The sequence below is a fragment of the Lytechinus pictus genome, chromosome 2, assembly GCF_037042905.1.
Source record: "Lytechinus pictus isolate F3 Inbred chromosome 2, Lp3.0, whole genome shotgun sequence".
Classification (NCBI taxonomy): domain Eukaryota; kingdom Metazoa; phylum Echinodermata; class Echinoidea; order Temnopleuroida; family Toxopneustidae; genus Lytechinus; species Lytechinus pictus.
Window position 1 is genome coordinate 54,627,707 of NC_087246.1, and position 72,089 is coordinate 54,699,795.

The 72,089-nt window shown below is 35.4% G+C and overlaps 2 protein-coding genes across 3 annotated transcripts; one reads left to right on the forward strand and one right to left on the reverse strand.

Moving 5' to 3' along the window:
* The first annotated feature begins 9,479 nt into the window (after positions 1-9,479).
* On the forward strand, positions 9,480-36,260 carry LOC129253956 (deoxynucleoside triphosphate triphosphohydrolase SAMHD1-like). Of its 2 annotated transcripts, none has more exons than XM_064095184.1 (16): positions 9,480-9,573; positions 13,452-13,592; positions 15,120-15,186; positions 16,276-16,354; positions 17,185-17,345; positions 17,837-17,952; positions 20,532-20,602; positions 21,680-21,829; positions 23,351-23,566; positions 26,256-26,347; positions 28,167-28,226; positions 29,303-29,498; positions 29,908-30,000; positions 31,119-31,223; positions 32,341-32,478; positions 32,889-36,260. In XM_064095184.1, exons 2-16 carry the CDS (start codon positions 13,457-13,459, stop codon positions 33,015-33,017), a joined length of 1,809 nt encoding a protein of 602 aa, XP_063951254.1. In that variant the 5' UTR covers positions 9,480-9,573; positions 13,452-13,456; the 3' UTR covers positions 33,018-36,260. The 2 variants fall into 2 exon arrangements, with proteins under 2 accessions (XP_063951254.1, XP_063951253.1); XM_064095183.1 differs by having other exon boundaries at positions 9,498-9,573; positions 13,423-13,592.
* Positions 36,261-47,372: 11,112 nt separating this feature from the next.
* Positions 47,373-56,341, reverse strand: LOC129277557 (uncharacterized). The gene is made up of 3 exons (XM_054913720.2): positions 56,150-56,341; positions 55,210-55,581; positions 47,373-52,146 (listed from the first exon to the last, which is right to left on the reverse strand). Exons 1-3 carry the CDS (start codon positions 56,255-56,257, stop codon positions 49,894-49,896), a joined length of 2,733 nt encoding a protein of 910 aa, XP_054769695.2. The 5' UTR covers positions 56,258-56,341; the 3' UTR covers positions 47,373-49,893.
* Between the last annotated feature and the right edge of the window lie 15,748 nt (positions 56,342-72,089).

The window sequence follows — 72,089 nt, forward strand, 5'->3', positions numbered from 1 at the left end:
TAATGTATAAAAGGTTATCAACCCCCGCCCCCCCCCCCCCCCCCGCTTCCGCCGCCTATGATTCAGGGTCATATTTTCTTAACAGTTACAATTAGAGACTTCAATTTGTTTCCTCCCTCGCCCTTTTTAAATCGCTTTAAATAAAGGTCCATTTTGATGAAAGTATTTTTCCGTGAAATTTGAACACAAAGCCCTGAAGCACGTTCGAAACAAACAGATCAAGAACTAACTGCATTCGCAAAGGTCCGGTGAATGGGCGACAATTAACTAAATTTTACACAAATTAAATGGGTCAAAACCACTATCTCGGCGCAATTGGAAAGTCAACAAATCAGAAAAATAAACTTTGTTCAACACATATCATTTTATTGTGAAAAGAATGCATGTATTGTCAAGTTAATATCCGTTGATTATTGGCTTTTGAATTTTGCTGATTGGCTCAATTTTCACGTTTTCGTAATGACATGTATAATTCAGTGTGAAACCTACGTTACAGAGCATTACACCTTTAATAGTCATGGTGAAATCTATTTTTATTGAGTAGAACTTATTTGCCACTTCTGACATAATCAATTTGATGCCAAAAATTGTACGATAATGGTCTATTACTTCCCTTGAGTTTGATTGCGAAAACCACTGAGGGGAATTGAAGTTTGAAAACATTAATTTCTATAAAGAAATTTGACTGTCAAAATCACGAATTGTATCTTTTTACTTCGAACAATAAATCTGAAAGATAAAGGTAAGATTTAAACATTTATAAAGTCATGTAATGATTAAGTTTACAGGATGTTCATCAAATTCAACGAACGGGCAGCATGTAATATGTAATTGTCTCATTAAATATGGTAACGTAGGTTTCATGAAAGGTATATAACGTAAATTACATGTTATAAAAATCAGAAAATAACTACGAAGTTTAGAATTGTATGCACGAAAATAACTGAAAGTTGATTGGTTACATTCTCAAATAATATCATGAAACAAAATGGACCCAACTATTATCACAAAATGGTTTTAATCCACGGGAAATTTAGATTACATGGTGCTCAGAATATGGGCATTTTTTATTCAAATGTAAAGTGCCAGACATGTGGAAGTGTGAGTGATAATCAAAACGCGGTCAGTTGTGTTTTCAGATAATGTTATTTATATCAACTCCCTCTTTCTGTTTGCAATTTCAATTAAATGTAGAGAGTGAAAATTATAAATAAAGTTACTTTAAAAAGAGTAACGTGTTTTACTTTAATATCTGAAAATGCTAAACAATTGTCCTACCACAACTAACATTTAAAATCTGCTAGTTTGGATGAAATATAACACCAATGTGCCAAGAAATTGCAATTGCAACTTTAAAATTTAACAATTTGTCTTTTTGAACTTTACCAAGATATATGAAATACTGAAAGTGTGGAAGAACTATAACACCAATTTGAAATTGTGAATAAACTATAACTCTTATAGATCAACTATACGTCAAACATTTATGGAAATGTGGTTGGTCATCAAAACGTGGTTACCTTTATTTTCCCGATGACTTTTATATCGATTCCCCATTTTGATTACAAATTTTGATTACGTTTACATGGCGAAAATTAGTAATAAAATTATTTTGAAAAGAGTAACGTATTTTAACTTCAACATCTGACAATGTAAAACAATTATTTCAACTCAGCTAACATTCAAGATCTGAAATTGTGGATGAACCATAAAACCTAATGTGCAAAGAACTCGCAACTTAAAAATTCAACAATTAGCCTTTTTGAGCTATAAGCAGTAACTATACTGGACTGTTCTCCATATTCTATTCGCAACATGACAACCACCTACTGTGGATTTCCATTAAATGGAAATTGTTTTAAAACATATATCATGAGAGCTGAATAACAAAATGATATAATGAAATTGTATACAAAGCTTATTGTAGCATGAAAGCTGATGAACATGCCATGTACATTTTCAAAAACGTTACGGTATATGAGTATCGTGATTTGCTTGAATTGAAAAGATCCCCCACTAATTTTATAAGACATTGATTTGCGTTCCAAAGAAGGTGTTATGAAAATTGAAAGAAAGAGATGAAAACGAGGAAAAGGGAGATTGCAGTAAGTCGATACAAGATGAAAAACAAAAACAAATTACCCCCCCCCCCCATATTCCAAATCTTATTAAAAGGTGTCGCGTTTATCTGATATCAACAGCTTCTTGACACAAATGCCTTATACTGCTATATATAGTTTTTTTTCTCTTTCATTACAAAAAATATTAAGGTATATATACATTTTTTTTAAGAAGGCAATTATATAAATCGATATATATAAAAGAAATTTGAGGGAAGGAAATCAACAATAATACATTTGATAAACCAATATACGCCCCTCCTTTATATTGCGAAAAATAAAATTTGATCATGGGCTTGGGAAAAATCTTAACTACACTCGGCAAAAAAAGTTATTGGACACTTATAAAAGTTAAAATATTCCATATTCAAAACTCGGTACCAAATCCTGAAACCTACGTTACTATAATTTGAAACCTACGTTACTATAATGAGGTGGATAAAATATTAGCATATGAACCTTAATTCAACCAATTGAGAGAGATCTTATTTATGAAGAATATTGGCAAGTATAAATGTAAGAAAGGTATAGACAGTGTAACAAAATACCGAATCTTTTAAAGGGCTAGTTTTATCTTTAAATATTTCATGAAAATAAAAATTGAACGGAACATAAACAATGCTTGAAGTGATAGTAATTGTACTTTTTTCTTTTTTTGTTCCCGAAATTCCACAGGTAATTAAATTGAATGTACTACTAGCTTATTATAAACATAAAGTTACGATTAGCAAGATTAAATCCCCTTATATCATCTATGTATGGGACAACTTCTATTTTGAAACATACGTTACTAGAGTTGAAACATACGTTACATTATTATTACTAGCTTCCAAGGTATAAAAGATCGATTTAAGAGTAATTTCACATTCTTAAACTTTTGTTTGATTTTCTACCACTTCTTAAGAAGCCCTTGACTAATGGTTGCACCTAAAATACACTCAAATATTTAGAGGAGTAGAACCTTTAAAAATTTTGATGGAATTGAATACTTACTAGTCAGCTTGTGATGCAAGGGATTAGAAAAATGGGACGAGATCCACCATAGACTTGTTAAAAGTAGTTGCTTAGCTATATAGGCTTTCTGAGAATGATCGTAGATGGCTCATCTTCGTTATATATCGAGAAAAATCCTTTTAACGCCAAAAAGGCCGAGGTCTGCACATACGGTAACGTAAGTTTCACAACGTAAGTTACATGATGGGGTAAATAAATAGTTTTTGATCCAAAATTGCTCTTTGCAAGTATGATTTCGTTGGCCCTCTGACTTTCCTTTTATCAAGGCTAACTGCTGATGTACATATCAGCATCTAAAGTCTATACACATTTCCCCAAAACGGTAAAGAAAGTTTCATCTCTTTACGCTACGTTTCTATAAATTGCATTTAGTTTGGTTTTGATAAGATAATTCTTACTTAGGAGTGGGAGTACATAGGTATCATTTCTTATCATATACCCGAGGTGTCAAATAAATAAAAATAAACATATTTACGATGACATAAAGTATTTAATTATTGATCTAAAATACGGTAACGTAAGTTTCACTGCATTTGGCGACACATTTGGTTTTATCCGCATGTGAAAACAAAACATTTTTATCAAAAACTTTTGATTGTATTTTGTGGAGGGATCACTTATATGTATATTAATTTAGTTTTAGGGCAGCTGTTATTTACTTTATTTTGGCAAGATACAGAAATTTAGAAAATATATGACCGGCGACACGCTGTTTTTCACTATTACAACGGATGGGTTTGCTAATTTCTCATTATATACCAAAGAAGGTCATTAATATGACTTTCTTTTTAAAGAATGGATCTCATATAATAAATAGAATAGCTTAACTCGACCATTCTATATCGATTTTATTTTTAATTGGACCCATAACATGCGGGACACGAATTTTACGCAATTGCGCCGAGATAGTGGTAACGTATACAACCATGACAACATAACAACTTAATAACAAGAATGCTGAATACCTTCAACATTCGACACACATTGCTTTGCATCACCGCCATTCATGATGAATCCAAAATGTATAAAAGGTTATCAACCCCCGCCCCCCCCCCCCCCGCTTCCGCCGCCTATGATTCAGGGTCCAAACCGCCTCGATCACAAGAAACTTTTTTAGGCTGAAAAATACCCATTAATTATTCCTGCATTCACACCGCCCTGAAACATACCCTTCGGGATAAGTTCCTGAAGTTACGAGCATGCGCAGTATGGTCTGATAAGCAGCAAGGCGCGAAATTCAAAATCACTAGCCCAGCAGCAACCCATGCACGGCGCCGCACCCAACGACACGCTGGGCTAAAAGTTCCCGTAATTTGCTTTCAGACCGCCAAAATACCCACGACCTTGGAAAAATCCCCGCGAAAGTTCTCGTAATTTCGCCAAGTACCTACTTATATTTTCTTTCGGGGATATTACGCGTAGTTTGCTTTCACACCGCCAAAATACCTGGTATTTTCTGATCGGGGTAAATTTCCCGATCAGAGAATACCTGGAACTGGCGAACTTCGAGGCGGTCTGAAACCACCTATTTAGAGACTTAAATTTGTTTCTTCCCTCGCCCTTTTTAAATCGCTTTAAATAAAGGTCCATTTTGATGGAAGTATTTTTCCGTGAAATTTGAACACAAAGCCCTGAAGCACGTTCGAAACAATTCAGATCAAGAACTAACTGCATTCGCAAAGGTCCGGTGAATGGGCGACAATTAACTAAATTCTACACAATAGGTGGTTTCAAACCGCCTCGATCACAAGAATCCCCGTTAAATTACGAGAACTTTTTTTTAGGCTGAAAAAATACCCATTAATTATTCCTGCATTCACACCGCCCTGAAACATACCCTTCGGGATAAGTTCCTGAAGTTACGAGCATGCGCAGTATGGTCTGATAAGCAGCAAGGCGCGAAATTCAAAATCACTAGCCCAGCAGCAACCCATGCACGGCGCCGCACCCAACGACACGCTGGGCTAAAAGTTCCCGTAATTTGCTTTCAGACCGCCAAAATACCCACGACCTTAGAAAAATCCCAGCGAAAGTTCTCGTAATTTCGCCAAGTACCTACTATTTATCGGGTATTTTCTTTCGGGGATATTACGCGTAGTTTGCTTTCAGACCGCCAAAATACCTGGTATTTTCTGATCGGGGTAAATTTCCCGATCAGAGAATACCTGGAACTGGCGAACTTCGAGGCGGTCTGAAACCACCTATAATGCATAAATGATAAGGTTCACATCAAAGTGAGATCGAAACCATCACAATCTGTATGCATATTGCAACATGCATAAAGCATGCTTTACCTTTGTTTGATCCACGTAGACCGATCAAACATAACATATTTGGGATGTCGGACAGGTCCAGGTCTACTATATAGTTTTCCCCCATTTTTTTTCTTCCTCTGGAGCTTCACGCGGCCCACCGTTTGAGAAGCGCTGCTATATAGAGGGTGAGTGGACTTTCGCCAGCATTCTATTCCATCAAGATGACTCTCGCCTTTCAAACAGAGGGTCGTGGGTTCGAATCCTAGCCATGGCGTGTTTTCCTTCAGCAAGAAATTTATCCGCAATGTGCTGCACTCGGCCCAGGTGAGGTAAATGGGTACCGGCAGGAAGTAATTCCTCAAAAAGCTGTGCGCACCAGAATCGGTAGACGTACTAACTTAGCCGGGGTGATATAGGAGCGCCTTGAGCACCTATATAGCAAGGTGGATACGTGCGCTATACAAACCCTATATTATTATTTTTATAAAATAATTGGCCACTTGTGTATATTGATCACCACGCGCAACATAATAATTTCAAGAGTTTTTGCTATACCCTGAACGTATACCAGCCATGCGCGGTTTTATATACATGCATGTCATCATCATCATCATCATCATCATCACCATCTTCATCATCATCGTCATCATCATCATCATCATCATCATCAATATCATCTATATCTCCACCACCACCACCATCATCATCATATTCATTATCATCATCATCATTTTCACCGTCATCATTGCCGTTTTTCATCACAAGTGTTTTATTTTTAATTTCCTTCTACTTTTAAAAAGTTAATATTTTAATAATTTGCAGTCATCCATTCGGCTCATTCAATGTGATTGTATATTCAATCTCAATTATATTTGCTCACAATGACAATCCATATGGGTTTTCTGTTCAGTGATGTATGTTTCTGATTTATTGTCAAAATATTTTTGTTATATTTATTCTACCATTGATATGCAGAAGAAAAATCAAATCAAGTTTTTGGTGCGAGAAGGGGGAGGGGCTAGGTGGCGTAGCTAGGATTTTTTTCCTGGGGGGCACTGGGGGGTCCTTACTTTTTCAGGGGGGGGCACCATTTTTTCCGGTGTGTGTGTATGTGTCACAAGGGCGGATCCGACTTTCGCCAATAGGGGACGGGGCCCGAAATGATGTTCACCTATATTTTCCCCGATCAGTCACTTCTTAGTTTTATTCTTATAAAACAACATAAACATGAAATAATCTCATAAGCCTTAGAAAAAGTGCGAGCGCCGAGCGCGAAGCGTGAGCGAATTTTTTTACTTTCATGTATTTTGTACTGAAAATTTAATATTCTGGGCAACGTTATGTATGATCCTGAACAAGATTCATATGTAACTAGATGATTACTGCGAACGCCAAGCGAGAGCAGAAATTCTTATTAACTGTTCTAGCATTATCGAAAAGGTACCTGTTAAGGACTGCTTACAGTTACCCACGAAGACGGTATATATTTCAATAATGGGAGCGCGAAGCGCGAGCAATTTTTTTTGACATTCCGACCTAAAAAATTGTCATTCTTAGCACTTTTTGTATTAATAAATGGGATAGGTATGTAACTAAACAATTGATGCGAGCGCGAAGCGCGAAAGGAAGAAAATTGAGATTTTAGACCTAAAAGCGGGACACTCTATTCATACTTTGTAAATCATAAATAGGATATAGTTCATTGGATATCATTAATAATGCGATCGTGAAGCGTGAGCAGACAATTGTTGATATCCTGATGTTAAACTGGATAATTTAAGTACATTTTAAATAAAGATCATGCAGGCTATCGCGCATGTTTTAGATTTAGACCTAGAATCTGGGCATTCTGAATACATTTGTTTAATGGAACTTTATGGAATACACGTAGACAATAGGAACTTGGCAAATCAAACAATGTGACCACGCAGCGTGAGCTTAAAATGCTGATATGTGGACCATAAAACTGACATTTTACAGAGCATTATATCATATTGACTTCAAAACTTGCTCCATATCAGCCTATTGAGCAAGAATATGAATCTCATCGAACAGGCAATTCTGGCGCGAAGCGCAAACAAAAATTTTATATAGTAACATGAAAGATTTTTTTTTTGCAAGTCTTCCCCTCAGATTATTTTATTTTACTCGTCTTCCTCCTTTTATTTTCCTCTTCTTCTTTTTTCTTCTGTCTTTCTCCTTCTTTTCCTTTTTTCTTTTCTTCTTTCTCCTTCTTTTCCTTTTTTCTTTTAGTCTCTTTTTTTTGCTCTGCCAATTTTTTTTAGGGGGGCACCTGGGGGGGGGGCACACCAAATCTCAGGGGGGCACGTGCCCCCCAGGCCCCCCCCGTATCTACGCCACTGGGGCTTGTATGGGCGCCTATGTGATATTTCAAAATAAGGATCATGGCGTAACGTGTGCAACAAGGGGGGGGGGGGTCTGTAATATCAGCCTGCCCACCTCCCATCCGCATTGTGATCAATTAGTTTCAATTGATATGCAAGCTAGCGAAAAAAAATATATTCCTTGTATTTTAGAACCTACTTTCATTTTAAACTAATATTTTGATAAATTCGGGGGCATTCCTGTCGGGCCTAATATTGCTGGCCCTCCCCCAAATGACGGAGATTTGGGAGCAATATCATTGGACCATCTTCTTGGACTGAATTTTTCTTCTTCATTTTTTTAAAGCAAAGTCAGCACCCCCTTTTAATAATCGTTTAGAGGGCCCTGTGAGTTTTTTAAATTAAATGCTGTTGAAATATTGACGATTTTTTAATGTTTTATTGAGAAAGAAAAATCAACATAATTACATATTTTAAAGATTTTTTGTTATTAGTATATATCTCTATGGTAAATCTTCCCTTTTTTTGAGTTAGGCATCTTTCCATTTCCGTATACGGACAACAGAGGGCGCGAGACATGTAACGATTTGAGAAAGCTAGCTGCGGACCAACGAACGTAGAGGGCAGCAACACACAAGCGTGTTGCTATAAGGAAGGTCAACTCGATACGCGCATGCAGCTGAGCTGCGCGCGTATTTTATTGTTCATGCCAACGAAATCAAATGCCGATCCAATACAACAACAAATTAGTAGCGATCAAAAAACGAATATGAAAGAATATGACTACAACAATATCAAAGATAACTTAAAAAATATGTTGAGGAATATACATACATATAAAAACATACTTTGATATTTAAAACTTTACAAATATAAGTTTCAGGAAACTAAAATAATTACCAAATCGGTGATTGTTGATATCAGCGATTTCACCAGACGGCTGTATTAGGTGATTTGCGTCGAGACGATTTTGTGACCACTCGCAAAGCATTTCGGGATTGAATATAACCACCTTATTTTCTCTGAGCTCTTCGCTGAACCCATCATCACAGTGCAGCTGCAGCGCAGCGCGCAGCCAATGCAATGCATCCGATGCATGGGTTGTTTTTTCGCCGTCCATGCCATGGTCTCGGACTCAGAGTTGAAATTTAGACCCGGATTTCGGGGATACAGCGCCTTTATTTCAGATTTATAGACTTAAAAGTCAAATGACATTTAAAATTTGAAATCTAACCTTGAACAATCATCGTTGATAAACATCAGCCCTGAAGCCATTACACTTCAAATCAGGCCAGGCAAATTAGACGTCATTGTCTAAGTTGCTAGATCTATGACGAGTCGCCTGAAGCCCCAGCGCATCATCAACGTCACTAGCTAGCTGCGCGACCGGCCCAGACTCGGCGCACCCAGGCCAGAAAAATGACCTCGATTATTACGGTGGTTGTCTATGCATTTATTAGTGGTGCAGCGAAATTCAGCAGAAGAAAATAAGAGATATGAGGTATCCTCGTCACAGGCTTAATATTCCAAAATGAGGAAAAATGTCAAAATCATGATTATTTAAGCTAAATATTTTCTTTAAAAATGAAAGTAATATTTTTAATATTTATACCCAGAATAACCGATCTAATAATTGTTCATTAAAAAATATTTGAAATTAGCAAATGAAAAAAAATCAACTCGACAAATTTCCCAAAACCCCACCTTATTTTTTAAAGTGGTCACAAAATTCGAGCGGAGTTGACCTTCCTTCCTTAGAGCAACACGCTTGTGTGTTGCTGCCCTCTACGTTCGTTGCTGCGGACGTATTGAAAGCAGAGGCGCGGCGTTTGATTGACGGTGAGTTTTTATAACTTTTAACAATTTCATTTTCTCTTTCATTCAGTTAAATCATTCATTTTGATTTGAGTAAGATTCACAAGTATTATTCTATGCCTATTTCAATCGTTGTTTGTTTTAATAATTGTTGATTTGAATGGTGAAAATGGTATCCGATATGACGCGATCGTGAACGCGAGTTGGGAATGGAAACGCGAGAGTACCGGTACGAGCGAGACCACGGACGGGTGTCGACCGGCGTCGGCTGAGATGCGGGGGAAATTCGACCGGCCATTAATCTCTTTGATTTTGCGGCGTAAGTTAGAACAGAACTTCAGTAGAAAGGTGGATGTTATTCATGATAGAGACCGCATAATTTCTCTTTTTCGGCATTATCGTGATTTGGATCCACGAAAGTTTTTCACAACATAAAACATGTCCTATACCCAGTTGTGTGTCCGGACGATCAATTTTAGAAAGTCATTCGGGAAAAATTACAAGCGAAGTTTCATCAATTTTTAGTACAAAATGTTAAGAAATATTATATAGAGAACAAAATAGTAGATGATTAAAACTATTGAATTTACATTTTTAGTGTAATCCAAAGACAAAAAAGAAGGCTTCAAAAATATAAAGTGTCCGGACACCCGACCCCCCATCCTACTGGAAGTTTGTGATAATATATTTTTACATAAAGCTTTATTACCAGCTTTATTACCGGATCTACTGGAAAAATGCAATTACTTATGCAGTCGTGTTTCCAGGTCTATCACTGTTGCTATCTCCATCTAACTATTAAAATAACGTGTGCCTGTGTGCTGTGCCAGAGTTACTATTCCCAAGGGTGAGTATATTGCACTGCAGACCAAAACTTGTCTAACTGTGACTTGAATCTGTTCAACGTTGATGCAGTAACTATCTCTGCCGGCAAGGAGTTCCAGTCATTTACAACTCTGGCACTGAAAGTATTTTTTCTAACATCCAGTCTGCTTCTCTTCACATACAATTTGCATAGATGTCCACGTGTTGTCTGAGTTGATGCAGATGTAAAGAACATCTCCTTGTTCAAATCATCAATGCCATTGATGATCTTGTACGTCTGTATCATATCCCCTCTTCGCATTCTGTACTGAATGGAAGGTAACTTCAAGGAACGAAGCCTTCTACTGTAGTCTTGATCTTTCAATGATGGCACCAACTTGGTCGCACGTCGCTGAACTTTTTCAATGGCTTTAAGGTCACAGACATACCTTGGGTGCCAGATAGCATTTCCATACTCAAGAATAGGTCAAGAATAGGTCTCACCAATGCTTTGTACAATTTAACAATGGTATCTTTATCTCTATTATGTATGGTATGGCATGGGGTCCTAATGAATGCTGCGCGGGTCCTAAAGCTACGCACCACTCATCGCGCATGCAGTTTTTATGGCAAATGCGCACTCTGTGTGTGGAACTGTGATTGCAGAGTGACGAACGATTCCTATTCAATTTTTTCTACAGAGGCTGCAGTAAATCTCAGTCTAAATGCAGAGAAAACCCACACCTGTTTAGAATTTTGGAGTTATATTCGCTTCAATTTCATTTTACCCTATAATAATATGAATATATTTTAGAAATTGAGGCACAGGAAATACTATTTTTTTGCATGATAAATCGAGTGCGTAGCTTTAGGACCCCTTCTATATCGGGTGGCGAAATCAAGAGGTGTTCGGAAAACACGGCAGGATTTTCGTATTAGTGAGTTTTGCGATATTTTCTTCTTGGTTAATGATCTTTAGAATGTTTGCTACAAATTAGTGAAAGACATTTGTTGAAATATTAAAATTGGGATAGTTTTTATTGTTTGAAAACAAAGTGCGTAGCTTTAGGTCCCCCCATCATACATAGTCATACTCATAGAAAATATAGAATCAAGACAAAATAGACTATTAATATATTTACTTAGATCTACTTTTCATCACCATGCCTTGAAACCCTCCCCACACTTGCCTAAGTGGGACATATAAACACGGATGGATTTCATAATTAAAGCTATAAATCACCTAAATTTGTTAGATTTTATATACGCGTGCCCTAATGCGTACAAAAAAACTGTTAGTATAACTATAGTCTATATATGAAAAATGAGAGGCTTCTCGTGTAGATCCCTCCATCCATTCGTAAACATCACAAATACAATAGGCTTGACCCTTAAACCGCTTCGTTATGACGTAGCCTCGATAAGCGATTTTACTAAAAGCCGTTACTTAATGAAGAACAATTTATAGATAAAAATTATTTAAGAATTAATGAAATTTGAACCTTGATTATGAATAATTATCATCTATATAGAGCGTTTTAGACATACATTAAAAAAGCGTATTTTGGTCTGCATCAATATTGGTTGTGCAGTATCGGTGCATATCCCTAGAATGACCGAAATTCCCAAGAGTATCCATAGGCTCCTGTACAAAATTTGCTATTGAATATGAGTGCATATTCAACAGTATAGTGCGCACGTGTGAAATATACAACGCGTACAACAATGAACGCAATGCGGTGCGCAGCTTAAGAGCACGACACTCCATGATGTCATAATGAGTTACATGCAAGTCGCATGTCAACGACCAGATTTGATCTTAAGAAGTGATGATGCCATTTATGTGACTTGTTTAATTTCTCCCTCTTTTTGATTGCTAGGGGTGGGATAGATAATAATTATATTGGATGGCTTTCTTTCATGGAATACCAGAAATATTCCACTCATTAAGGCCAATGTTCCACTCATCTTCGATTCATGGAATATTTGCCCAAACTCTTGGAATATTTCTGGTATTCCATTCTGAGCCATCCAATATAATATAATTATCATCTATATAGAGTGTTTAAGCAATGCATTAAAAAATGTGTATTTTGATATGCATCAATTGCCCTTGCAGTATCAGAGCGTATCCCTAAAAAGGACCGAAATCCGACGAATATTCCATAGGCTCCTGTACAAAATTTGCTATTGAATATGAGAGCATATTCAATAGTTTAGGGTGCGTGCACGAATGCGTGAAATGTACAACACGTACAACAATGAAAGCAATGCGATGCGCGGCATAGAGATTAACTACGCTCAATGACGTCATAATGAACTACATGCAAGTCGCATGTCAACGACCAAATTTGATCCTACATGTATGAAGTGATAATGGCATAATGTGATAAGTGACTCCTTTAATCAAATTGCTCCCTCTTTTTTTTTTTTGGGGGGGGGGTGGGTGGTATAGATGATAATAATTATATTGGATGGCCTTATTTCATGAAATACCAGAAATATTCCACTCATCTTCGATTCGTGGAATATTTGCCCAAACTCTTGGAATATTTCTGGTATTCCATTCTGGGCCATCCAATATTATCATATAATATAATTTCAAGCCTTGTGAAATATTCTAATTATTTCCTCATTGTCCTCTGAAAAAAAGTTTTATTCCTCCCTGAACATGTGGTATTACCATTGTTATAACATTTTATGGTTCAGTTTATTTGGTTCTTAATGTAAAATTGGTAAAAATTGAAATATTGTGTAATTCAAACAATAAAAAACAAGAGAAATAGTGAGTGATGGAGTATGGACATCATCAATTCTCTCATTTGCATGTTACCGAGTTGTGCATATAACATTAAAAATGCGTACTTTGGTCTGCATCAATTGCCCGTTCAAATTCAATACTATATGGCAATTCCATATTCCACTCTTTAGAGTCAATATTCCACTCATCTACGATTCATGGAATATTTGCCAATACTTTTGGAATAATTCTCGTATTCCATTCTGAGCCATCCAATAAAATGTAATCAGTTCACGGGTATTAACCTAAAATCTGTTTATTTGTTCCAGATAATTGCAATACCTTTTCACCATGCCAGATCCCATGGATACAAGCTCAGGACTAAACAACAGTTCACATGATGGAATTCAGCTTCACCAGTGGCAGAGTTGGACACCTGAGGATGTTAGAAGATACTTCGCGGTGAAAGGCCTGTCAGAAGAGGGCAATATCCTCATGGGTAAATCTTGGAACTTGTTGCCTGAAATAGGCCTTGCATTTTATTTCAGGGCATGACAGCTTTGTCATAGGGCACATTTGTAAATTGTATCACAATTACCTGTAGGAAAAATGGGAATAAAAAAAACCCAACAGAATTATCCAAAGCAATAAGAGGGGCATCAAAGAGAGTTAACAGGGAACCCAAGGCTAGACATGGCTTTTGAATGATTCAAGCCCTGATTAAAATTATTATGATAACTGCAATTAATGGTAATGCCTTGGGCTCAGTGATAAACACTAATGAATGTTTCAGGATAGTAACCTATGATGTCAAAGTTGCTATGATTGTACATTTTTTCTGCAATATGTCCCCAGAAGTGGTGTGAGTTTTTTAGCTCTTGATTCATTTGTTTTTAAACATTCCTAAGGAGAAGTATCAGCACCTACATGTACTAGGTATATATCTGATGTTGTGTTTTGTTTCGTAATGACCAGCATGTTGGAATTTCCAATGTGAATTACATTTTCAATCCCATTCTTTCCTTATTTTTGATCTGTGTACCTATTTTATTATATAATTCCCATACATTATGTATGACAAACCTTGTACCAATTATTTTTTATTTATCAGAAAATAAGATTGTGTAATACATATCTCAAATGTCTAACATTTAACCCTAATTCTCCCGGGGGGGGGCCATAATGGCCCCCCCCTCGACAATTTTCGCGATATATCTGCTGCGCAAAATTTTTTGACCTCGCCGCTCACTGACTTTTTACTTTCAAGTCTCGCGCAAATTTTGAGACCAAATTTGTGACGCCCGGGTACGCGGTTACGACATTACGCAACATTGTGTAAGTGCATGTCAGACCCAAAATTGCTCATAAACGTGATTTCACGTACAAATCCAATTGATGCAAATTGTGTATTTAGCCAAAATTCATAAATGTATCATTATTTCTACTTTTACTGATTAAACTTAATTAATTCTGCCTCGTTTATGATCAGAATTAAGTCTGGAACGATTTCCATCGAAAAAACAATAAATAACAAAAAGTAAAAAAACAAAGATATACATAAGAAATTAAAAAAACAATAAAATACATAAGAAATCGGTCTTGGTACCAGAATTTTTTTCATTCACAATTGTTAGGAATGCTATAAAAAATATTTTCACCAAAAAATAGCATTCTAGGAGCTTTATTTAGTGAATCAGAGCAAAAAGTATGATTTCATGAATAAATTAGCATAATTAATTCATATGAAATAAAATTATATGAATTCAGTGAAATTTGCCAATGCAACTGCGTGGATTACGTCATTCTCTACCATCATGCAAATTATCGTTGTGATTGCGCAATCCGCGGCTGAGATCTTAAGGGGGGCCATAATGGCCCCCCCGGGAATGACAAGAATCAAAATACCCCGGGAGATTTAGGGTTAAACGTCACTCGATAGAATGATATCCATCATTTTGTTTTACATATATTTTAGTTCACCATCTAAAGTTTGTCAAAATTATAATTTCTATCCTCAAAACTATAGGTGAAAATATAGATGGAAGTGTTATATCACAGCTTACAGAGGAAAGGCTTGAAAAGATGGGAGTACAGTAAGTACAAATGACTTTATAACAATTTTGAGATCAAAATTTCAGCACCCTTAATGCAGCTTTTTTTTTATTCATGAAATATTGTGAACTAGATTTTTTGCCTGAAAGACAGTTTAACTTTCATAAGTTTACCTTAGATTAGACCGATAATACTGATAATCCTAAATAATAATGAGGAAAAGCATGTATATAGACCTGGGTCCCGTAACACAAAGGTTAGGGATTATTTGTACGCTTGATTTTCATGATTGATTGTACATTATAGTCAATGCAATCAATGGTAGAAAAATGTTCTACGACCATTGCTAAGCTTTGTGTTACAGGCCCCTGATTATACAATGACCGTCATTTTAAATAAAAGCCAAATTTTTAACTATAATATTTGTGTGTTCCCATGAGACTAGACTTATTAATGAAGTTACTTGTATGTATAATGCAGTCTTGATTTCGCTCTTGCCTTTTTTCAGTTGAAATGTGCTCTGTATCATTCAAATAAATTGTTTACCAGGGATGAAACGAAAATTTCTCTTTATTCTAATGAACTGTAATAATACTGAAAATGATACTGATGACTTGTGTGTATAGCCTTTTTTTCAATTCTTTTATGAATACAGGTAGTTTTGTATATAATTGTTATGCAATAATATTCTGTTGTATAAGAGAATATTATTGCATAACAATTATATACAAAACTACCTGTATTCATATCGGAATTGAAAAAAAGGCTATAATGGCAGATATGATAATATACAAATATCTTAGGCTTCGAGAAAGTATAGTAGGAATTATTTATCCGAGGTTAATCTGGCAATTACTATTTTTCCCAAGGGAAAATAGTAATATTGCCAGTTCAATCGCCCTCAGCCCCATGTAATTCCCCCCCCCCCCCTGATTCTAATGAAAGATGCTTGAGGTTTGAACAGGCATGGTTTATATAAGATTTCATTGAAATGTTATACAAATTTTCTTACTAGTTGCTCAACAGTAGCAAGTGCATGTTCTCACATAGATTTTTTTTTTCTTGCAAATAATGAATGAGAATGAGAATACAAGAATTGTTATTTGTTCATCATATCTCTAATATCATAGAACCATGGGAAAGAGGCTGTCTGCCATAAACCTCATCAACAATCTGACAAAAACTTCTCATCAAAGCTTAAAAACCAAGGTAAGAACCATCAGATGATCAGGTTATTTCATTCAGAATAATGATAAATCTTTACAATCAAGATAATTCTTTAAGATCAAACGGAGAGTCTTCAAAATCAAGATCAACATACATGTTTACTATTTCCATATCGTTTAATAAATATTCAATGAAGGCATACTTTTTTAAACAAAAGTTGTTCAGACCAACCTGAAAGCTTGATAGAGGTTTGTCATACATAGCAAAAGCTACATGCAAATTTGATTCCAAGAATAGTTGTTTGTGTATGAATAATGATATTAATCATATCATTTGTATGGTGCTTAATAGAGATGTTTATAAGAGCTCGATGTTCTGACTATAGTATTACTTAATTACTAGGATCTGAAAAACAAAATCGAACAAAACAAAGATGTGCACCTCTGTATAGGAGAGCAAACAAATGATATACTGAGTGGGGAAAATTTGCTTAGTCCGATTTCTCTAAACTCCATTTTGTGATTGTAACCACACCTTGAATTTATGTTCAAGATATCAACAATGTGTCTGAGCAAGTTACTATAATTTCCCAAGTCATCAACTTCAGTCATGCTTGATTTTGCAAGATGAATGCATGCTTATTTTCTTATAACATGACCCCAGTTTAACTTAAGGGTCTGAACTCAGTACCTTGTAATTCAAAGACCTTGGAACACTCCATTGCCCCACAGTATCTCTATTGAAACCAAACTCACTGATCATACACCCTAGCTAGGGAACCCATTCTTGATAAAGCAATGTATACCCAGATACAATATTATATACAATGACATGATTTTTATTGTGTTTTCTGTGTCTTGACTTCCTCTCAGGTTTTCAACGACTCAGTTCATGGCCACATTGACTTTGACCCTCTGCTGATCAAAATCATAGACACCCCACAGTTTCAGAGACTGCGCTTCATTAAGCAACTTGGCTGTAGCTACTTTGTCTTCCCAGGAGCAGCCCACAATAGATTTGAACACTCACTAGGGTAAATATCAAGTGCAGGGACTATGGTAACCTTGAAGTACCATTGATTACATAAGTGCTATTGCTTGGAACTTTAGATTGCACCTTTGGTGAATATTAATAGTGGCCAAGATCTTGGATTGATAATCTTTCCTCTTCGTTCACACTAAAATTCACACAATGAATTAAAGACTTGTAGAATTGTATTTTTCCTTTCCTATCCATAGCATTTCTCAAGACAGGTAGTATGGTTGGATTGACCAAGTTTTTGTCTGGGGCCCATTTTGTAAAAATACAACTGTGGTAACGTTGCCACTATTTATGGCAACTGCAATGGTAAGAGGACTCGGTAGCCAATCTAATTGAAGGTTTCCACGGTAGTTGTTACAATAACGGCAAAGTTACCATAACTGCAAACCTTTATGAAATGGGCCCTTGATGTTTTTAGATTAAGACTGTCGTAGAGCAACAGATCAAGAAAACCAATGTAATCATTTTCTTGACTTAATACAGGGTTTGTTACCTTGCCAGAGAGCTTGTCCTTTCTCTTCAACGCAAGCAACCAGAGCTAGACATCACTAACAAGGATATCCTCTGTGTGCAGATTGCTGGGCTTTGCCATGATCTTGGTAAGAACGAGTGCTGAATAATTTTGATGGTTTGGTTTAGCCTTTAACCCTATTTTAACTGGGCTATATGAGACCAGGCTTTACGTGTAGTAGAATTTTCAAAATAATTTTATTTTTCAAAGTAATTAATTATACGAATAAGTGTATGAAATAATGTTATTGCCTTTAACTCACACTAAATAGATAGGCGTCTGCTGATTTTTGGTGAAAATATTAATTTTGACATTTCTAACAAATATCAACAAAAAATTTGCAAAACATGATCAATTTCCTATGTATTTTGTTGTTTTGTGAATTTCTTTTTTTGTGCAGTGGTGTAGTCACGAAATTGTAACTTACCTTAAGGTTAAACAGCTCTTGCCAAATTCCACATACACAGGTGTCAGAGTTCAGATTTTTAGCTGATTTTCAGCTATTCTTTAAAAAATTATTATTTTCAGCTTATTGTGAACTTTGCCTACAGGTACAAAAATTTTGAAGCATCTGTAATTTCCATGTGGTCACTCACAACTCTGCACATATAGGCATTATTATTCTTGTGAAATTGTAATTAAAGTATTTATATGCCTGTTTTGATGCTAATACATGTCTGTTGTATCATCTGAGTTCTCTTATTTCAACACTGGTCTTTTATTTGTGATGTTGTGGTATTTTTACCATTGATCCATTTTGAAAGTTCTGAATAAATGATTTTATAAAATTGATTATACCTTTGATATTATGGTACACTGTTCTATTACGTATTAGCTTCTCCTTTTCCCAAGGATTTGGATATTCTAAGGGTGTCTCACAGAGATTTAACTGTGACTATTGAAAATTGCACTTAAATTCCCTGTTGCATGTGGTAAATTTTTTTTAACCCCTCAATATGTTTCTTTTAACAATATTTTGTCCAACCCATTAGAGATTTCATGCGGCGTGCCCCAGGGGTCAATCCTCGGGCCCCTCCTTTTTCTGATATATATCAATGACCTGCCTTTTTGTTCTGATAAATTGAAATTCATTTTATTTGCTGATGACACCAATATTTTATTTACTTCAAATGATATTACTTCTCTATATGACACATTAAACATTGAATTATTGAAAGTTTCGAACTGGTTTAAATGTAATAAATTGGTAATTAATGCTGATAAGTCTAACTTCATATACTTTTGTTCCCAATATCGACGTTTATCAGCAGATATCCTCGATTCATTTAAATTGGAAATGTCAGGAAACTATATCAAACGTGTTACCTCAACCAAATTCTTGGGTATTACTATTGACGAAAATTTATCTTGGAAAACTCATATAGCCCAAATTAACAAAACAATATCTAGAAATGTTGGTGTCATCAGCAAACTTCGCCATGTCTTGCCTCAATCCGTTTTGCTAATGTTATACAATACTCTTATTTTACCGTATCTCAGTTACTGTAATATTGTTTGGGCAAATACTCATCCAACCAAACTCAAATGTTTATACCTCCTGCAAAAGAGGGTTGTCAGAATAATTACACTTTCTCATTATCAAGCCCATTCTAGCCCACTATTTAAACAACTCAATATATTAGATGTATACCAGTTAAATGACTATATGTGTGCAATTCTCATATTTAAACATGTAAACACTCAACTTCCTAAATACATATCGGATATGTTTGTAAAGAACAGTTTAATTCATACTTATAATACTAGAAACAGGAATCAATACCACAGATGGAATGTGAATACAGAATTTACTTTTTATTCATGTAGGCATCATGCTCCTACAATCTGGAATTCACTCCCTACATTTATAACCTCTATTTCATTTTATAACAGATTTAAGCACAATGTAATGCTATATTTGATCAAACGTGACTCTCGTTAAAGTTTAAATGATTTTTGTCTTCTTTCCTTTCAATCCCCCCCTCTGCTTTTCATTCTCTCCTACCCTTTTCATGTATGTTTGTTCTGGGTTAGTCTTGGTGCAAGATGCAATTCATTTTTATTTACTGAATATTTACTGAATTTGTTCTCCGCTTTTATTAATTGATCAAATCTTATGCAAGTAAGGGAGCTGTCTTGACAAGACCTTTACGGTCTTTTACAGCTATACCTAATTTCAATACTTTTCTATTCAATATGCATGTACATACCATTCATATACTTTGTTTTATCTTGAATTGCATTTTTTATCCAATGTGTTGTTGTAAAATGTTTTTAATATTGGAATTGAATAAAGTTGAACTTGAACTTGAACTTGTGAAACAAATCACCAACATAGAAAGAGATAAATTAAAGAAGAAAGGTGAAATCTTCAGTGTGTCTGTGTTTAATGCTATTTCATACAATAAAATATATGTGAGAGGATAAACACTTTCTTTGTTTTATTTTTTTATTGTAATACTAGCCAAAAACAAATAGATTGAATTAAATTGATTATCCATAGAAATGATTAAAAAAAAAATTGTCAAGTCTTGCTTGAGTTCTTTAGAAAACCAAATTGCAACCTTATGCGTGCAATGACAGTTTAATGCTATATTATTTTATTTGTCTGAATAGGTAACTAGATAGAATGTGTACTTAAAATGTTATATTATTATTTATCACCAGGTCATGGTCCGTTTTCCCACATGTTTGACTTATTCTTCATTCCTCATGTAAGACCCGACTTTAAACACAAGGTAAGTGCACATCTTTGCAGATGAAAGGAAACCTCTTTCCAGAATGTTATTCGATGAGTATTTAATACATTAATCATTTGAACTATTTTGACTTATTCATTCCTCATGTAAGACCTGACTTTAAACACAAGGTAAGTGCAAATCTTTGCAGATGGAAGGAAACCTCTTTCCAGAATGTTATTTGATGAGTATTTAATACATTTATTATTTGAACTATTTTGACTTATTCTTCATTCCTCATGTAAGACCTGAGTTTAAACACAGAATTTTATTTAAGAGTAAACCATTTTGAAGGTATCAAATATGGTGATATTTAATTTTAAAAATATGATCTGACTGTATAATTTTGTCTTATAAAATAACGATGGAGATCCTATTTGATAAATCACACATCTCAAAATCATTGCTAGTCATAATAATCAGATATTAAGTTTTGCTTACCAAATTCAATTAGCATTTTTTTTGTCATAAGATAAAAGCTTTTATTTAAATTCTGTACAGTTCCGCCTACAAATCTGCAAAGGCTTTTTGTGTAGTATTCTTTTAAAGATTTGGAGCAGTTATTCCCTGATAATTATCATTTATATGTAATTATAAGTAGATTACTTGTTATACAAAATGAATGTCTGGTTGATTACATGTAGGATCCAATATGATAGCAAATATGAGTGAGCGTCTAGCCATTTATGCCATGTGCAACTTGAACCTCCAACTCACTGTCACTGTGGAGCGTTGTGGCCCAGTGGATTAGTCTTCGGACTTTGAAACAGAGGGTCGTGGGTTCGAATCCCAGCCATGGCGTAATTTCCTTCAGCAAGAAATTTATCCATTGCACTCAACCCAGGTGAGGTGAATGGGTACCCGGCAGGTTTATTTCCTTGAATGCATGAGCGCTGAAAGGCAGCTCGAGCTAAGGCCAGGGTAATAATAATAATAACAACGCGCCTCCGAATAGAATATTTCTAGATAGATGGCGCTATATAAATGCCTATTAATATCATTATAGTTTCAGGGTCAAGGGACTGAACTGCCACACTTGTTTTATTTCCTCCATTTATTATTTTTCCCCCTGAACAGCATGAGCATCTGTCTGTACTGATGTTTAATCATCTGATCAAGGAAAATCATCTAGAGAAAAAACTGAAGGAGAATGGATTGGACGAACAGGATCTTGTATTTATCAGAGAACAGATTGAAGGATTACCCAAAGACTCTAGCCAAGATCAGGTCAGATAAGATTTTGCCAAACTTATGGACAGTTCATGCACTTGTATTTATTCTACATACATCTTGTTGGTGTTTTGTAGGTTAGGCATAAGTAACAAACCACTGTTATCCCTTTCTAAATAGATTCTAATTTTTTTATCAAATCAGGTACATATCAGCTATAGGCAAAATTCTATCTTTATGTAAGATATGTCATAATTGAGCACAAGAACAGGTCACAGACATGTAGAAATTCATACTCTACGTAGCTTAGGAACAGCTTTATGAAAAGGCCCCAAGGGATGTAAAATTGTCATATCTTTGCCCGTTGAAGGTGGTCACTAAATGTTTGGTGTTGTTGATTTAGATGTTCATTCATCAGACAAGTATAAAGATAAACTATTTGACCAATCATGTTCTGATGCATATCCATTTCAGAATGACAATGCTATGATTAGATTTGAGATTGCCAACGTCAAGATCTTTATGAAATGGGCCCAAGGCCACTGATTTGTTGTGATCACTAAACAATTGTGTAGTTGCTCTTTATGTGTCCCAACAATTTATCGGTTTTGGTTATAAAAAATCATTTTGAATACACATAGCCCATTTTCATCCACAGGAATATAATTTTATACAAGATCTAGAATCATTGGTCTCCCTGACTGATCATTTCAGATAATAGTGAAAATTGTATTTTGAACTCGTATCATTTAGAGAATTTTTGTTTCTTTTATTAAATTATCAAAAGATTTTTTTTTCTTTTAAATCTTATCAATCTGTGATGTACTGATAAGATGTCATATGATGGAGGAGACATTGTATTTAAGAATCTGTAAAGAATTAGTCACAATTTAGAAGAAAAAAAATATGTGAGAAATGTGCCCTTTATTTGATTGATGATATTTGTGATAATGAAAATTGAAAAGACAGAGGAACAAAGGATAATGATATGATGTATCATGTCAATTTTTAACAAGGTCACCTCCAAGAAATGTCTGAGAGAGAAAATGTTGAAATTTACTTTTAATTAAAAGCTGTGATCAATGGAATGTAATGTACAAGCCATGAATTTTAATCAATCATGAAATATACAAGAAATCTACCATAAGATTGTCTGAAGACATTCCAACTGTCAATCATTGGGTGAAATTTACTCTGAGGCATGGAGAAATTAACACAAATACTTCTCCTCTTCCTGTGTAATGTACACTAAATCTGTAAACAAGCAGGAATCCAGGTCACGTTTTACACTGTATTCTATTACACTTTTTTTGGGGGGGGAGGCAAATGTCCCTTTGGCAGGGATTTCATTTGAACACTATATAAACAAAGTCAGCTGGCATGGAATTGGATACCAGATATATTCCAGAAGTAACTGCAATATTCACCAAGTGGAATCGTTCTGAAATCCCACCTAAAAAATATTTATAATAGGATTTTAATTCATTTTATGGATGGTGCGAGTGGGTTGATAATTGCAGAAATTGAAATCATGGTTTCATTGAAATCAATAAAATTCTCTTTCTTTCGTCTTTGTAGAATGAGTGGCGTTACAAAGGACGAGGGCGTGAAAAAAGCTTCCTGTATGAGATAGTGGCAAACAAGAGGAATGGCATCGATGTGGACAAATGGGATTACTTCGCCCGGGACTGTTACAATCTTGGGATAGCCAACAGCTTTGACCATCAGAGGTACATGAAGTTTGCAAGAGTGATAGAGGTCGAAGGAGAGAAACAGATTTGCAGCCGAGACAAGGTAATTTTTCAGAAAAAAAACACAGAACATGCTCATTTAAGAGAAATTATGTTTTTACCATGCGAGATTCAAAGAGATAAGTTTGAATCCTCTCTTTTTGTATTACACTTCAAGTTCGGAACCATACCACCACCCCCCTCTCCCTCCCCACAGGGGTGTGGCATTTTCTTTCAAAATTCAGCTTTCAGTGTAAATCAATTTTATTGTCATGATCATCTGTACCATGTCACCATCTAATCCCAGTAATCCTTTTGAAATTGGTATACCAACAAGGAAGCATATTGACTTTTAAGGGTAAAGCTTGTCCCCGGGGGGGCCACTTCCATTGACGAGTGGATACCATGCGCGACCAAGGGGTCTCGAAAAGCACCCTAAACATGTATTTCCATATTCTGAAAATGCACCCCTTAACAAGTATTGGCGTCTGAAACCCTACCCTTAACAAGTATTGGAAACAAAACGACACTCTTGGCAAGTATTCCCTGAAATGAACCCCTAAACAAGTAGAGCGATATTTTATTGTTAAACGGTCCGTCGGTCGTCGGTTTTACCTTGACAATTTACACACCATTTGGTTTAGTACGGCCCCAGCTTGCACACCTCGCGCAAATCGGACTCTAAACACGTAGTGTTGGGGCAAAAAGGACATCCTTTACAAAACATTTTAATTTTGTTTTATCATCCCCGCAAAGTTGACCCTAAACACGTAGCTTTCCTAGCGAAATAGATACCCTTTTTTTCATTATTTTTGTGTTTTTGACACCCTTATCACGTTACGTACGTAACATGCCCTATCTTGAAAAAGACATCCTTTTTACGTGTTTTTTTGGTCGCGCATGGTATCCACTCGTCAATGTAAGTGGCCCCCCCCGGGAGCTTGTCACAAAAGGAAACACAAGAAAAGCAGCTGGGGCCATGGGACCACGTTCATTCTTTAAACAATAGAGAAAGCCCAGTAATAGCATGCCTGAATGCACACACAAATACATCCACACCCACACACCTTGTCATGAGTTGAGCTTTATCATCTTAAAACCTATCACCAATAAAGCCGAGTTCAACAATGCCACTGTGCACAGATTTGAAATGCCTTAGCTCATTCATTCAATTCAGTTCAATTCAAGGTTTATCAAAAACATGAGTCACAGCCAAATGGCTGAATTGGTCATGTATACAAAGTTCAAACAATTAATAGACTCATTACATATTACAAACATTAAAAAACAGCAACATTTTAAATACTGAGATAAGAAATATATATGTAGATAACAGGACAAGACTAATTGGGCAATTACATAAACATGCATAAGATAATGAGAAAGTTCATGTATTGCTCATGAACTAGCACCCCATGTGCAAAATGGATTTGTCTGTATAAGCTTATATTCATATGATAGTCTTTGTGCAAGATTTGAATGATTCATCAAAGTGTAATCATTACAAATGAGGAATGGCAGCTTACCTTTGAAGGTTTTTCTGGTAATTAGTAAAATTAAGGGAAAAGGAAATGTTGTGTTACTGTAGTAGTGATATATGATGCGATCAACTAAGATATGACTTGCTATCCAGCATACTTGTAATACACAGGCTATTGGATACACAGTTTGTCTTTTCAAGTTGTTTTTTTTATTTCTCACTTGCTATATGCTCAGAATTCGGCATCTATACAGTCAATACATTCTTTTATTAAACAAGTCATGTTTTTTTAGAGGCATTTAGCCTAACTACTTTTTGTAAATTTTTTTTTTAACTGTCAGAGAATTTTCTCAAAAAATTGTTGAAAATTCACTTCTAAGAAATTCCCATATATTATCCATATTTGATTGGAAGTAGTTTGATTTGGTCATCAGATATCAAAAGAATGAAGAAAAGTATTCAGAAACAGTGTATATATATATATATATATATATATATATATATTTAGTATCACTTTGGTGTCATAAAACCTTGTTAGACATTACTTTTGACATAAAATGCCAGTTGTAAAAATGGCTTCCAATAAAATTCAATAAAATAAAAGTAAGTGTTATGTAAATGAAATATATGTTCCAAATGACTCTGGTAGAAAATGTATAATTGCTAAGAAATGTGCAACATGAGCATGGCATCCAAACCAGGGCCCCGTCTTACAAAGAGTTACGGTTGATTGGATCAATCGTAACTCTATGGAAATCCATTAGTGTCATAATTTTTTCTACAGGAAATTTGCAAAATGTCCTTTGTAAACAAAGGAGAACACACCTAATTGTCAAGAAATCAATTAATTTATGGATATACATTCATATCTAGAAAAGATTTTGAGCAAACATGCATTTTATATGTTGACTTTGCTGGCTTTCCGTACATGTAGTTACAATTGATAGGATCAATCGTAACTCTTTGTAAGACGTGCCCCAGGTCTTTTTCCAAGCAATAGAAATAAACTTTCCCAAATGTGCTTATCTTACCTGTGTTAGCGTTCTACAGCGCGATTGTTTTTCAGCTTAGATTTCATGGTTTCACAGAATTATATTTATGTAAATGTAGATATAGACTTATAATGATATGGTGACAGGCTTGATTTTAAAAACTTTCTCATGAAATCCCTGTTTGCTACAATTACATTCATTGATACCATTAATGTAGTTTATATTTCATTTCAGTAATTATTATTTTTTCTCATGTTTTTTGTAATATCCTTTGTAATTAGGAGATAGGAAATCTGTATGACATGTACCACACCAGAAACACCCTCCATCGGAGAGCCTATCAACACAAAGTAAACAAGATCATTGAAACTATGTAAGTATTTCAAAATATTTATTTTCTCAGTCTAAACTCCTTTGCTGTTCTGTACATCTATCTAAATGATTTTCTATTTGTTTTCAATCTGTGCAATTGTTTCTGTTTTCCTGTTCCCCTTTACATTTGTACACTGTTTTAAAATGATCTTTTTTAAGGCAGAATTATTCTCTTTTCTCTTGAAGCCCATATTAAACTGGTTTGAATGCTATGATAATTCATTTTTGTCTCGCCTGCATAGCAGAGCGAGACTATAGGCGCCGCTTTTGCAACGACATTGAAATCTTAACCCAGGTTAAGTTTTTTAAATGTCATCATAACTTAGAAAGTATATGGACCTAGTTCATGAAACTTGGACATAAGAGTAATCAAGTATTACTAAACATCCTGCTTGAGTTTCAGGTCACATGACAAAGGTCAAAGATCATTTAGGGTCAATGAACTTAGACCATGTTGTGGGAATGAATATTGAAATCTTAACCAAGGTTAAGTTTTTGAAATGTTGTCATAACTTGGGAAATTATATGGACTTAGTTCATAAAACTTAGGCATGAGGGTAATGGTGTATCACTGAAGATCCTACCTGAGTTTCAGGTCACATGATTAAGGTCAAAGGCCACTTAGGGTCAATGAACTTTGGTCATGTTGGGGTTATTTGAGGAATTGTCATCATAACTTTAAAAGTTGATGGATCTAGTTCATTAAACTTGGACATAAGAGCAACCATGTATCACTGAATATCATGTGCGAGTTTCAGGTCACACGACCAAGGTCAAAGGTCATTTAGGGTCAACAAACTTTGGCCATTATGGGGGTATTTGAGGTAATGTCATAACTTTGAAAGTTTATGGATCTCGTTCATGAAACTTGGACATACGAGCAGCAATGTATCCCTGAACACCCTGTGCGTGTTTCAGGAACATGGTCAAGATCAAAGGTCATTTAAAGGTCAATGAACTCTGGCTGTGTTGGGAGTATGTGTTGAATTGGCATCATAACTTAGAAAGTTTATGGATGTAGCTCATGAAACATTGATATAAGGGTAATCAAGTATGAATGATTGTTTGCACATGTATTAGGTCACATGATCATGGTCAAATGTCATTTTGGGTCAATGGAAATAATATTTTATTATCATATTTTAATAGTGTTTTCTTCTGTGAATCATTATTCATTAGCTGTTTTCAAAGGCAGCACTGCTGCTATATCGAATTGCGTAATGCAGGCGAGACTGCCAGAGGCATTCCACTTGTTTTTAATATGAATTATCAAATAAAATGCTAGAATATATTTACCATTACAATGTCTAAATAAAAAAAATAAACAGTCTGTTAAAAAAATCCTCTATTTAGTATAAATTCAGAATGCAATCTTTGAGCTCATAGTTTTCTGATATACTATCAATCAATTTGTATATTAGTTTTCAGAGCATCTCTACTGAGAAAAAAAAGACATTAATGGAAGAGAGAGAGAGAGGGGGGGGGGGGCTGAATATGATTAACTGAAAAATTCAAATGTTCTGGAAGAATCCATCAATAAAAGAAATATTTTTAATTTGCAAAATTTTGTAAGATTTTAATGTTTGAATAATGGTTCAATATTATTCACATGATTGAACCTTTTCCAAAGCTGTAATTCTTTCCCCACAATTTCAGAGAAAATTTGTCCAAAATATTTATTGATTTTATGATTGATACAGCTACTAATAAAGATAATTCAGATATGAGGACATCAATTTTTAGTGTGAAACCATTATCTAAATTTATTTTCATTGCCTTTGCAATAACATTGACATAAATAACTAAATATTCTCTTGTAGGATTGTGGATGCTCTGATCAAAGCTGATAAACATCTCAGGATCTTTCCAGGAGCTAATGGGTCAGTATCTAATTGTTTCGTTTTATATATATATATAAATAAATCCTTTATGAAATAAATGTGTGTAGATGCCTTCATATATATAATATGCATTTTTGCTTCCCTGTATATCATTAATGAATATTATAAATTAATGAAATTATATTTTTAATTAAAAACAAAATGGGAAATATGTTGTAGTTTTTACCACTACCCAGCAGGTCTAACAGTAGAACAAGGGTTAGTCTGGGCCATTATAGTGGATGTTTATATCTAACTTTGGAAGTAAACACATGTCCTTGAACACAATGGAAGGGATTTCCATGGATTGGAAATATGAAAGCAAGATTCTGATTGGTTCCTGGTCAATGATTTCAACAAAATATTCATGGATACAAGGATGTTGATTGGCCATTGCCAAGTTAGCTATTGATGTCAAGCCATGGTTAGCAATCAAAACATGCCCCTGAAAATGCATTCAGTAGCACTTATTTTGTAGAGAGAAAGCAATATGTGCTTCAATGAGTGACTTATTTTGTAAATTCATGCCAATATCTAATTTTGGGACATGTTTTGTAACTGATGCAGCATAAAGCTGACCATTTCTGAATCATTGGATAACTCCAGTTTTGATATTCTTATTCCAATTTATGTACCGGTGATTATTTTAAGTATGAATGGACCTTTGGTTCAGTTTAATAGAATACATTATCTTCTCACAAGACAAAAGGCCTCAATTGATAATACATATACATCCTTATCAGATGCATCTCTTCTAATGGTGGGTGCGTCGTGGTCTAGTGGTTCTGACTCTCGCCTTTGAAACAGAGGGTCGTGTGTTCGAATCGTAGCCATGGCGTATTTTCCTTCAGCAAGAAATTTATCCACACTGTGCTGCACTCGACCCAGGTGAGGTGAATGGGTACCCGGCAGGAGTAATTCCTTGCATGCACTGAGCGCCGGTGATGGTAGCTCGAGCTAAAGCCGGGGTAATAATAGCAGCGCTTTGTATCCTCTGGCAAAAAGCGCTTTATAAATCCAACTATTATTATTATTATTATTAATATCTCTCTTATTTTGGGATTTTTTTAATGCAGGAAAAAGCTGACCATGTCTGAATCAATTGATGACATGCATGCCTACACCCACCTGACAGATAGTGTACTTGAACACATCCTCTTCTCCCAGAATAAAGGCCTGAAGGATTCCAAAGACATCATCCAGAAGATCCTCACCAGACAGCTCTATAAGTGTGTAGGACAGTCACAACCTCCTGCACGCACTGTACTAGAGGTAAGGATTATACAGGATGGGCTTCCTGAAGAGTGAAGCACTTGCGAAGTGTTTTCTGAATCATCGATGCTTTTCTCAAATCAAATGCAAATATTTGAAATTTCTAGTTTATAACAGTTGTCGCTGAACAATCTTGGACATGAAATGTCACATTGATGGAAAATTCATAATACCTTTTTTCATTTTTCTTAATTGTTAATTTTACTTAATCATCTTATTATTGTTGTTAATCATCTTTGGGTTTATTTGTATATTTATTTATTATTATTATTTTTGGGGGGTGAGGGGAACTTTTTAAACAAAAGTTTTCTTAATTAAGATCATATTGCATATTTTATCAGGCAAGACTCGTTCGCGAACCACCTTGTTAAATAACTCTTGAATTAATTGTTTCTCCTTTTGTTTTTAGTCACAAGAGGAAATACGCAAACAGATCTGCCTCGCAGTGTCAGAGGAGGACCTGAAAGGACCCCAGCTTGATCTAGATGACCTGGTGGTTCATGTAAGTGTTCAATGTCATTCTGTAACTTGGTGAATATTCTTGATCCAGATGACATGGTGGTCCATTTAAGTATCCAATATGATTCTGTAACTTGGTGAATATTCTTGATCCAGATGACATGGTGGTCCATTTAAGTATCCAATATGATTCTGTTACTTGGTGAATATTCTTGATCCAGATGACATGGTGGTCCATTTAAGTATCCAATATGATTCTGTAACTTGGTGAATATTCTTGATCCAGATGACATGGTGGTCCATTTAAGTATCCAATATGATTCTGTAACTTGGTGAATATTCTTGATCCAGATGACATGGTGGTCCATTTAAGTATCCAATATGATTCTGTTACTTGGTGAATATTCGTGATCCAGATGACATGGTGGGTCATTTAAGTATCCAATATGATTCTGTTACTTGGTGAATATTCTTGATCCAGATGACATGGTGGTCCATTTAAGTATCCAATATGATTCTGTAACTTGGTGAATATTCTTGATCCAGATGACATGGTGGTCCATTTAAGTATCCAATATGATTCTGTAACTTGGTGAATATTCTTGATCCAGATGACATGGTGGTCCATTTAAGTATCCAATATGATTCTGTAACTTCATGATTTTTTCACTCCATATTTTCCATGGTTTCAAATATGTTTCCATTGAAATCAGTTTGTAGGTAAAGCTAAAGTTGTGCATACATTAATGATGCAAAATATACAACTAATGGTGCAACTATACCACTAATGGTGCAATTTTACTGATAGTTTTAACTCCATTTCTTTCATGGGTTTATAAATGTATTTCCATGAAAAACCCTGACCCTAGCGATAAGTGAAACTGACAAATCATACAACAATCTAAAGCCCCAAAGCTACAAATCATAATAATGCCAGTTTATGCATATTATTGAACCCTGCTATATTTAGTTTTTCTAAGGCAAATACTCGGCTTGCAAGCAGTGAATGAGCAAAAAAAACTTGCATTGTTGTGCTTTGCTTATGCGCTATTGATTTGTAAATTTCACATTCAGCCTCAGTTGTGGTCTTGAATGAGAGCTGATCATACCATTGATGGTGCAACAATTTGTTTCTCTATTTGATTATTATTGTCATATTAGGTGGTGAAGATGGACTATGGAATGGGCAATCAGAACCCTGTGGATTATGTCCGGTTCTACTCCAAGGAAGACCTCAACAAGGCTGTCAAGATCAGGAAAGGACAGGTAAGGAGCTCTCTAGAATTTTGTTTGTTCCTCTTGCAAAATGAAATATTGGATTTATGGTGCACCATATCCACTCTGCAGAGTGCCCAAGGTGCAATGGAAGAAAGAAGAGAGAAAGAGAAGTGTGGTCAGCTGTGTTACATAGGATAACATGTGTAATGAAAGATTAAAGAAATTTTGGCTTGTGATTGGGCAAAATTCCAGGCATGGAACTTATACTACTGACTGCTGCCATGCAGTGTTGGTATAAAATATGTATAAACCAGGCACCTGGCCTCAAGTCACATAATACCCCAAAAGTTGGGTCAAGTTAAAACTCTAGCTACTGGGTGGCATTGACCCTGCAATATGTCCTGACGTATACTGCAGTTCTATTTCCCTGTGGGCTGTAGTATGTCCTTTTGGAGAGTGAACCTCAAATCTGTAATATATCTCATCAATATCATATAACAAACATGGCTTGATATCATCATCAGTAGTGCTAAATACTCACGTTTTGTCTATTCTTTTTTAAGTTGCGTGCTGTGGTGGGGGGGTTGGGGACATTTCATGTTATTTCAGTCACTTGAACAACCTTCACAAACAAATAACACATGCTTCATTACCAGTAAAAGTTTGCCACAGAGTGTGCTCTCTGCTGATACATAATGGGTTATTTATTTGATAGTAATTTGCAACAAGTGCAGGGTTCCCAGCCCATCAGGGAAAATTATTTTGCTTTTTTCCAGTCGGAAAAATCAGGGAATTGAAAGAAAATGCCTCAAATCAGGGAAAAATCAGGGAATTTTTATCAGCCCAAAAGTCGACAGCACTGTAGTCAGTTGTATTTTGTTGCACATCAACCTCTTTCTTTAAAAGGTGAGGAAAGGATGGCTGTATGGAGTGAAGGGAGGCAATTACATGCCTGTGTAATAGTACCAACTTGGTTTTACATTATTGTTTTTATACTGAAAATACATGTAATTCACTGCAACAACTTAGAAAATATGCAAACCTGGGAATGGGTTTGAATAATTATCAGGGAATTTTAAAACTTCATCTGAAATGTGGGTACAAGTGCTCTCAGGACTATATTCATAATAATGCATCTTTGTAATGATGTGTCACTTATGATCAGGTGTCCCAGATGCTTCCAGAGAACTTTGTGGAGCACTATATACGTGTATACTGCAAGCATCGTGATTCTGAGAACGTTGCAAAGGCTGAGATGTGTTTCGCTGCTTGGTGTGCAACAAAGGAGTTTAGCAAACCAAAGGTAAGGAAGAAGAACAGAAACAAAACCCATTTTAAAGTCCATTTCTTTTGATTGGATTTTGTTTTATCTCGCCTATCCTATTTTTCTTTTCATTTGATCGTTCATTTTAAGCTAACAATGCATTTAAATTCTGCCGATCTGCTGTCAGTCTCTCTCCGTTACGCCAATTCCATAGTCTAAAGAATTCCCTTTGGCTGATGTACTTACAGTTTTGATTTCATGAATTGTAAATTAATTTCGCAGACATGGAGAAATTTTAATTCTATCGATTTTGTGCACTCTTTTGTCCATGTTATTATGTGAAAAATATGACTAGATACAACACTTTAGAATAGTTGCCCCATTGGGCCTTCTCCTAGGATTGAATGATCAGATTTTCCTTGCAATTTTTTTATTTTACAATATTACAGCCTGGAAACTTCCTTGATTCTGCAATGACACCAGCTTCCACTAAAAGGCATGTAGAGGATGAACACCGAAGCCCGTTTGACACCAAAAAAGCAAAGAAAAGCCTTGATGATACTTACAATAGTATGTAATAGTAAAATTGTATCGTCTTCAATAGCTTTCAATAATTGTATATGTCGCTTATATTGCCTTAACCCATTCTTACTGTACTGGGAGAAATAGACACAGAGGTGATTGAATGCCAAAGTTGGTTTTAGATCATACAGGTGTATATAGAGAGCGGAATTCCTTTACATTTTTACAATCAAATGTAACTTGAGGAATCGAGGCAGAAAGTTGGATTTTAGTCGTAGTATTTTTAACAAGACAGTTTAGTCACTGGTGCTTTTAATGTGCACAATACTCAACATCCATTATTTTGTTAAGCACAATTGAACTGCCCATTAAATTATGGGTATTTTATCAGTTATAAATGATGCTATTTGCCATGTCCTCTTAATGTCCGGGGTCTATAGATCTACTTAAAGATTTCCTTATTTGTTAAAAAGATGATCACAATTTTGATATCCCTTTGCTTTATTTTGTACGGTTCTGGTAAATTGTACAACAGATTTCTTTTTATAAAGCCATTATTGAACACTGTCAGAGTTTACTGGGGTAATGTGCAATGACTATTTCTATTCCTGCTTCTTTTTATTTTTTACGTCTTCCCTTTTCTTGACTGACATTTTAGAGTTCATGACATTTATTGCTAACTTATGATAATAAAATGAGTATATGCCTAAAAGCAAGGGATTCTCATACTTGTTGACATTTGGAAATCATGAGAAGTAGCCAGCACGGTAATATTTAATTTTTAATGTGACATTTAAACTTCACTTTTAGATTGGTTTTTTTCAGGTCCTCAATACTAATTTTAAATTGCCATCTTAGCCATTTTGTTCTGCCCCCTCCCCACTTTTCATATGGCGCAACTATTTGAGATATGCCTCAAATTGAAGAAACTATAAGTATTGTTTCATTTTGAGTAAAGTGAAGTTTTCATTTGTATTAGCGACTCATGTATCCATGATGTTTATAGAAAAGATTGTAAAAGTAGCACTAAAGATTATGATAGATTAGGTGGTGCCACCTATCAAAAGCTGTGTATATTTTATACTTCTAATTTGTCTAAAATTAAACCCTTCTTTATAGCTGCATTTATCCTTGGATATTTTCTTTTGTTAGATGTTTTTTTTACTCCAAATATAATTGGTAATAGAATAGGATTAACTTATAGTTGATATGACCACTTAATCATCTAGTATGAAATCTTAATTTCAAAGTCTAATTGTTCTTTTTCTTGTCAGAAAAAAAAAAATATTGGTAAAAGACATGAATTTGGTCTAGATGCTTTATTAGGTGCAAAAGAAGACGAATGTGGAATATGTACATTATGGTTGTATGTTATGAACGATCATGATACTTTCATATGATTGTGTGTAAATATCCCAGTGTTGGGAGACTTTTATATGTATACAGTGAATACTAATTACACTTCCATATTTCTGTGATTGACTCAAGTAGCATATGTATGTGTACATGTAACTTGAAATAATGGTAATATAATCAGATATGGAGAGTGCTTTAGGCATTGGCCTTGTAATCTCGATTAGGCAACTCCATAAAATATGTACATCTGACCCCATATAGGTGAGACGTTAATGAAATTTTCTGTCTCTGATTTCTGGTTCTTATGACAGTCTGTAATGTTCTCATACGATTATGACTTGGTCAGTCTATGAAGTGAAGTAAGACGTGAAAAAAATGGGGGTCGGATGTACAAAAAGGTTGATTATTTTACGGATTTGCCCTAATATTACATAATCAAGAGCAACAAAACAGCGTAGTAAAGTTTCATGTTCACAATTAAGTACATACGTATTAGATTATGATGATTTCTTGTTTCTTTTACATTAAAGAAATGTACTTAGATTTTTAATATAAATGATGGATAGATATAGTAGGATTTTAACAGATGTGAAATATAGTACCTTTGAAAATAACAGAATATGTTTTCCTTCAACTTGCCTTGAGGAAAGTAGTGTCAATTTTGGTGACAAACGTGTCAGGTTCAAACATGTACTTCAGTTGTTTCTTAATGTACATTCCATTTATGGTTGATTTTGCAGTACTCATTTTAATTCAGAAGTAATGTTTATGTTTTAATGTACTGTATATAGAATGTATGGAGATCATCAGAGATGCTGCAAGGGGTCTTTTTACTCATACCTTTGCTTGTTTTCATTGTGAAATTTTTTTGATCAAAATCCTATAAATTTTACTGTAGTTAATAGTGCATTGACCGTTTCATTCATGAGATTGATGAATACAGCAAGCATTCATTGACTCAAAATTCTACCTACAAGAATCTTATGCAACAGTAAGTTTTATTTTTGAACCTCAGTCTTGTGTTACAGTAAACATTTTGAGTAAGTTAGTGATTGCTAGTTCGTACTTATAGTAAGTGTTACATTAGAGAACATGTACATGTAAGCAATTGGGGGTGCTGTAATAATGGTTCACATTCTGTTCTTAATCAAGAGATTGAAAATTTATTTCTTTGACTAATTCTATATTTCCTTTATATGATAAATGTGACAGCTACATTGATTCTATATTTGAACAGTAAATTAGTTGAAATTTATGTATTTCTTTGTTTTACATTTTCTTAAATTTCCCATGCATCAACAGTTGTAATTTATCAATACAAAACATTGTTTTCTATTCTAAAATACTTATTTAATATGAGAAGTAGATCGGTGTTGGGGGTGTGTGGGATGACAAGAATAGAGGCTTCAATATAACGTGAGGAAAAGGACAAAATTGTTTAATATTGAAACTCTATTAAACATAATATTTACTATTACAGATACATGTTTATAAAACTTCAAAGAAATGTATTTTTCATACACCGGGTGCACAGAGTCATGTCTGGTTCTATAACTAATGGAAATTGTCTAAAGATGTCTTATAAAATTAGTTTTCATTCCAAGAAATTGCAAGTTACAAATTCTAATGCAAACTCACAAACTCCACAGATTTATCATCAGAGTTTATAGAACCTGTACAATTTTTTTTTAATCAAAAGATAAATTACTGACATGACTGTTCATTTTTCTGGGGAAATTTGACTTTCCTCATTCGCTTGCCTTGTACTGTGTGTACAATGTCACCATCTGAACTTGTACCCCACAATTGCATTGAGAATTGTGTGATAAAATAATTAACACTGGTTAGGTACGACATCATCATTATTGCTTCTATATTGAAGCCAGGCTGAGTTTTGTGGGTGTAAGTTTCGTACAAATATTAAATACTATTTTTCTAACCTAGCACTCTTGTATTATAGTGTTTTTTGTTGTTAGACGGTTGCATACCATGATTGAGCATTTTTAATATTCGTATGGCCAAGAATTCCACCAAATTACTTGTACTACCTCTCTGCAATTCCTTTTCCTCTTTATGATCTTCTCTATCCCTGATTCCCTACTATAGGCTACTTAATTTTTACTTCTTTTCTCTTAAGACCTCATGTACCACTATTTCAAAACTAACAAATTTTCATGAAACACTAAAACTAGTTAAGCTCTTAGATTTTTTTTTAATTGCACTTGTGAATGGTTTTGTGGAATTAGTATTTTTTTTATATACAGTTGAGGCCAGAAGTTTACATACACCCAGGAAATTCAAAGAATAGTTGACACTTGCCAAACATAAAATTTAATATTTGTGCTATCATGACAAATTTGATATCAAACAATGAGTATGTCATGCCCCTTCATCACATTGCTTTGTCATCAGGAGCTGAAAATATTTAGGTGTCATTTTTTCCCCAAAAATCTCCATATTTTAGACAAATTAAAAATAAAAACTTGTTAAAAACATTTCATATTTCATAGTTACTTCTCAACAAACATTTCAGATTACCGGTACACTTTTGTTCAGTGATGACATATCATGATAGAAAATGTAATATAAATCATAGATTTGACATTTATATATTTCTATGAAACGATGTTTGAAAATATGACAAACAATAGAATACATTTAGCACAAATATTACCTTTTTCTTCAAAGAAAATTCCTCCTGAAATATACTTCAATCCCAACGGCATCCCAATTATGTGAAAGAGCTTAATACGCTCTTTCATTTGATACCAAATTAGTCATGGTAGTATTTATTTTTCTGAAGATATATCAAATGATGCGATGTTTGGCAAGTGAACAAATTTCACTTAATTCCATGGATGTATGTAAACTTTTGGCCTCAACTGTATAAATCTTATGACACTGAAAGCTTTGGATGTAGAAGTGTGTCATTAAAAGGGAATCCAAACTTGTTTTCGTCCGAAAGCAGAAAAATATAATGGTGTGACGAGTGGTACATGCAGGGACAACTTTTCCATTTGATAAAGAATTTTGAGGTTTTTCCCAAAAGCACCTTTTTCCTCAGGGTGGTAATAGTAATAGAGAGATATATTTCACAAGTTCTTATAACAGAAAAATGTTATTTTGAAAAATTATAACTTGAGCTCTTAGTGGCAGGTAATTCTCCTGCTCCAATTCATCACATCACACCTGATTAATTCACTTGATCTTATGAAAGATTACTCCCTCATCTTTCTCAACTTTCATTTCCCGTTCAATCTCTTTCGTTTTCATTTCTCATTATCTTCTCTGAATTCTACCACCCAACCAATCACATGGTCAGCTGTAAAGGCCCGTGCACATTGCACGATCCGCCAAGATCCGATTTTCAAAGAAACTGTAAAAGCATTCGATGTAAACATTTCAACCTACAAGTATTACATCTTAAATGATCAAGTTCTGAAAAGAGGTATGAATTAAAAAAAGATTAACTTTCCAATCTATTCTGAGCCTCCCTCTATGAATAAAAGCAAATTCAATCCCAACTGGTAATGCCATCATCAGCACCTGCCACTTGATGCTGAATTGGACTTCACTCTACTAGTATTTCTAGCATTAAGCTGCACTTCATGAAAAATAATCTATTTTCTGGAACTTATATATTTAATGCAAAATGCAATTAGTTTAAAATATTGTATCGTGTAGTGTGCAGTGGGCTTAAACCAACTTTACTGAATACTTTGAAATTATCTTCTCAAATTTTCTATATTTTTTCCTTTTAAAACATTTTCCCCTAGAGTTGGATTGAATGACTCGTAAATATTGTCATCTCGGCAAGAATCAAACTACTTTCATAATAGGTCAACCTCTACGTAATGCACCTTGCCTCTCTCTTGCTTTCATGAAATATCACTACCTCTGTATACTCTCAAAAACTTGTTAAAGGGGAATCCAACCCAAATAAAACTTGTTTTTAGAGGAAAAGGAAAAATTAGACAAATTGATAGGTGAAAGTTTGAACAATATCAAACAATAAGAAAGTTATGAATTTTTAAAAGTTGTAAGAATAGGTAACCACTATACCCATGGAGACTTCAAATTGGCCACATATGTGATTTTACAGTGATTTAAGGCAAGGACTACTCTTCCATGTACTCCAATACATAAAATGGCTAAAATGTCATTTTTTTCAAGTTTTAATTCAAATTATACTTTTCTTTCATGAGGACATAAAACAATATACTACCTGGGTTATATTTAGATTACTGCCCCAGGGGAATGGTTACTTAGGAGAAAACCGCAAATCCCTGATAATTAAGTACATAGCCTATGGGAAAGTTGTCCTTGCCCCTTGTCATAATTTACTTACCCAGTTGCCAATTTGAAATCAACATAGTCTTAGCCTTAGGGATCACAATTTTAAAGCAGCCATAACTTTCTTATTGCTTGTCAGATTTCTTTCAAACTTTCACCATTCTATTTTATTTATTTTTCTCCTTTCCAACACAACATTTATGACCAAGACTGGAATTCCCTTTAAAATGGGCAAAAGAAAAGTCACAACACAATGAAATAGTGTTATACAGTCCAAACATGGCTCTTTTTACTCCATTCCAATAAAAAAAAGTCTTTCATACTTTTGAGTACAGTGCAGTAAGCATTTGACATGTCTGTCTATCTCTGTGTATTATTTGACATCTGTGTAATTTTCTTTCTCAATGCCCAATTCAACCGTGACATTATGAAAGGTCACCAAGAACAATGAAGCAGCACAAAAGATCTGGGCCTAGTCTTACAAAGAGTTACGATTGATCCAATCAACCACAACTATGGAAAGGCAGCTATGTCAACATCTAAAACACTTGTTTGTTAAAAATATTTTGTAGATACATGTATGTATATTCATACATTCACTGTTTTCTTGACAATTCAATATGCTTCTCTTTGCTTTCACAGGACATTGCGCAAATTTCCTTAGGAAAACATTATGGCATTGATGGATTTCCATATACTTGAGTTTGATCAGATCAATCGTAAATCTTTGTAAGACCCTTATGTCGTCTTAGTTTGTACAGCCTTTTCTCCTCTTTTTGTAATAATAAATCACTTGAAATACTTCTATCTCATTGCATCACTGTTTAGAGACATTTCAGCATGTCACATATGAATGGGTCTATGTCTTGAGTGATACCAATCAAATCATCATCGGAAAACAATCACAAGAATCATGGTTAAATAAAACAATCACATTTTGTAAAAAGAAAGGATTTCACTTGAAAAACAACATCGTAATTAGAAACGCAGGTGTGCCATAAATCTGTGTAGTGATCACCAATATACAGTAGTATGGAATACATTCATTTCCACAAAGAACACTTCAAAATGTAGCAATCTTAATAGTAATGCAAAATAAGTGAGGAATATTTCATGTGACTCTTTAGAAGTGCCTATTTTTCATTACCACCATATATAGCTTATAATACAGCAATTGCATCATTGAAAATGTGTCCATGACATGATTAAGTTTATCAGAAAACTTTATTACACTTTATCATTATTTCTACGCATACACATAGAATAACTTCTGTAGTCAATTATATTCGAGGTCTATTAAATTAAAAAATAAAATAGTACATCCCTGAATGAATGGTATAATGACTCGATGTTACTTTCACAAATTAAAACAACAGATTGGTGATCTTATACTGAAACCCATGTTTAGCACTAGGTGGCAGAAGAATTTAAGCCAAACTATTAATGAAATACTTGGGGACTCATTTACCTCATTCGATATTCATGAAAAGGGTAATATAGCAAAATTATGTGAAATTCATTGTATACTCATCATTTTCACTTCATTTCATAACAAAATTACTTGTTCAGACAAATTTTCATTACATGATTAAAATGATTTGTACTTTGACAAAGAACTGGGTATATGGCAATCCGTTTTGAGAAGACCATCCATAGTCTTCAAAAATGTATATAACCTTGAATAAGATTTCAACGACTGAAATCTGCAGGGATGTATTTCAAATATTTGCTCAAGATGATTTTTTAAAATATTTTTTTTCTAATCCAACATTGACCCTTTTTTTACATTAAATATCTTTCTTGTATAATTACGCTTCCCATTAAATATGGTGAAATTGAGTTTCGATGATCTCTGGGAAGCATTCCAAGAAGCAGCTAGTCTGATTTTCACTGAGAAATACTCTCAGCCAATCAGGTGAGCGTTTCATAAACGGACTTGTCAGACGTTTTAACCGACAAATCCTGTTTCATCCGACAGTTTCCATAGTAACAGTGCTTCTCAGCCAATCAAAATCAAGAGAGTTGTCAGATCTGACAACTTGTCAAATGAAAATGTTGATGAAATGCTGCCCAGATGGAAGGACTTTAGTAGCATTTAACAGTTGTTTGAAAGTCACCGATAAAATGCACTCCCCTTACTTCAAAAATACGAACAGACAGATTCATGAGGATCATAATTGATATTCTCATAAATATGACAATTTTTCATGTAAACTAAACATCTGTCTGTCATCTACATGCCCATTTACATCTACCAGATTAATTCAGCAAAATTTAGTATATTGGGGTAAATTTTCTTTTTTCTCTAGTTATGACGCCTTGTGTATTTTTTTGTTTTCTACAGAGACTTTGTACTGTTATAAAATCATCAGAGCTTAACATGACTTTTGAAGCTCCCCTTCAGAGATGCGGAATCCATGGAAACTCTTCCCACACTGGTGGTATTAATATCCTATACCCATACCCATGTGTGAAAGGAGGAGGAGGTGAATGGATGAGGGATGATGATGACCTTCTATACCTCATGGGTATTGTAAGCATCCCACGGATAAAACACCCACACCTAAACCACAGTCACATCTCAGTAAAGATCCCTCAATGACCACAAATATATTTAACTTGCCATTAATACCATTTGATTGAATGCAAAGCCTGCATGGCGTGTAATGCATCGACACGATTGCTTACAAAAATACCATTGCAAACTTTCGTGCAATGAACCAATGAATAACCCTTTATCAGTTTGAAGGTGGGATATAGTCTCAAAATAGATTTCTAAAATATATATATATATAACATTGTTATTTTCTCACTCCCTACAGATTGTATTCATAATTCAAACTTTATTTGAATTACATGATAAATCTCCATTTTCCTAAAATCTCTATAATTATTACATGATTCTTTACATGATTGTTTTTTTTAAATGCCTTTGTGAAAAGGTATAAACATGTACCTGCCAAAATAAGGGCGCAGTTTGATTAAAAAGCAAAACACATATTTCGATGGTATTGATTCAAAGTGTCAAGTTTTCCTTTCCGTCTCATTCTACAATTTCATTACCTTACTCTGCTAATTACAAATTTGACTGGTTGCAAATTATTCAAATATACCAAATATTTTGTTAAAGTGAGAGAAATTAACAATTAATGTTAAGTTGAGGAGGATGAGTGAGATAATTGAACTCAGAAAATTACATACTCTGATGAATGTTTTTTTTTTCAGTCTTGAGTATGCAACCTCATGAATATATTTAACCAAAAACATCACTCAAGAGGAAATCCACTTATACGATAATAAAAAAAAACACATACAGATGATCTCAAGTACCAGAGTGATGTAACATTGTGAGTTCTTCTACCTTGTTTTAAGCACTACTACAAAATTACAATCACTTTAGTCTCCCTAGGGGTATTCATACAAGTCTTTGAAAATACAGAAACAAAATTTAAAAAGACCTCTTAAACTTCTGAGTAGCGATAGTGATTAGCAAAGTCATCTCAGATATCAGACAAAACAAAGTCCTTATAAACCCGATGACAAGATTCTGTGATATACTAAGAACAAGGATGACCTCGTACCATGGAGCCAAGAGTTGAAATTTCAAAACAGAGAACTAAAGCATCTTCCCGTAGGCAAAAATTGCTAGCTTACTGGAGTGGATGTTTTACTCTGAAGGATTTCCTGTTTTGCAAATGATGCTTGAAAAACAGAAACCTAAATTAATTTCAGTTTAATCTTCAAAAGTACTAAAGAAACTCTTTAAAAATTGAATTACTATGACGCTATAACAAGTTTTGATCATATTTTTTAACTGCTATTTTATTTAGTTTTATATAATCAGACTGAAATCATGACATGCATACTAAACTGTAATGAAGAAAGCCTTTTGTTTTTTTCTGATGAAGAGTCTGAAAGGACCTCATAGTGTGTAAAAAAATGTTGCTTTTTTTCCACTTTGTCAAAAATGTTTGATTGCATAAAATCTTATCTTTTCTGGCTCGCGTATACACACAGTCGAGAGGGAGGGGGGGGGGGGGGTATGCAAAACTGACCCCAAGAATATGGGGCTCTTCAACACAGGGGCATAATACAATGTAGCCGAGATCATTTGGGCACCATCTTACAAACAGTTGTTGTGAATCGAACTATATCAACTTTAAAGATCCATTGATGCCTAATCACTCATTTAGGTGGTTTATGCAGTGTCTCTTAACAAACCAAAGATGCTGATTGGTCAATAGTCATACACAGACAGGTGTTTGTCAGCTTCAGAGAACACTTTACATTCATGCATGCTAGACAATGGTTTTCATGGTTTCCGTGGCTTCCCATACTTGAGACTAATTACAACTCTATACGACAGGGCCCTGAGAAAGTTCTTTTCCCAAGTACTCCCTGGTGTATTTGTATAAATATATCATCGAATAATCAGATATCTTCAATAAAGTTGGAAAGATATAATCAATATAAAGAAATGTATACGACAAAAAGGAATAAAAATATCAATTTCATCTCTAGAATCATGATCTTTGTATATCTTTCTATAACTCTGTTATATCAGCCATGAACGTAATACCAAAAAAAACACAACAAAAGATGATGATGATTGTATCACTTTGCATTGCTTGGTCACTGTCGATCCATTATGTGTATACATTGTATAACTGTTCAAACTTATTGTCTTACTGAGCCAGTTCAGATATACACAAAAACGTTATTACACAATAAACCATTTCTCAACAAGTTTTACAAATACACGTACCTCTCAAAATGAGGTACATTGTAACATTTTTATTCACGTTTTCTTAAAGATAAAATCCTCATACGTCAAAAATCATGTTATGCATTCAAATGCATGGCATTTTTACTTTTTTGCACTACCACATACCAATATCACTTTTTGACACAAAATAGTATTTACATTAGATTTAAGTACAACCATACCAAAATAGTTAATAAATTTTGTGATAACTCTGCATTTTACAAAATGTGTAGGCAAAATGACACCCACTATTACATATACAAGTGTATGGTGACAAATATAAAAAGGTTGGAGTCCAGTGTGTTTTTACATACAAAACACTTCCTCCCCCTAAATTTTACTTGATTCATAAAAAACATTTCTTCAATGATATAACTTGACAATCTTATACAACATACTGGCATAGACATGACAACATCCATTAACAAATTGTGCATGCTTTCTGAAGCCAAATATATTGATCAAATCCCTGATAGGCTAGCGCCCCTACAACATGAAACAAAACAACAAAAATATAAAAGAAACCAATTTCCTAGGCAGCTTACATTCAGTAATGATGGATTTTGATTTTTTTTCTTTCTAATAAATGATATGAAAATTGGGAGGCTAATTTCTGTGTCTTAATTCAGTCTATTAAGGTCATTGAATTTCATGGATTGGTATTTTATAAGGTTGGAATTGAGGGTTGTGATATTTTGAACTTGCTTAAGATGTAACATGAAAAATAACTTAACAGTAATTTTGATATAAATGGAAAGGTTGACATCCATACTCATGGAAGAGATGTTCAAATTTCTTGCAAAATTCAAGCTCGAGGTTGGGTCACTTCATCCTGTCCTCTTAGATCCATGTTCTGAAGTCGGGTTTAACTCACACCATATGTATTCTAACTTATGGGAAGCCAAAAAAGTCACTAATTTTCTTACATTGCATGTTTATTATGTTTACTGTGCTCTTCCTTAATTCTTTAACAGTGAAGACAATTATCTTATGATTATGTCCCAGATAGTTCAGAATGATTTGAGAGTACAATTAGCTGATACACCGAACCTCTACCTTAGAGATTTATGTTACAATTGGCTACCCATAGTTAAACCATGACGTTAAACCAGAGTTTAAATCAAACCCGACTTAAGAATATGGGCCTGAGAGTTTTATCAGATCACGCACCAAATATAAGATGATTCTAGCATGGATCTAGTCGGACCATGATTCTAGCTATCTTGTTTTGCAATTGATTCATAGAAATGAAACACTATTTGTGGGTCTCTTTTTGTTCGTTCTTTTCTAGCAAGGTATTCCTCTAAATCGGAGGAAAACACCAACCATGTTCGTGATAGCCATGGCCCCCAAAAGATTGTTTTGTCATAACAAACCTGCTAAAACGTGCCAACTTAATCCCTTTTTAATTTCAAATTTGACAAAATAATATTTATGACACAAATAAAAAGGCTGGCCAAAGGAAGTTGTAGAACATCCATATCATGATCAGAGGATGCTCCTGTCTGTCTGTGTAGGCACGCACAGGAAACAAATAGTTGCAAGAGCTTCATCATGTTTTAAAAAAAAGACCAACCCCTCAACCAACCCTAAATCTTTTACCACTGTTAAAGCAAACAAAGATATTTTTTGCCTAATAGATTATGACATCCAAAAAGAAATAAAAGTGCAATGATGCAATCATGTATGAATAAGTAACCTTTAACAGGGAAAAGACCAAATTAAGAATATAATTAACATATTGATTTCTTTTACTTCATCCTTTTTACAATTTTTCATAATTGAAACACAATCTTCGTATACAATTTTCCCTTATTCACTTATGGTGGATGTGATTTATGATATCAAATTTCATCTATTTATCAATTTATTCATATATTTCTGGAGTCAGTGAACCAATTACCAAAATGAATTAAGCCAATACAGGTTTTCTAATACAACAATCAAAAGTAGTGACATTGTGTCTGTGGATAAGCAAAGTGATGCGATTTTGTCTTAGTTAATCAAATAGACCCAGTTTATACCCCTTCAATCCATTTCTAAACTAAGACTTTTGAGACTTTGAACCAATTGATTAGAGGGGCTACGGCCTCTTTGTTATTAAACCAATATTTTCATTATTGACATGGACTTAGTAAAGATGATTGAAGCAAGCCTGTGTCAAAGTTTTGTTCATTTTGACTGAGTGAAATTTGTATAGTGCGCTTGCGAAGTTTGATAAGTTTCTTTTGGAACCCAGTTTAGTTTAGCCTTTGCATCAAAAGTTAAGATGAGGATTATTTTTTACGAGGCAGGTTTATAGAACTACAAAATATGGAGAGCTGTTTTCCCATATTTAGAGTCAAAACAAATGTTAGACAATAGTGTGTTGTCTAATGGACGGCTTGGGATTGACTCATTTTCTAATATATATACATATCTTTAGTCTCTCTCATACAATTTTTATTTCATAGACTCATGTTTGCTCTGAGAAAAAAAAATATACAGACATGCACATGCAAATTCTATCAAAAAGCATTTTTTTCTCACCATGTTCCCTTTTCTTTCATCCAGTTAGAGATCAGAAGCAGACAAGAAGTCTTATTTAAATTCAACTTTGGCTTAATGACCACAGTAAAAAAAGAAGGGTTTTGTGTCACTTTTCTTTATAGCCCAAACTCCATTGCGTGCCTTTCTAAAAGTCTTTGTTTTCAGCCATTGTGATTTCGCATTGGCAAATTCAGATTTGCTAATAACTGATTCCAGAAAAGTTGTCTTTGCAATTATATTCATTCACCGAAATTCATTTCATACCATTTAAAAAAAGGAACAATGGTGTTCTCCATCCCAAATTACCAGTTGTGAGCATATAAAAAAAGAACTTTCTGGAAAAAAAATTAGAAATGCAAAATTCAGTTTTAAAAAATCTAATCCATACAATAAAACTTACCGTAATAAGATTACTTTGTCTAAAGCTTTAAGACATATTTTAACTTTGTATTAAATGTTATCAAAAAAAAAATTAGCACAAAGAATCAACATACAATGTCTTTTTTAATTTGTCATAAAAAAAGCAAAAGATGATGAATCTCTTGTGAGGTAGGTACCAAAGCTTGTGTTATGGACTATCAAAGCAGGCAAACTGAACCGTCTCCAGCAGTTTAATTCCCCCTACCGGAGAAATGATCGGGCACAACAAAAACCCAGTACGACCTGTAAAACCAACATGTGGATGGTGCATGCATTGACAAGCAAGTTCAAACAATGTGTTGGTTTATTTGATAATCAGGATCAAGTACGCCTTCAATTTTTGACATGCTATTTTCCAATCAAATCTTTTTTCCGTTCAGTAATCATGTCATTCATCACGAAACATAAACCAGTAAGTTAATAAGCAGCATAATTGCTTCACACAAAGTGGCCACATGCCACAGTGATGAAGTCTAAACATTTATAAGTCTCATCATTTTTGTTTTCTTCTTGTAATGCATGCCAGTATGCAGTAGGGAGAATAATGTCACGAGCTGGGCATGCCGGAAGATGGCTTTAACTGTAACCATGTATTACCAAGCACACAAGTAGGCATGGGGGACCAAATAGATACTCCTTATCTAAACAATGGATACAAATCCATAGGAACAAAGTGTTTACTTCAAAAGAAGCCATTTTATAAAATATACACATACATTCATATATACATATATAAAGGCAACGCTAGACGTCTTCACCACACATTGAACAAACAAACAAACAAAACCCCAAAACAAAAATAGCACAAGTGAAACGATTTACAACTTATAAGGAATATATATAGATATAGATATATAGATATAATTATATATAGATATTTTGTCATCAAAAAATACATGTTGAATAAGAAAGAAGGCAAAAGTGCCAGTCACAAATTTACTCATTGAAAAAAATCATACAACTTCTTGAAAAATATGAAGTATCAATCAAAATGGCTCTTAATTTGTACATGCATATTTACAGTAATGATCAATTCCTTTATTTTTTTCTAAAACCTCCTTGGGAGATATGCGGGCGTAGAACCAGCTAACCCACTTATCTCCTTTCGTAAAATCATACGCATCGCAGGCCTAAAGCATTGATATGTTTAAAAAAAAAAAATTCAAAATAGTACTTCTGTTCATACTATAGAATTCAATGAATAGAAACAATTACAGAAAAACAACAAATTTTCAATAAGCAAATAATCATTTCCAAAAAGCTTTGTCTCCACCTCCATGAAGGAAAAAAATAAACTTTGACTCTTACAGCAAAAGTACTACACCTTAGTAAAAGTCTACTGTACTTTCATTTGATACAAACAAAATAAAATCAAACTCATTTTATGCATAAATGCAAATGACAGTTAGTCAACCATTGAATAATTTTTAGTACTTCCATAAAATGATTATTTCAAGAAATCAAAACAAAAATGTTATCTTGGTCATAGAAAAAAAAACTTGAAATAGTTTCACTCCTTTCCTTGTCTACTAACTTTTGGTAGAAGCAAAGGAATAAAAGAAATATCCCTCCAGAGTATTGTTCTGAAATCAGTTTCTGCAAAGATTTATAATTCACAACTACATTTTCAAACAATCTACTAAGATTACAGTTGTAAATGGCTGTATGGATATTTGTTTTTGGAGGGGGGTGAATTCAAATGAAAGTATATGAAAAGGGAATGTCCTACATAGGGATGTGGAAGTTGCATAAACTAAAAAGATTTGAATTGTTCTGGTCCAGGTAGTTTAAAGACTTTCTAAGGTGGATGCAAATACAATTTCCTGCTGTGTAAGTGAGCCCTTATAATATCTTATATATTTCGAGAAAATAACACCAGCAAATACGTATGATGTATGATAAATAAATAGCAATGATTCCTATATGGCACTCATGATTTACATGGTGGACACTTTGGACAAGATTAACTTTTGATTAAAATAGTGTAAAAAAGAATATGGAGTCATTTACACGTAAAAGAATTTAATCAACCATGAACATTCCCAGTGTTGATCACAAAGAAGCAAAATATTCCTTTAAATGCAGCTTAAACTTCGAACAATTTGACTATTTAACTATTCTACAAATATCTATTTGTAGAGCTTGCCTGAATAACATAAGCCCAAAATTAGGGATTTTTCTTTCCATCTTCTCAAAGGGGGATCTATAAGTGACCTATGAATCACAGGCTAGATAACACAAAACATAAGACGTGAAAGACGACTACATCGCACAAGTTCACAAAGACAATACTCTAAATTAGACATCCAAAGGGTCCCTAGACAGAAATTTGTACAACCATGATCAATACTATTTGTGGATTACAGCGAGCACGATTTGCAGCATGATCATATTTTCCAGCAGCATTCATTAGAACAAACTATAATAATCAATCACATGTAACCCCCATCATGATACACCGTCGTTGATTTCCAAGTATTTAAGTAGAAGTAGTTCATTAGAAGTTAGCCAGTCTAGTTAGACAGATGCCATTATGTGCTGACCTTTGAGCAAGAGTAAAATTCCGCATTTTATACCAGATACTGCCAACTTTTAAAAAAATATAAAAGAAAGCTGTCAAACAAACTGAATATGTGCCCTGCCCTCCCCCCCCAAAAAAAAATCTTCAGTATGTCATAAAAATATATATCTTGGTTCAACCCTATCAGCTGCAAATTTTCTAATGCTCTCTTTATAAAAAGCATCTTTATCAGGCACAAAATTACTTAAATACAAAAAAAAAAAAAAATCTACATATCAAACATGGACATTGCTTTACATCATACACTGTTACAATCTTCTGAACGACCATTAATTATAATTACCAGATAGTAATATAGAGACCAAGTGCAGACAAGAAATACAATTTCATAAACTCTACTCTAGGAACATTTAGATGTACATTTGTACACAAATTGTGATGAATTAAGGACATGTGAAAGCTCCTACAACATGATTGTACAATGAAAAGAAAAGAACGAATTAAGAATTAGAATAATATATTTATAGTGCAAGCACTGGACCATACTGGCATTGCACAGAACACAAATTTGCTTCAAACATTAATAATGATCATTGCACCTTGTCTGATTAGATGAAGTAGATCACTGGGATAATACATCTATAAAAGAAACATCTACTCTCTACACTCATCATAAAAAGGACACAACTACATGTACATTCACTTGGAGTATCTAATGCTTAAAATAATAATAAAAAAATACATCCTTGGCACACATCACATACTTATTTTGGTTCAAGCATTAAGCTTGTTCTTATCATATACATATGCTTCCATAATGAGCCTGGAATCAGCCAACCTCACTCAATGTAAAAATAAGCAGCATAGACCCATTCCTGATCTCTTACCTTCTTCGCACCAATCAATACAAACCTCAGCAAAATGTTTTGCTTTCATCTTGGTGTTTACACCAAATTGTAGAAAGGTACATGTAACCTTTTCTGTGCAGGCATACAAAACAACAAATCACCTTGATAAAGCAACCTTTGGTAAGACGGCATGATGCCCTTCATCCATTGGAAAGCTGGGATGTCAACTGAGGACTACTAGAGCCATCATCTAAAGACGCTCCAACACCCGATGAAGATGATGACGAAGCATTACCTACATGGGTGTGCTGAAGGGAATGCTTACGACGCCTGTGCTCTTCGAGCTCAGAGGCCGTCTTGAATCTCCGTTTCTTGCACAACTCGCACTTGTACGCTTTCCAGCCTGTCAGTGAAAAATAATCAAAGCTACCATCTGGATTGTAACTGCTTTTAATGCGCTCCTCTTCGTCGCGGTCTAACTTGCGCTTTCTCTCTGGAATCTCTCGGTATATATTGAAGGTGGACTTTCTGCTGCGTTTCTTGTCCATGTCCTTGGAGCTCTGTTCTTCCAGCGATGTGTTATTACCAGAGGACTGGTCACTCCAGGCTACAGCTGCTCTTTCTGTGGAATAGAGTCCAGACGTGCCACTGATGGCACGGTGAACCTGACGGGTAATGTCTTCAACCTGCACAAGCTCTTGACTGGACTCACTGCTGCCACCATGTTCCAACATTGGAGGCCTCCTCCTCTCAAAACTCCGCATTTCTCCACTTCCATGCTGGGACAAAGACCTTTCCAAACTGGAATACATTAAATGGTCTGGCTTGAGTCCAAGTCTATGAGATGTGCTGGATGAAATGCTTGGGGAAGCAGATTTGTCATCAGCATTTTGTCTCATCAGCATATGGTGGTGGTGGTGGTGCATTCCTCTATGATAATGTGGCCAAGCTCCTTGATAACCCATCATGGGTACTCTACCAGCCTCATTATACTGAGTATGGCCTGTCCAATTTGGAGTGACTCCATCTGCAGAGTGCTGACTACTCAAGGCAGCTGGACTTCTCTTCCGTCTGGGTCCAACATTGCCTGGCTGCCTCAGGCAATTGTAAAGAAATGAGTCCTCTGACATCTGCGTTGGCAGAACACCTTTAGCATGATCAGAGCTTGGCCCTGACGGAACAGAAGGCTCACTTTGAACACTAGCCTGTGATGAATATGTAGGTAAACTGCGCCACATTTTCCTTGGATCATTGTCAACTGCAAAAGGCTGATGAACAAGACCAGAATACCTTGGCCAGTAAGCCATGCGAGGGGAGTTCTGGTCATTTGCCTGGTAATTCGTAGGTACGTGAGGTTGCTCCTTTTCACGGTTAGCATCTGCCTGCTGGTTCACTTGGAAGTCTGGGTTTAGTCCATTAAGTGGAAGCCTGGCATCCCCCTCTGTCAAGCTGTAGCTACGTTGCCTATGGCTGCGGGGGGCCGGTTGACCACTAGAAGTCTCATCAATGCTTCCAGTCTTTCTGAAAATAATACTCTCTGAACCTCTCCGCTGTACCCCCTCGGGTCTCTTTTCCGCTACTGCTCGGCTAACAAGATCGCGTAACATATTCTTAGAACCTGACTCATTTCCCTGTCTCTCTTCCGATCCAGGACTACTCTCTTCTGAATTTTTCCCTTCAGGGGATTGGTCAAGCTGTTCTGTTGGTTTTACGACAGGTTCAGAACTTTGGCGAGGCAGTGTACTAGGAATTGTTGGTGTGGTTCGATCTGTCAAGCTCATTGAACGAGGCAAATTTGAGCCACCGGAAGGCAGTGAAGTATCACTTGGAGGATTCGGCAAGTCCTCCGTTTCAATATCCTCAATCGTATCTTGTCGCCTGAGAAGGCCACGCAGGACAGACTCTGGTCGGCGCCCAGGGCCACCACTTCTCCCACCTGATATTGAAGATCTCCTGTTGCCTGGACTTGAAGCAGAATGTTTTTCCTGCTGGCAGGCATCAGGGTTACCATGAGGCTCAGCTGATTGAGACTTTTGAGACCGATTCTCACTACTGTTTTTTCCTTCCACATCTATATCAATTGACTCTCCAGAGTAAGAGGCCTGTAGCAGGCGTCTCCTTTTAGGGCACATGATCCTTACAGGACTGACTGGCTCTGTCTTGATGTAACTTTCCTTTGTGCTTTCACTCAATTTCGGAGTCTCCATTCCAGGTCGTTCTGGTGATTCTTCAGAGGCTTGTCTTGAGGTGTGTTCCACACTTTTGTCTTGATGTAAAATTGGTGTTTGGATTGGTTCTGTACTTGCAGACAGGTCTTGGTCTGTGGTGGATGGATTGCAGGAACTACCCCTGGAGAGGACTTGTTCTTGCCTGCTTTCACTTGCAGAAGGTGTACCCCTCAAGAACTCTCCTTCCGTAGGAACACTCAGAGATGAAGCACTGTTACCACGTTCCTGCAACAGAGTAAAAAATAATAAAATATTGCAATTCTCTGATTTTTCATTTTTCATCTATAATTTTACTTCAATAAATATTGGCTTACAATGTACAATAGCATTTTCAATATGGCAGTCAGTACCCGCAGGCACCAATTTCCAACTAGCACTCTATGCAAAATCACATCCATCCGCCCTGCACTAATTTGCCCATTGACACACACAAAAAATATATGAAAAATATATTTTCAACATGTAAGCCCTGTAAACTGACAAGTTTTCATCCCTATAAGGAAATGGGATGATTTTTTCACAAATAAATAGTCAGTGCCTCAGTGGGGACAATCCTATCAAGTTCAACTAAAAATATACAATCACCTCCCTAAAGCCTATTGTTTCATTTAACAAGCATTCATATTTAAATTTAAAATAGGAAGCAACAAGGGGTTTAAACATCATTCCCTGTTTACGATCTAATGATAACCAGGAATGAATTAACGCAAAATGTAGAGAATAATAGACGGAAGAAAATATCATAGCACATGAACACCACATAAACAATTTTTTTTGCCTGAATCCTCAAAAGGGGTTTAAACTATAGATTATGTGCAAATTTTGGGCATCACTTCACAAAATTCAGCATATACACTGAGAGAGGTCAAATAATAAATGTGTGCTTATAGAAGAAGGGTTCTAAATTCAAGCTTGTTGCTTAGATTTATTTGAATTAATTTAACTACAGCTTTGGGCTACTTAATTTATATGAACAGAACTAACAAAGCAACAAGTGCATATTCAGTGCACTTTGTCAAATGAGCTAAATCTATTATTGTTTTTTGCAGTGCAAGCGCGGAATTAAGTGGAATTATCCACAAAAGTTGCATAGTCCATGCTTAACCCCCCTGAATCAAATCTCTTCCAATAATTTTGGGCTAAATGTATTACATGCAGGTGTAGCTCAAGGTACAAAACTTGGGCCTATTCTCTTTCTAATAATGATTCATGATGCATGTATAAAATCTCAAGTTCCATATTTTAAATATGTTGATGATCTCACACTAGTTGAAAGTCGCGTACAATTACAACCATCCAAACTACCAAACACGCTTGCTGAATTTAACCGATGGTCTGTTAGCAATAACATGACACTTAATCCATCTAAATGTCAGTGCATGCATATAACTTTCTCTAAAAATATTGTTGATCAAAGTCGTATTTTCATTGGAAATGAATGCTTGAGAACAGTGCAAGAAGCTAAAATATTAGGTATAATTGTTCAGTCTAACTTAAAATGGGATAGTAATATTTCAGACCTATTACGTCGTAGTAATAAAAAACTCTATATGCTTTGTTGTCTCAAAACGTATAAATTACCACTTTGCGATTTAATAACTGTATATAAGGGTTACATTAGGCCAATTTTGGATTTTGGAGTACCAGTTTTTAATGGAAACCTAACACAAGACCAAATTTCCTGTTTAGAACGTATACAGTCAAGAGCATGCAGAATTATGCTAGGTGAAGAATACACTAATTATACCAATGCTTTGAAAGTGTGTTCTTTACAATCTTTATCTGAAAGACGAAAACAATTGTGTATGAACTTTGCTGTATCCCTTGCCAACAGTCCACTTTGTAACCATTGGCTACCTCTCAACAACGATGTTGATTACTCATTGAGAAGACCTAAATATCGTCAGTTTCATTGTAAAACCAAACGTTTTCTAAACAGTCCATTACCTTCCTTTATAAATTTACTAAACGGTAATTTGAAATAAGCTTGTATTGTTCCTTGGTCAGGATCTGAATGTTGGTTGCTGGGCGTTGGGGAGACCCACGGTCACCGGTCCCACGTGGTACGTTCACGGGAGCCTCGCCCTCCTACTTTTCACTCTTGTGACAGAGAGCGCGGGGTGGGAGGATTGGGCGGGTTTGGTGCACGCGCAGTATGGGACGGGTGGCCGTGGGGTTCCGCCAAGGAACGGCTGCCGGCGTTTAGATCTTGACTAGTTATTTTGTTACCCGGTTGATATACACACAAACCTCAGCTGTGCAAGTCGTGTTATGCTATATACATCCCGCCTGATACCAATTTATTATTATTATTATTAGTTCATAAGCTTGTGATGAAAATTTTTACAATTTTACAATTTTTAGAACTTTTTAAACTCAAACATAATTGAATAGGTTTACAGGTGTTTTTGTAATGCTTTTAATGCATGTATTTCACATTGTAACAACTAAAAGGAAACGATGTTTGGATTTTTATACAAGTTTTTTCACTAATTTTCATCAAAATTTCTGTATGTGGTGGAAGACATTTATATCATTTTACAAACTACGTCATCCTTTATATTTAAAGTAAATGTTTTCAGGTTTGAGCAGGACGGATTCTTGGGACGAGCGATCACTCACCCCCCCCCCCCCCCCCCCGCATACCTTTTTTTAATAATTTTTTAATCCGTATGCTTAATGAGTGCAAGGTGCGAGGGGTGACTGCTGGGTGGGTGAGTTCAGTTGTTTGACTTAGTGTCTTTATGGTTGTTGAATGAATGAGGAGCGTGGTATGAATGTGAGTGTGTTTTGTTTTGAAAGTGATTGTTTGTCGGCCCTATTAATGCATAGCTCCGGTGAAGTTAGCTGACCCTAAAAAGTTCCACCTGAGCGATGGATTTGAATAAACAATTCCATTGCTCAGGTTGAATGGTGTTGTGGTGGGATTAGCAATCCTTGGCTGGAGCTGTGCATTGACTTGACTGCTCGCTCGTCCCCAGACACCCTCCTGTCTTTCGTTTTGTTCCTGCTTAAAACTAAGTTTTTATTAAGATGTTTATCAATAAGCATCCTTCCACCACCACCACCTTTCAGCGTTTGTATTTTTTTTAACTTCATCTTTTCCTTTTAGTATACATAATATATTAAGTTGCATTATATTTTCGTCATCATTTCAAGTTTGATGTTTTTAAATCTGTACACTCTATGTATATATACCTGTAAATTGTACACAATTCAGCCTTTTGGCTGCAAAGTGCAATAATTTTAATAAAACCTTTTCAATTTCAATTTCATGTATATGCCTACCATTTGGCCATCATCTGGCAGATTTGCCAGGTTCCCTGTACTGGATGTGACTCTTCCGTTATTCGGCTCACTCTCTGGCTGTTCTTCTGTGCTCTGTCTTGAAAGCTGTTCATCGTCCTCTGAAGATCTTCCAATGCCTGCATGCCAGGTCGGTGGGGAGTTGACAAAGGGTCCAGACTCTCCAAAGCAGACTGCAATGCTGCGCGTTCCATGGGCGGAGTCGAGGTGGCTGTTCAGCTGGGCACGGTCCTCAAAGACAAAGAGGCACTGTTTGCAGAGGAAGCATCGGCGTGGGAAGTGGACCTCTGACATGTGACTGGCTATCACATGTTCAAGGGGACTGCAGAAGGAGCAGATACGGCACTTGAAGACCTGAAGCAAAGAATATCACAACATATACATTAATTCCAATAATGAATGATTAATAGTACAGTTTGTAGCTGGCAATGTATTCATTCGCATTCTCATTACTGGTAGCACGGTAAGTACATGTGTCACTTGCTAAAAGTTGTTAAATCACTCATTGTGAGTATCAAAGTTCAATAATGGAATTTTTCTTGACATGCTTTTGTTAAACTTGAATACTTGAATATTTCTTTTTTATTTTGCTATATACTTTACTTAAACTATTTCAAGCATCGACATGGCTGAAATCCTAGATAAACATCATTTCTTTGTAAAACATGACATACTGCACATGTACATAATTACATATTCAAAATATTCTTTTTTTTTATACTAATTTTTTTGGGGGGTTAAGGCCATTTTTCCATCACACACATTTCTGTATCACAGAACAAATGGAGAAGAAAACCATATCCCAAGCCAATGAGAGGGGCATTGAGGCAAATTAAAAAGGGCATCTAATTAAATGACCTTGGTGATGATGGATTATCTAATCCCTATTCAGTAAATTTGAAAAGTGATCTCCCATCATTACCTGGATGACATCAAAGTAATTTCTGAAGTGCTGTAGCTGGGAGTCAATGACCCTGACCTCCGCGTAGGGGTCAGCGGCCGGACTCCCTCCTTCCCTGGGTTCCGTCATCCTGGGAGTTTCTAAGCTTGGACTTCTCAACCGTCTGGCATGGTTGGGAGGGGATGTATCAACGCTGGAGTTCACAAAGATCTCTTTCCTACAAAGAAATGGATATAAAGACGAATAAAAAATGTGCAGAACTTCTATATGGTGAAATTGTTCTCAAGAACATATATAGTGGTACATCAGCTTCACGTAATGTACAAATCTACTAGGGAGTCAGTATGAAAATAGAAAAACAAACTCAATTTTGTCCTCATTTGTCATTACATTAATTATTACGAATGCAATTTTTTTTCATTTGTCATTACAATAGGATATTTACCCACTATCCACTACAGCCTACATGTATACTGTAAATACATCAATGACGTGACCATAAACATATGAAAACATGCCCAATTTAGAGTGCTTGTATGATCAAAGAATCAGTCTACACACGGGTCTAGGGAAGCAAATAAAGAAAATACCTTGGCATCACAATATAGATGTTGTTAAAACCATAATCAAATTTTGTTCTCATTAGTCATTAAATCAGAAAATACCTTGGTCAATCAACAACAATCAGGAACCACATTGACTGAAAGAATGTTACCACATTAGAGCTTAATAAAAATAGGGATAAATTGTACATTTTGGAGCATGCACCTACAGTGTCCATTATCGAGAGGCTTGTGGGTCAACCACTTTCTTCCTGAAACGTGTACAAGATAGCATGGACCATGAGCAAGAAATGAAAATTCAACAAATTCAAAGTTAAACAATGAATGAAAAGTACAGGGAAGAAAAAGAATTAATAAGTAGAACCATATTAGTGAGGTTTAGAAATGAAAACTGGAATGCTCGTTTGTCATCACTTTGAAAGAGAAACATGGTGATTAATGCAAATGTTGAGTACACGTTCGTCGACCAATCTCTTAGGATTAAAGCGTACAACAAGCACACATTCGTAGAACCACACAAACAGTAATTGAGACTTTTGAGATACTATATCTCAGATTCAATGAGCGATAGGCACATAGAAATAACTGCCAAACTTACTTTATCTTGAGCAACTAGATAGAACACCGTTCTCACTACCTTCCTAAAACTAGTTTACTGGAAACTAGCTTTAACGTGTAGTGGGAACGGTCGAAGTGATCTTGGAAGTGATCTTCCAAATCGGTTCAGAAAACCACCTCACGATATAGTTTTCAAGATCGCTTTGCCTTGTTAAACTGGTTTTAACGTAAGTGAGGACACAACCGTTCTTCGGGAAGCATTCTTAACACATTTTGAGCGCGCTACTCCACACGACAAGTGTAGAATGTGTACGCTGCAGTTTCAAATTTTGCTCGAAACGTGTCACCCCACTGAGAGCGTTTCCATAGCAACAAGATCGCTTTACGTGAAGTGATTTTGAAAACGACTTTCGTGTGATCAAGTGGGAACGCTAGCAAAGCGATATTCCAAACTGGATTCCTGAATCGGTTTCCAGTAAACTAGTTTTAGAAAGCGTAATGATAACGGCCTCAAAGAAAATTAAGAAGCAACATAAATGTATGCCATAAAGGCAGGTCATACATGTACACGTGGAAGTGATTTGCAAGGTCATTTCAAATAAACTCCATCATAAGAATTTATTTGGTATATAAGGTATTTGAGGTTAAATCATTTAAACAGTGGTTTTGCAATGCAATTTGGGGGACCTCACAAATGCTTCTGGGCTTTGAGTGTAAATTACAGTCATCATCCAGTCAACATTTTCAACAAATAGTGCGAAATGGGAATGTTTCAACAACAACAAAAAATCCCTTCAAATTTCTATAAACTGCAGATATTTTGCTTCATTATGATGTACCCGACATCCTCCTGCTTCTACAGTGCGTCCCAAAAAAACTATACACTTTTGAAATGGCTGCCAAATAAAAAATGTAGCACTTTGGGGAAAAAGACTTACATATATGAAATGCCAATAAAGTCAACTTTCAAATGACACCAAAAAGTTGGAAAACTATTCATGCTTGAGCGAGCACTGCCCACTGAAACAAAGGGTATGAAAATTAGGGTGGGCTGGAATTAGCCTTCCAATTTATGTTAGTTTTTGAGAGGCAAATCCTTTCAAACTTGCTAAGTTAAGGGCGTTGTGATAAATTAATGATCAACCGTGACCAGTTTTGATTGCTTAAGCAAATTTTATAAATTATTAAATTGAACTTTAATGCATGAGTGAACACCAATTACACTTTTTGGGCAGCATTTCAACTTTATCATTTGGATCTCTTTTTGGGCAGCATTTCAACTTTATCATGTGGATCTCAGCTATGTGTTTATGGGAGTCGGAAGAATAGGGGGTGAGATAGGACTTAAGTGGGAGAAGTAAGTTGATGGAATAAGGGTCAACAGAACATTCAACCCCCACCCCTCCTGTTGAGAGACTGATGGCTATTGTCATGTACGCGTGAAGTCCAAAACAGAATGTTGATTTAATGATTAATTCTGAATTGGGGCATCAACTTTTTCCTATCAATCATTTAATCATCAATTTATCAGTAAATCAACTCATTCAATGTGCAATGTGATCAATCAAACATTCAGTTTCTTTCAATAAATTATTTAATTAGTCATCATAATCATTAAATTTCTTGGTAATCATTCAAATAAAAAAAACTGACCATCAGCCACCGGTCACTTGGCAGTTAAGTTTTGAATAGGCTACAATCCAGGAAGTGAGACAGAGAGAGAGAGGGGGGGCTGGGAAATGGAGGTGGAGAGGGGAGGGTACATATGACTTTTAATTTGTAAAAGGACAAAAAGAAGAGGAATGCCCTTTTAACCAAGTCTTATAGCATATCTTGCCCTCTTGCTTGCAACAGGTATACCATCACATTAATCTGACTCTCACGAGTACACTTCTGAGGTCCACAAGATGAATATGCTACACTAAAATTACAATTACTGTTCACTCATGCATCAAATTTCAATTTAGTAACTCATGAAATCTGCCTAAGAAACCAAACCACTCATTAATTTAGCTTAGCAAGTTCCAAAAGACTAACCACTCAAAAAAACTGTAAGGCTAATTCCGGCCCACCCTAATTTTCATACCCTTTGTTTCAGTGGGCAGTGCTCGCTCAAGCATGAATAGTTTTCCAACTTTTTGGTGTCATTTGAAAGTTGACTTTATTGGCTTTCCATATCTATATAAGTCTTTCCCCCAAAGTGCTACACTTTTTTTTTGGCAGCCATTTCAAAAGTGTATAGTTTTTTTTGGGACGCACTGTAGACCTCTGCCACTATACATGTTGTTTGGAGGGTTTATGTCCAATTCGTCCAATTGCCAACTTGTCTACTATCATTTGGTCTACCATCAGTTTGTCCACTCCCCTCATGGTCTACTTTCATTTAGTCTAATGCCATTCCGTCTCATAACCAGTTGGTCCAATAGCCATTTAGTCCACATACCATTTGGTCTAGTTGGACTAAGTGTTAAATTGTGCAAAATGAAAGAAAATTAAATGGATATCAGACCAACTGGTTATGAGACGATGTGGTAATAGACAAAATGGTGATTAGACGAAGTGATGATCGGACCAAATGGTTGTTAGACGAAATGTTGGACAGAATAGCATTAGACTAAATGAAAGTAGACCATGTGGTGAGTGGACGAGTTGGCAGTAGACGAATTGGCAATTTACCGTATGAAGCCCTACCTGTAGCTACCTGCGCACTCAAGTTCTGTACTGCTTCAGATGGACAGGTTCTTTCTCCTCTTCATCACTTTACTTTAATGAATCTGTGGGCTTTGCCCTCACTTCTATCAAAACTATATGGAAATGAATCTGGAGGCGGGAGGATATTTTCAAGTCCCATCAAATTACTTTGATCTTTGAAAGGCTTAGTACACATACCTCCCACAGATCTACTGTGCAGTCAACAGGGAAACTAGGGAAACTACATGTATTTCACTATCTTTTTAGATTAGCAAAGGACAAGCAATGGAGATACAGTAGTACAAAACTTTGCAATTTATCAAGGGAAGGGCAACCAAACTAGAATTGAAGAGAGGTATTTTCCCTCTATTGTAATGTGCCTTTTCTTGTACTTATCTCTACTTCTTGTTCTTGCTGTTTTCTATTGTGCCTTCAGCATTTAATCAAAACAGAAAAGATGCTATATAAATCCTGTGTATTATTTATCAGCGCGCGACACTGGCGCCGGTCTGACGGTCCCATACCGGTAAAAATTGCTGTTGGGCCAGTAACTTTTCAGAAAAAGCCAGATTTACTGGTCCTACATGACCAGTAAAAAATATATCAAATTGATATTAATGACATTTTCTCCTCTTGTAAATTATAAAAATGGCTCTGGCGTCTTAAAAAATGACTCTAAAATTGAGAAATGGCTATCATGAATTATGTTGTGTGTTTACTGTTTATTTGTGGCAATAAAAACAATATAAGACAGCAAAATAATCTCAAAGTCTTTTTTTCCATATTTTTCCTTATTTTGGGAGACCAGTATATTTTAGATTTGGACCAGTAAATAATTGAAAAACTGGGTATCTACTGGTCCGACATGAACAGGTTGGACCAGTAGAAAAAAAGGATTAGTGTGGAGCCCTGTTAATTTATTATTACTTATAAGTTTTTGGTATGACTCAGCCAGGATCGAACCCTCGACCTCCTGTTCACGCAGCGGATGCTCTACCACTGAGCCACCATGCCCGAGAGAAAGGTTTGGCACAAATCCATCAGAGAATGATAAACTTATCAATTTTTTTTTATTGAATGTTATTGTGTGACATGAAAGCAACTACTTTTTAATAATGTCATGCACATGTATGTAATACAATTTCCATAAAGTGCAATTTTCTCAGAAAGTCATTTCACCTGTGCATTCATTGCACATAGACACACAATTCATGAACTCAAGAAATTGTAATTTTGTGACATCACATGTACAGCACCAACATGTACATGTAGATTGTAATATGCAATTGAATGACAATACAAATTCAGTAATCCCTATCAAGTGCCCTTTTCTCAGAACATGAATTTACATGAAAATAAACATAATCAGATACCATCATACCAAATAGGTAGTTATCAAGAAAACTCTGTTAAAAGTTAATTATATATCTTTGCTAGTTCAAACTCATGTTGATACACCCTGGTATACATGTATATTGGTAAACTTGCATAGTGTACGGTACATGTAGATCAGCACAAGTCATCGCATTTAAATGGATGAATAATTCAAGCCGATGTGTGGGAGGTTCTATAGCCAAATCCAGAATGGACGATCCAACACAAGCAATGGCTTTGTAAATTAACACACAAAAGTTGAATCTCTCATTACCTCTGTCGACTTCATTTATATCTATATTTTGTACTTGTTTATATACATTGTACTGTATAAATGTATAAAATATTTATATTCAAAGGAACTTAAAAAGCTGTGTGCGCTATGAACGCCTAGCTTAGCCGGGTAATATAGGAGCGCCTTGAGGCTTGAGCACCTAACAAGGTGGATATGTGCGCAATATAAATACCCTATATTATATTATTATTATTAACTGTTGCTGCGCGAGCATTATGGGCATCTCTGGACGGTGTGTGCGCTCAATAAGACATCACTATTATTATCATTATCATTATCACTATCATTATCATTATTACTATCATTATTTTTATCATTATTATTATCATAATTATTATATTTAAATTGATATTGATGAATATCGAACAATCTCTAAGAGCACATGTAGGCATAAAAGTGGGGATGACAATGTATCTGCTAACATGTTGCACCAAAATACATGTACATAAAAATATAAATATGGTATACTGTAAGCATAGCCTACATGTATCAGAGTTCTGATTTTGATGAAATTTTCTCCATTTGCTGTTGTTGCGTGTTTGATTTTACTATTTAAGCCAGAGTACCCAATTAATAGCACCTCCCATTAATATTCTCCTCTAGCATGATTTCATATCCAATACAATGCTCTGTACATGTACATGTATGTTCAAAACATAACAAAGAGATAATATACTGACATACATCATGACAACTGCAGTGGAAAGTAAACTAACATTTCTTTTCTGAATGTTTTGTGGTTTGCATAGTTTCATTCTATTCGATAGCGAAGCCTGATAATTGGATCACATATATGGGCAAGATGCAAACACCTATTGTCCAGGAGAAACCACAAAAATCCCCTTTCCTACTTCCCAAGATGACATAATACTTGCAGGAAAACCCAACGCCAGCCATACATGTACTGAAAAGGGGATTTACAGAACAAAAATATACAAGCTCTGTGGTTTATTTTGAACTGTTTGCACTGTAGGGGTGAATATGAAATAGATATCAAGCGACTGAACAGGAACATTCAGGTGATTCAGTTTTTCTATTTCTTCCTGGTCCGTGGTTAATATTTTAAAACCCACATATGACACAATCACACAAATTAATCACTTATCACTTCATGCAGCAGGAGTTTCAGGACAATTTGATCATTATAAAGCAACAAATAAAAAAATGTTAAAAAAGGGGGGGAAAAAGGTACTGATCAGGAGATGCCTTTAGTGTTGCAAACTTGTAAGAGATAATTTTTGTTTTCAATGCTCATATCATAAACACTACCAGCTAGCATACATACATGTACATGTACTCCAGACCACAGCCCAACCCTTCAGCAGCGATAGACGAAAGAATAGGCATCACTGTAGCAATTCATGCAATCTTCAAGTCCACGATCAAACTACTCCGTGTTCATAACTTGGGCTCCTCTTATGTACAGATGAACAGTTTCCTAGGACTCTAACTTGTATTTCAACCAGGTACCTCGATGTAAGAGCTCTTCTCTGCAGACAATGATGTACGTGCACAACACTTTTCATACTGTACGCATGTAAGAGTTCATCAATTTGGTGCTTTCTGTTGAAGCGTCAAGTGGAGTAATGGCGAATGCAAATGAGTTCACAAGCAAACGCTGCGTTTTCTGCTTGATGGGAGACAAGAAAGATGGGGGCGGCGATGTGGTGTTGGCAATCCCTTTGAACACCCACATAACTTGCCGCATGTGGGTCCACGTGCAAGCTGGGGAAGATGCCTTCTCGGGTGGATTGAGGGCAAAGCAGGATAAAACTAAAAGTGCACCAGAATCGGGCGAAACTTTGAACCGCCTTGAGGTTTCATTTTATTTCTTAGCTATTAGAGGGTTAATTGGGGATAGCCTGGAGCAAACACAGAATCCAACATCGTCATCCTGTAATTCCCAGCATAAATTATTCAATGATATATTTCAAGGATCTAAATAGATTGAGTAGTAAGTGATACAATACTATCCATATCAATTCATTCTATTTCATATAACTCCTGCGATAAGGGTTGATGTAAAGTGAGAGGCCTACCCAAAAAATTCCCTTCAATTTGCCTTCAAAGTTTAAGCTATTTTTCACAGAACTAGAAAAAAAAGTGTCACTGAAAGAAAAAAAAATCACAAATGAAAGAGTGCAGAATTGCTCTAGAATGGATGAAGTCATCTATTTGTGTGAATCAAATCAGTGCAACCTTATGCAGTCAGTAATTAGACGAACGACCTATTAAACAACTTCAGAATAAAATGAAGGCCAAAATGATCAATTGTTGTCTCCAATAGCAACAATAATGCCCTGTAAAACAAACCCTAGATCATATAAACAAGGGATACTGAATTGCCAGGAACTGAAAATTATTGATGCAAATCACACTCGATTTGCCCTGTATACATTTGAGTTAATTACACTTTTGAGTTGTGAATGCAATTTGAAGCATTCTTTAAAGGGAAACAATCCTAACTATAGGGATTAAGGTATAAACCTGTAGTGGGAATGACAAATAAATCCTGCCGAAAGTACTCTTATACTACTCTGCATGCATAGTAATAAATGTGTAGGGACAGTGATTTTCCGTTTTACTGACAAATGAAACGGAAAGTCTGTTTGGTTCTTATATTTTCATGTAAAAATTCATGAAATTCACCTTTGAAAAATGGAATTCAGGCGTTTGCTGTGTACTTTTTCAGTGACAAAATGGAATTTCCATTTTTAGGTCAAGTTGAAACGGAATTACAGATTTTCAGAAGCGGAAAAGACTATTTTTTTTTATGGAAAATCACTGTCTCTATGTGTGTGTGAAATTATTCCATAAATTCTTTTCAATTTTAGTATTTTCTCCAAGAAGAGGAATGCAATGTATTAAACAGTCAAACTCGGCTACATTCTCAGATACCTCCATACATGTAAGCTTGCCATTAAAACAAACAGTGCTTCTGTTGTGTATAATGGCAAAATTAAATGACTGTCACTAAAAAAATGAAAATGGGCAAAAAATTGAGCATTTGGGCTACATGTAGCTACGAAAGTTAATTGATGCCATATTTCTATTGTATTGACTGACGTACAGTATGTGCTTGTATAATTTGCAGAAAAATGAATGTCACCAACGCCAAAAGAGACGTTATTTTTTGTTATATCTGAGCTATTTTTGGATTAAAAATACACGTATAAATGGTGAATATATTCAAAACAGCAGGGTTAGCTAGGCAATTGCAGTATTCATGAAAATCTTTAGTTCAGAGTCAAGGCGAGAACAGAAACCTGGCCAAGCCAAGGACAGTGCTCTAGGTATGCCCTACACGTATGTGCGACAGAACCAGCGCTCTTATTCAGAGATAGACACTCATGGAGATACTATATACCACTAGAACTTGAATTTAGCCTTAAAGGGATGTTCCGAGCTGAAGATATTTGTATCTCAATAAATAGAATAAAATTCACAGAGCAAAATGCTGAAAATTTTATCAAAATCGGATTACAAATAATAAAGTTATTGAATTTCAAAGATTTGCATTATTCCGGTGAAACAGTTCAAGGCATGTCTTCATGAATATTCATTAGGTACATGTAGGCTGATGATGTGATATCCCCACTTGTTCTTTATTTTATTATTTAGGTTTATGCAAAATTTTCCTACCAAGAACTAAAATAATTGGATTGACAACTGATTAAGTGCATTACTTATTTCTTGCTGCAACTTATTTCACAATAATGGAGACACATCATTTACACATTTATGAAAAAATGAAACAATTATGATTTCATGTAATAACATAATGCTAATAACAACAATAATTACACTCGTCGTCTGCAACAAGATCAGAATATCCAATAGGCATCATTCCATGAATGCAAGGCATGTGCAGTGTACATATACTGCCATCACACGTACCATTCAGCCACTAATATGTAATAAATCAACTTTTACATGGAAATCATTAAAATTCTGCCTTGTCTAAATGTTATTTGGCTTGAAACTTGATGGCAAAGCACCATCACGCATCATCTGCCAGGGAACTCTTTTCAATTCCTGTATATAAAATATCAGAAAATTGTTACTTTTTCAAATTCCCAAAATCCTCACAATATTCCCATTCATTCCCATGGAGAGTTTCCACCGCGAAAATTCCTGGAAATTATGCCACCCTTTACCCAAGTTGAAAGTTTGTGGCAAATTTCAAGAGTAATGGTAAAAAAGAACTGGGAAAGTAGTTTTCCTGATTTTTTTTCTTTTTTTGGAAGGGGGGCAATAACACGTTGTTACCATGGCAACATGATTCCAAATACGTTTGGAAAAGGGTATTACATGTTTCTACCCAAAGACCATGTCGGTGCCAACTTTCATAAGCACTGGCCAAAAATGAGGGAAGTATTTTGATCTGCAATGAGTTTTCCTTGGTTTTTGGTCAAAAAATGCACTTACCATGGCAACATGATTTCTGACACATGTAATAATATGTCTTGCACATCTTTACCTTAAAACTAAAGTGTGAGCCAAATTTCATGAAAATTGGTTAAAAACTGATGAAGCAGTTTGAACCACAAGATTTTTACATAATTTTCACCAAATAATGTTGTTACCATGGTAACACAATTTCTGACACACAAAAAAAAAAAAGATGTCTCGCACATTTTTACTTCAAAACTAATGTGTGAGCAAAATTTTATGACAATTGGTAGAAAACTGATGAAGAAGTTTGCACAAGATTTTTACTAAATTTTCGCCATATAATACATTGTTACCATGGCAACACAATTTCCGACACATGGGGGATACGTGTACTGTAGGAGACGTGTACTGTAGGAAAGCAAACAGCTGCGCACACTTAATATGCAAATGCACAGTCAGTCAGACCTTCGTATCGGCACTGCATTGACTTTGTACGTGAAAATACGATACGTTTTGACTGACTGCGTGCATTGAAGTCTTGTTCAGGGTTGTTGTATCCCTATGGCGTTTTTGTACATGGAAAATCTAAACCGCTCAGACCGAAATTACAAGCATGTACATGTACATGCAGCTCTCTTGCAAAATTTTCTCTGATCCTTGGATTTGTATTAAAAATAAAGATATCAATGTCAAGTGATTGTCTTGATCTTTTCAAAAATGTATTTTTCTAGCAATGAAAATGTTGGCATGCTGGGGAACAATGTGTAGAAATTATAGTAAACTTTAAAAGTCTATTTTCTCTACAACGGGTTTGCACTGTCGTATGTGTGATACAACGGTTCAGACGACCACCTGCGATATTTGCAATAATGATGAAAAGTATCAGATTAATGACTGGAATAATTCTCAAAATATGTGTAAAACTTTTAGGTTATGAATAAGCCTGAGTCGAATCGATTGTAAAATTGGTGTTCGATCAATGTCATCGAGCGCTGGTGCAGATTTTGCAAAATCGGTGCATCGAAAAAAGAAAAAAAATATGTCAGCCGGCCAATTCGTTTGGTTCACACAATCATCAAAATAAACAGTAATGTCCAACTTGACTACTGCTTACTTGATTTATATTCCCCCCCCAAATGAAACCGATTGTGTAATTATGATGCCTATTCACCATTAATATGAAGTTTATTTCGATCATAGTTCGAGTCTTACTCGTCTGCTCGTGCCCAGATAACTTTATTTTGTCTATTTTCCATTTTTCTTACCTTAATTTTTTTTCTTTATTCCTTTCCCTTCTCTTCTCTTCTTCTCTGAGGTTCTTATTTGTTTTTCTTTCTTCCTCTCTTTCTTTCTATTTTTAAAAGTATTTATTTTTATTTTTATGCATTTCTTCTTTCTTTCATTTTTATTTTCCCTTTTGACTTTTCGTTCTTTTTCTTTTATTTTTCTTTCTTTTGTATTTTATCTCTTCTCTGTTTCTTTCTTTCTCTCTCTTTATTTTGTAGCCCTTTTTTCCTTCTTCCTTCACTTTTTATTTTTTTTCTCTTTCTTAGTTCCTCTTTCGTTCTTTATTTCTTTCTTTCATTCATTTTTTTTTTACTTTTCCCTTTTATCATCCTTTTTAATCTTTTTATTTCATTTTTTCTTGTTTTCTCTTTTTTAAATTGTCTTTTTTAAAATTTCCTTTCTTTTCTTTCTATTGTTGTTTTAATAGCTTATACGACGCGTGTCATTCAGCAGTGAATATTTGCGCCAGTATAATTTGCGGTAAATTTCATATAACTTTTCTGTATCAATTCAATAAATATAGGATATAGCGCTGCATTATTTGCACAATTTAGGGAGAATCACACCAGCCTGTCATTACTGATCACTTAACCACTTTAGATGTATTTTCTGGCCAAGCCTGGATCGGTATGTTGATGAGGTTTCTCAGTTACAGCATGAAGCGCATGCGTAGCCTTAGGCTGCCCCCCCCCCCATACCAATCAAGGAAGTGTGATGTCTGTTGGCAAATCTCCTTCATCCGAGTTTTGAAATATATATGCTACTGTATAAGTTACTGTAGTATGAAAATGTTAAGTTCAGAAAAATGCAGACGTTTTGGGTCTTGTGCAGTTATTGTGCATTTGGTTAATTTTCACATAATTTGTTAATAGAGTACAGGCCTAAATAATAATATAATCGAGGCCTAAACATTTTATGATATACAATATAGACCTTCATGCATGCAATATCAAAACACATACACAATGTTCTTTTATCAACATTGATTTTACAGGAACAATCAGACATTTACATATTTATATATACATACATAAGACAAAATACAACAATCGATTATTTCAATAAAAAATATGACTTAATTAGATAAATTACCTGAATCTTTGGGTATTTCTTACGAAGGATACCAAAGCTTTTTGATCCGAATACTCTGTTGAATTGAGGAGTCTCTTTATATCCATTTCACTATGGGTGTGTTTATACTTCCATTGCGAGGACAGAATCAGAGTTTTCAAACATCGTTTCAGAACGCCAATCGTAAATGTGGTTCTGGGAGTGCTTTTATACTTAACTGTTCTCAGGAGAAATCACGATCTCCAGCCTTCGCATCGTAATTTTCGTTGACCAAGAAAGCGACGTCAAATTGGGCGCGATCTTTTTCGAAAGTTTTTTTTCAGAGTGTTGTTATGGTCGACTATTATTTAAACATCGAACAAATTCCGATATTTTAGTAATTGCATTGAGCTACTTGACATACATGTAGCCATAGAATTTCCACCATGGTGAGAATAATGATGAGACAAAATAAAGAATATTAAAGTTTACATATGAAAATAATAAGACATCTATTTTTTTTAATACTACTGGGGCTTCTGGCTCAGCAATGCCTCCTCATAACTCATGATCCGTTTTTTTTGTAAATCCCTCAACATTCATCTTGACAACAAATTAGAAGAGTAGTACTAGTCATGCAAATGTACATTGGTCAGATGAGAGGTAATTCTGAGGAGGTAAGTCCCCATTAGAACCATGCAACTGTATTTGCCCGCGGACTTTCATCTCATCGGAAGCATGTACCAAATGACGTCGTTTAAACACGTTTACGATCGTGGTTCTGTAAATACTTCCCCAGAAACCCTGATTCTGGTAAAACAACATTTTGAAATGTACCTTTTTGTGAGTTTACGATCAGCATTCTGAAACGTTGTTTACATGAAAGCATGGACGCAACCGTGTTTTGGACTAATCACGTATGGAAATGCTGATTCTGGCCTGAAAAGTGGAAGCATAAACACGCCCTTTGATTTATCTCAACTAAGAGCATTATCCTTTCTTGCAAGTATTTGGGACATTTCATGAGATAGTGGAGAATTTTTTCCAGCACAGCACAGAATGAGCAGAGACCTGTTTCATGGTTGTTTACAAACTGCCTATTTTCATTAAGATAAATATTGTTCTTCTTTCTTTCTCTTTTTCTTCCTCTCTTTATTATTTGTAATCATTTATTTCTTCCTTCTCTTTTCTTTTATTCATTCCTTTTTCCTTTCTTCCTTCACTCTTTTTTCTTTCTTCCGCCCTTTCCACTTTCTTTCTTTATAAAATTCTGTCATTTTGCTACATTCTGCTACAATTATTCTAACATAAAAAAATAGTTAAAAAAATATTGAGTGTCAGGGGAGAAAGAGACTACTATTGCTGGATCTTGGAGCTTCCGAATACAGGTTTCACCGGAAACAGGTATCTGTGGTGAGAAGCATTTATCCTGTCTGTGTGGTCAGTGAATGGTGTGATCGCTATCATTAGCTTTCTTTCATTGAGCACAAGAGGGCGTTATGGCATGGTACGTAGGAGTGGACAGAGGAGGATAATGACAAATTTCCTGATATTTTTTTAATTTGACGATTTTTGAAAGTCTTGCAATAAATGAAAATATTTCATGAATAAATGCAAGTGAAACAAGGACTACAGGGGAAGGAAAATCTATGTTTGGTTCGGAAGAAGGAAAGGGTAAGTCAAACTCTTTTACCTTTACCAGCATAAATGAATATTCAAGGCGATTATTTAATTCAGTATGGTTGGAACTACCCCTTATCGACCACCTAATTTTCTAAGCATCGTATCTGCGAAAATATTTATCAGTTTTACCTAGTTTTCGTCTCATTTTTGCAGAAAATTTAGCAGATCAGATTCCCATGTTTCAATCGGCGACTCTGATTTAATTTGCGTATATATCGGCGAACAACGAATACGACGATTTTACATTTGCTAATTTGCACCCTTCTTTTAAAACCGACCACCCGCGATACACTAAGTTTACGGCCGATTCTTGTCGCGGTGTCGACATATTTTGACTCTTCCAAATCAGTTCTATGATGACAACATAATAAATGATCGTCTCGCTACTTCCACTGCGAGCGCCGGCACATGATTCGACGATTGACGACGGATATTTGTTCTAAAGCCGTCTCCTATCGGAAACAGGGCGGGGTTTGGGTCTAGTCAAAACAATTTTGATAAATTCTACTAAATTTTTTCCTTTTTTCCCTTCTTTTTCTCTCGTAAAATGGATTCTTACCGTTTCTATGGACACTGCGCCTACTCTCCCGCGCGTATCGTTTGTAATGTGCAATAATTTTAATGTGCGCAAGATGGTCGGTTTTAAAAGAGGTGGTCGATATGTGGTGGTCTCACTATACCATGAGTACAGCTCGTAATGTTGTACTACAATTGTAGTGACATAGACGTAGTGATACAGTCCCGACTCCAATCCCTATTCGCTGTTGGGCAAATGGTATGTACTAGTACTACATTTGTACTTTGTAGGCACGAACGAGTGGCAAGAGCTCAGAACAGAGTTCCGAAATTACCTCTGCTCTGGTGAGATCATTGCCAAGGCCAAGCCAGATGAAGATCCAGCTCGACAACAACCAAGCCCCAGACCCAGTCGAGTCTCGCACAGAACTCAACTCCGTCCATACCACTTTGTACAGGGTCACTCACATCTCGTCATACATAAACACGCACTGGCACCGACGAGCGATTGCGGATTCATGCAGCAGTCGAACAAAAATAAAACTCAGATTCTCTTGAAATTAGTAAAGTTAACAATCTACAGTACTTTCGTATTATATTACGGTAGAAACAAAGTGACAGTTACTTACGGTTTGAACATAGAGGCACTGAACTGCAAAAAAGCATTGGTTTCCTCATCTTACTTCGCATCCTTCTCTATTTTCTCGGAGAGTTGCTCATCAATTGCTCGCGAAAGGTCAACTTTGCCAATTTACAGACCGTGTTTCTATACTGATCAAAGGTCATGCATAATTCTTGGAAGTGAGAGTGAATTTTATTACCTCTTGACTTGTGTTTTTATCATAAAAAAGATTAGATCTCTGTGGAGTTGATGGTAACTTTGTCATTTACTAGTAGTTCTCCGCAACTTTATCATCTTCTCAATACTGTTGTCGGTTGTTCTCATCCAAGAGGCGGGTATTTCAAGAGAAAGCTATAAATCGTTCCCGTGCATAGGGGCGGGGCTCTTCCTCTCACATTATCTACAAGTACCATATATGATTTCGGGACCGGATACGCCATGGGATTTTCTAATGATTGTCGAAATCATTCCTCTAAAATAGCTCGATGTTACTGTTGCACAAAGAATATACTTGACAAAAGGAATGAGACGTCGAGCTGCATGGCTCCTGCAGCATTAATGCAGCTAGGGGCCGCGGAAGCGGGGGGGGGGGGGCGGGGCTTCATGATCAGTCCCCCCCCCCCACTTTAATCCATAACCGTGTACAAAAACGAAATAATTAATGAAAAATAAGAGGAGGAAAATGATTCAGAAAAATAAAATAAGATGAGGAATTAAACAATTCATGTCACTTTATAAAATTTTCGCTCGTGCTTCGTGCTCGCATTGCGTATAGGGGATCTACATATCTTGCAAGCTTGAAATATAAAGTTTTGAAGTCTATATACAAAACATCGGATCGGAAATCGAACTTTCAGTTTCGTTGATTATAACAAATTGAATTTTAAAGAGTGCTTATAATTTGTAAAAATGTCATTTTTGGTCTGA

Coding starts and splice junctions, on each gene's coding strand:
- LOC129253956 (XM_064095183.1), top strand. CDS start 13,445: ATGCCAGATCCCATGGATACAAGCTCAGGACTAAACAACAGTTCACAT. Junction 13,593..15,119: donor AGAGGGCAATATCCTCATGG/GTAAATCTTGGA, acceptor TCAAAACTATAG/GTGAAAATATAGATGGAAGT. Junction 30,001..31,118: donor TAGATGACCTGGTGGTTCAT/GTAAGTGTTCAA, acceptor TTGTCATATTAG/GTGGTGAAGATGGACTATGG.
- LOC129277557 (XM_054913720.2), bottom strand. CDS start 56,257: ATGACGGAACCCAGGGAAGGAGGGAGTCCGGCCGCTGACCCCTACGCG. Junction 55,582..56,149: donor ATTACTTTGATGTCATCCAG/GTAATGATGGGA, acceptor TCTTTGCTTCAG/GTCTTCAAGTGCCGTATCTG. Junction 52,147..55,209: donor TGCCAGATGATGGCCAAATG/GTAGGCATATAC, acceptor ACTCTGTTGCAG/GAACGTGGTAACAGTGCTTC.